The sequence below is a fragment of the Pongo abelii genome, chromosome 14 (assembly GCF_028885655.2).
Source record: "Pongo abelii isolate AG06213 chromosome 14, NHGRI_mPonAbe1-v2.0_pri, whole genome shotgun sequence".
In the NCBI taxonomy this organism is placed as follows: Eukaryota; Metazoa; Chordata; class Mammalia; order Primates; family Hominidae; genus Pongo; species Pongo abelii.
Window position 1 is genome coordinate 1,749,609 of NC_071999.2, and position 72,089 is coordinate 1,821,697.

The 72,089-nt window shown below is 39.0% G+C and overlaps 1 long non-coding RNA gene and 1 pseudogene across 3 annotated transcripts; one reads left to right on the forward strand and one right to left on the reverse strand.

The window, feature by feature from the left end:
• The first annotated feature begins 12,449 nt into the window (after positions 1 to 12,449).
• Positions 12,450 to 14,647, forward strand: LOC134759840 (tubulin beta-8 chain-like; annotated as a pseudogene).
• An 18,802-nt stretch (positions 14,648 to 33,449) lies between these two features.
• Positions 33,450 to 54,807, reverse strand: LOC134759872 (uncharacterized). Of its 3 annotated transcripts, none has more exons than XR_010136714.1 (9): positions 54,166 to 54,807; positions 53,210 to 53,309; positions 51,947 to 52,014; positions 40,495 to 43,523; positions 40,257 to 40,371; positions 37,881 to 37,985; positions 37,032 to 37,078; positions 34,603 to 34,694; positions 33,450 to 33,554 (listed from the first exon to the last, which is right to left on the reverse strand). It is a non-coding gene; the product is annotated as an uncharacterized LOC134759872 (long non-coding RNA). The 3 variants fall into 3 exon arrangements; XR_010136713.1 differs by lacking the exon at positions 37,032 to 37,078 and having other exon boundaries at positions 40,495 to 40,627; positions 42,088 to 43,051; positions 54,166 to 54,388; XR_010136715.1 differs by lacking the exon at positions 37,032 to 37,078 and having other exon boundaries at positions 40,535 to 40,627; positions 42,088 to 43,051; positions 54,166 to 54,342.
• Positions 54,808 to 72,089: the final 17,282 nt, after the last annotated feature.

The following is a 72,089-nucleotide window of genomic DNA, read 5'->3' on the forward strand; positions in this document are numbered from 1 at the left end:
TACAAATGTCAAACAGGCAAATGAAATGGTGCTACACATTACTGATTATCATAGAAATGCAAATCAAACCCAAAATGAGATATCATTTCACCCCAGTTAAGGGGGCTTTTATGCAGAAGTCAGTAAAAAAACAATGCTGGTAAGTATGTGGAGTGAAGGGAATCCTTGTACACTGCTGTTGGGAGCACATTTAAGGACAGTTTGGATGTTCCTGATATAACTAAAAATAGAGCTACTATATGATCCAGCAATCCCACTGCTCAGTATATGTCTAAAAGAAATAAAATTGGTAAATCAAAGACATATTGGCACTCTCATATTTGCTACAGCAGGGTTTATAATAGCCAAGATTTGGAAGGAATTTAAATGTCCCTCAACAGCTGACTGGATGGAGAAAATGTGGTACATATACCCAATGGAGTACTATTCAGCTATAAGAAAGAATGAGAGGCTGCCATTTGCAATAACATAAATGGAACTGAAAGTCTTTATGTTAAGTGAAATAAGTCAGGCACAGAAAGACAAATGTCACATGTTCTCACTTATTTGTGTGTGCTAAAATTCGAAACAATTGGTGTCATAGAGATGGAGAGTATAAGGATGGTTACCAGAGGCTGGGAAGGGCAGTGAGGGAACAGGCCGTTAGTGGGGATGCGAAATGGGTACAAAAAATTGTTAGAAAGAATGAATAAGACGGTATTTGATAGCACAACAAGGTGATTATAGTAAAAAATAATTTAACTATACATTTTAAAAAACTAAAAGAGTATAATTAGATTGTTTATAACACAACCTATAAATGCTTGAGGGGATGGACACCCCATTTTTTATTATGCATTACTCTTTGCATGCCTGTATCAAAGTATGTCATGTACCCCCATAAATATATATACCAACTATGTACCCACAAAAATAAATTAAAAATTGAAATTAAAATTAAAACCAAAGGGAGGAGAGTATAATGAGGCCTGTGTGACCCATGGCTTGAACTAGCTTTTCAGGTTAACTTTGGAATGTCCTTATCCAAGAAGAGGGGTCCATTTAGTCAATAGGGGCTTAGAAATTTATTTTTAGTTTATTTATTTTTAGTTTAGTTTATAGCAATAACCTCTCCATCATTATGACTAGGAGTTGAAATGTGGTATTTAACAACCCTACATGATAAGATCAGATATGCCTGTTTAGTGACAGCCTCTTTTATGACAAAATTTATTTTTAGTTTATAAGTGGAAAAAAGGATTTTTAATCCTGAGCTATATCTTTCAGTCAATCAATCCCTGCAGGGAACCCTGTTCTTTTCCACTGAATAACACCACATTTCAAAGTGTGGGGAAATGTCTTGAAACTAAAAGGTACAGCCTTATTAAATTTTATTTGGTTTCAATTGTAATTAATTTAATCACATGTGTTCTAGAGTTTGTCCGCAGTCTTCTCCTACTTTAGGCCCACGATCTGTTGAATTTACTCAGCTCCCTGCTCAACAGCAGGAAATCAGTTAGAATTATTTAGAAATCTCACTGTGGCTGGGAGCAGTGGCTCATGCCTGTAATCCCAGAAATTTGGGAGGCCAAGGTGGACAGATCACTTGTTGTCAGGGGTTTGAGACCAGCCTAGCCAACAGAGTAAAACCCCATCTATACTAAAGATACAAAAATTAGCTGCGTGTGTTGATGCATGCCTGTAATCGCAGCTACTTGGGAAGCTGAGGCAGGAGAATTGCTTGAACCTGGGAGGCAGAGGTTTCAGTGAGCCAAGATGGTGCACTACACTCCAGCCTGGGCAACAGAGAAGACTCTGTCTCAAAATAATAATAATAATAAATAGGTAAAAATAAAAATCTCATTGTGTTTCAAACAAAATTTCTTTTGAATATCAACTGTATCAACTTGCATATTACCTATAATCATTTTGTTTACTTTATATCCAATCTTGAGAAATCTTTGAGGACTAATTTCACTCTTCTCTGCCATTTTGGTAAACATACCAAATTCCATCAAACAAAATGCACAGAATTCCTGAGAAATACATTTTCTCCTTGAGGAGTAGACTTGTTGTGTTAGAGGAGCTCATGGTTACCAAGCTTTCACTCTTCTCTGCCATTTTGGTAAACATACCAAATTCCATCAAACAAAATGCACAGAATTCCTGAGAAATACATTTTCTCCTTGAGGAGTAGACTTGTTGTGTTAGAGGAGCTCATGGTTACCAAGCTTCTAGTTTAATAAACATGACTAGAATACTCTATCTTAATATGAGTAGCTACGTACTCACAAGGCATCTAGAAGATTAATACTCATGGTCTGAAAATAGCCACATTTTTTAGCTGGCCACAAATTACAATTGCAGAATATTTGTGGTCATACAAGGCATCTTCCACTAAGCCTGAAAAATGTATAAATGTCCTAGGAGTGCAGCATTTTTTCTGTAAGGATAATATTAATGAGCTAGCTTAGGTCAACAGGTTAATGATCATTGTTAAAACCAATAGCCCCAACTTTAGTGAGTACATCTGCACCTTCCAAGTTTAATTATAACTCTTTCTCTTTATGGTTACTTATAAGTAGAGACACTAACAAAAGACAATGCATTCCTGCTCTTGTTTTCCGAGGATGTCCAACTCTAATGGAGTCATTTCTGGTAAACTTGCTTCTTTCACTGTGCTCTTTGACTCACCTGAAATTTTTTCCTGCACAAGGTCTAAGAATCCTACTTTGTGGTCTGTATCAGGACCCTCTTTTCCAGCAACATCTTTCAGCAACACCATGAAGGGACACCAAGACAAGACCCCCACTCCAAGGAAAACAATCCACACGGAATCAATCAGCTAACACCTGGCAAGTGGGCCATCTTTTAGAGTTGTGAAGCCATTCTGGTGGGCAAGAATGATTATCGACTACTACTTAAGTGAGAGGCCCTAGGGCATAATGTTAGGGTGAGAGACTCAGCCCAAAGTTAGAGGCCCGGGGGAGTCATACTCAGATTAGAGGTCAAGCCCACAGGGTTAGAGGCCCTTGGGAATATTGAGAAGAATGGATTTGGCTAAAAAAGATGTTTACCACTTTCTCTTTTTGGACTGTGCACCTTGTGCTCTCTGTCCCTCACCTGAGTGCTCTGCATCTTGTCACCGTTCTGCTCACCTCCTCTGTTTTGTAGTAGCCTGGAGGCTGCCCCAGGAAAGAGGCCCCAAACAGTTTAGCTTTTCCTTTCCTCAGTGATCGTCTGATTTCTAGCTGATTGCTTACTTAATTTGTCACTGGTCCAAGTGACACTGAAAAAAAGAGATATCTTGGAACCTAGTATTTTTGTACCTTAATTATCAGAAAAAATCAGCAATAACCTCTCCATCATTATGACTAGAAATTGAAATGTGGTATTTAACAGCCCTACATGATAGAATCAGATATGCCTGTTTAGTGACAGCCTCTTTTATGACAACCCTCTGCAAACAATTAGCCTCAAGATGGAGAACGTGAGACTTTTTCTTAACAGTTTTCTCTCATTTCTTAACCATAAGGTCATCTTTGATGAGCTGGTATAGGGCAGCAGGACCCTACTTTCTAAACCCAGCATGCAACTTTTTTCCTGAAAGAGTTTTGTCAGTTTTGTCATAGCAGTGTGAAAATGGACTAATACATTACAATATACAAGTTACAGCCTTCCCATTTCCCCTGTTCAGTCTAACTCCTTTTTTTGCAGCTTAATTTGTTTTATAGAAGAGAAACTAAGTGGGAGGGAATACTTTACATGTAGCTTTCTCTGATGCTTGGTCAGGATAAAAATTAAAATGGGCTTCTATATGTTTGATGGAGGAAAAAACAAAATAGGGATGGCACATAATTGATTACCCTTTTAATGCAAGTGCCTCTTAATATTAGGCTTTCCTTAGCTGGGGCTGAACTCCTCCTGCCAGTCCGACAATCCCATAAGAACACAGTCAGACTCCTTCCAGTTCTGGTGAGGTATGCAACATGTTATTAATTTCTTCTAGTTTTCCAGGGTTATCTAGTGTCCAGTTATCATCTTCTCCCTGCCCTTCGGGTCCTGTCTTACATACATACCCCACTGTTTGAACACCCGAGCTTCACCAGAACAACATGCAGTGGGGCCTCTTATCAGCTGGCAAAGTTGAATGTTTGCCCTCTCTGGGAAATGATAAATGATAATAGGAACATTATATAGATATACATACCCTTTTCTATGTCTGAATTAGCCATATGCAAGGAAAAACTAAAACAGTTTTCAGAGGTGCCTGGAAAATACATAGACAAATTTAAGAGGCTAATCTTGATGTGTGATCTGACCAGACAAGATTTACATATATTTATGTTTACCTGCTGCATGGTAGAAAAGCAGTGTGTTATTCTCTTTGAAGCAATTGTGAATGGGAGTTCACTCATGATTTGGTTCTCTGTCTGTTATTGGTGTATAAGAATGCTTGTGGCTGCATAGTATTCCATGGTGTATATATGCCACATTTTCTTAATCCAGTCTGTCATTGTTGGACATTTGGGTTGGTTCCAAGTCTTTGCTATTGTGAATAATGCCGCAATAAACATACGTGTGCATGTGTCTTTATAGCAGCATGATTTATAGTCCTTTGGGTATATACCCAGTAATGGGATGGTCCTTTGTAGGGACATGGATGAAATTGGAAATCATCATTCTCAGTAAACTATCGCAAGAACAAAAAACCAAACACCGCATATTCTCACTCATAGGTGGGAATTGAACAATGAGAACACATGGACACAGGAAGGGGATCATCACACTTCGGGGACTGTTGTGGGGTGGAGGAAGGGGGGAGGGATAGCATTGGGAGATATACCTAATGCTAGATGACGAGTTAGTGGGTGCAGTGCACCAGCATGGCACATGTATACATATGTAACTTACCTGCACATTGCGCACATGTACCATAAAACCTAAAGTATAATAATAATAATAATAATAATAAAGAATACTTGTGATATTTGCACATTGATTTTGTATCCTGAGACTTTGCTTAAGTTGCTTATCAGCTTAAGGAGATTTTGGGCCGAGAAGATGGGGTTTTCTAGATACACAATCATGTCATCTGCAAACAGGGACAATTTGACTTCCCCTTTCCCTAATTGAATACCGTTTATTTCCTTCTCCTGCATGATTGCCCTGGTCAGAACTTCCAACACTATGTTGAATAGGAGTGGTGAGAGAAGGCATCCCTGTCTTGTGCCAGTTTTCAAAGGGAATGCTTCCAGTTTTTGCCCATTCAGTGTGATATTGGCTGTGGGTTTGTCATAGACAGCTCTTATTATTTTGAGATATGTCAATACCTAATTTATTGAGAGTTTTTAGCATTAACCATTGTTGAATTTTGTCAAAGGCCTTTTCTGCATCTATTGATATAATCATGTGGTTTTTGTCTTTGGTTCCGTTTATATGCTGGATTACATTTATTGATTTGCATATGTTGAGGCAGCCTTGCATCCCAGGGATGAAGCCCACTAGATCATGGTGGATAAGATTTCTGATGTGCTGCTGGATTCAGTTTGCCAGTATTTTATTGAGGATTTTTGCATCGATGTTCATCAGGGATATTGGTCTAAAATTCTCATTTTTTGTTGTGTCTCTGCCAGGCTTTGGTATCAGGATGATGCTGGCCTCATAAAATGAGTTAGGGAGGATTCCCTCTTTTTCTATTGATTGGAATAGTTTCAGAAGGAATGGTACCAGCTCCTCCTTGTACCTCTGGTAGAATTAGGCTGTGAATCCATCTGGTCATGGACTTTTTTTGGTTGATAAAATACCTAGGAATCCAACTTACAAAGGATGTGAAGAATCTCTTCAAAGAGAACTACAAACAACTGCTCAATGAAATAAAAGAGGATACAAACAAATGGAAGAACATTCCATGCTCATGGGTAGGAAGAATCAATATTGTGAAAATGGCCATTCTGCCCAAGGTAATTTATAGATTCAATGCCATCTCCATCCAGCTACTGATGACTTTCTTCACAGAATTGGAAAAAACTACTTTAAAGTTCATATGGAAACAAAAAAGAGCCCACATTGCCAAGTCAATCCTAAGCCAAAAGAACAAAGCTGGAGGCATCACACTACCTGAATTCAAACTGACAAGGCTACAGTAACCAAAACAGCATGGTACTGATACCAAAACAGAGGTATAGACCAGTGGAACAGAACAGAGCCCTCAGAAATAATGCCACATATCTACAACTATCTGATCTTTGACAAACCTGACAAAAAACAAGAAATGGGGAAAAGATTCCCTATTTAATAAATGGTGCTAGGAAAACTGGCCAGACATATGTAGAAAGCTGAAACTGGATCCCTTCCTTACACCTTATAGAAAAATTAATTCAAGATGGATTAAAGACTTAAACGTTAGACCTAAAACCATAAAAACCATAGAAGAAAACCTAGGCAATACCATTCAGGACATAGGCATGGGCAAGGACTTCATGTCTAAAACACCAAAAGCAATGGCAACAAAAGCCAAAATTGACAAATGGGATCTAATTAAACTAAAGAGCTTCTGCACAGCAAAAGAAACTACCATCAGAGTGAACAGGCAACCTACAGAATGGGAGAAAATTTTTGCAATCTATTCATCTGACAAAGGGCTAATATCCAGAATCTACAATGAACTGAAACGAATTTGCCAGAAAAAAACAAACGAACCCATCAAAAAGTGGGTGAAGGATATGAACAGACACTTCTCAAAAGAAGACATTTATGCAGCCAACAGGCACATGAAAAAATGCGCATCATCACTGGCCATCAGAGAAATGCAAATCAAAACCACAGTGAGATACCATCTCACACCAGTTAGAATGGTGATCATTAAAAAGTCAGGAAACAACAGGTACTGGAGAGGATGTGGAGAAATAGGAACACTTTTACACTGTTGGTGGGACTGTAAACTAGTTCAACCATTGTGGAAGTCAGTGTGGTGATTCTTCAGGGATCTACATCTAGAAATACCATTTGACCCAGCCATCCCATTACTGGGTATATACCCAAAGGATTATAAATCACGCTGCTATAAAGACACATCCACACGTATGTTTATTGCGGCACTATTCACAATAGCAAAGACTTCAAACCAACCCACGTGCCTATCAATGATAGACTGGATTAAGAAAATACGGCACATATACACCATGGAATACTATGCAGCCATAAAAAATGATGAGTTCATGTCATTTGTAGGGACATGGATGAAGCTGGAAAGCATCATTCTCAGCAAACTACCACAAGGACAAAAAACCAAACACAGCATGTTCTCACTCACAGGTGAGAATTGAACAATGAGAACACATGGACACAGGAAGGGGAACATCATGCACCGGGGCCTGTTGTGGAGTGGGGGGAGGGGGAAGGGATAGCATTAGGAGATATACCTAATGCTAAATGACGAGTTAATGGGTGTAGCACACCAACATGTCACATGTATACATATGTAACAAACCTGCACGTGGTGCACATATACCCTAAAACTTAAAGTATAATAAAAAAAAAAAAGAAAAAAGAAAAGCAGTGTGTGATGGGAGTGGTAGAGCACATGCTAATAGGGTGGCAGCCTGCAACCAGGGACATGACACCTATCAAGTAGGAGGCACAGCAGTGCCTGACTAGGACCCAAAAGAGAACTAGAATCTAGAAAAGACAAATAAATTAGGAAGAAAGTGGGATATAGAGAGAAAAAATTATGATCATTTGACTCCTTGAAGGAATAAAAAAAAGTGTGATAAAGCTTTTTAATTTTTATAAAGTCTGGAAAATTACTCGGAAAAGATGAAAACCTAGCCTTATTACAAGGGTGGATAATTTAGACTTTGAGAAAATACACTAACGCTGACCCTTACTCCAAGAAGGGACAGGCTTTGCTAGGAGTTTACTTTATAGACCAGCCTGCTTCTGATATCTGCAGGAAGCTTCCGAAAGCAGCCTTTGGCTTCCAGACTCCCATGGATCAGATTTTAGATTTGGATTTTGCAGTTTTCCATCACAGGAATAGGGCAGAGAAAACATAAAATAAACCAAATCTGTCAAGAGGCCCAGCTTCTAGCTGCAGCCTTGTGCTCTCCACCACTTCAGAGGCAGCCCCTTAACCCTGGCCTTCACAGAGGAAGTGAGAAGGTGAAAGTCCCAGTCTGTGCCTCTGGGCCACTGTGCCATGGATATAAATCAATGTGCCTTCTGTAAGAAGGTCGGCCACTGCCGAAGGAAACGCACCGTGCTTCCAAGGGAGCCATCCTTAGAGCCCAGCAGACTCGCAAGTGGGAGGGCCTGATACTTCCTGCCACTCCTATTGGACTATTAGCTATGGAGAGATGGAGGAGCCTCAGGTGACTCTTGAAGTGGCAGGTAGGAGTATTAACTTCTTATTAGGTATGGGAGCAGATGACTCTGTCCTGATTCAGTACAATGGGCTCCTGTCTTCTCATGATGGACAAGCCCAAAATAACTGCTTTTGGTATCTTCTAAGTTGTCCTCCATGGCCTCTGGGCTTCTCACCTACCATTTTTAGTACTGTCTGAATGCCTGACCTCTTACTAGGGAGAGGTTTATTGACTCAGGAGACCAAGTCATGGTCACCTTCACAGATCATAAAGCATAGCAAGGGTTACTTTTGTTCCTGACCCCTCGGGGAAAAAAAAGAAGTTAAGAATGAGCTGTCACATTTACCACCTGAGGTAATGTCTCAAGTAAATCTTGAGGTTTGGGCCACACAGGCTCTGGGAAATGCACTAAACACCTCCCCCATTCAAATCCAACTTCAGCCTAGTTCTCCTGCCCTCAGAAGTGACAATACATTTTAAGGCAGGAAGCATGAGGGGAAATTCAACCCCTTATTGCCAAATTCTTGCCATATGAGTTATGAAGGCCATGAGAGTCTCCTTACAATACTCGCATATTACCAGATAAAAAGCCTAATGGCAAGTACAGATTTGTCAGAACCCTTAGAGCATTAAGAAATGCAGTTGTCTCCATACACCTCATTGTCCCCAAAACTTACCAAGTCACAGTGGATGCAAGCTGGTTTACATTCTTAAATCTGAAAGATGCATTTTTCTGCCTCTCAATGCATCCAGATTCATAATATGTTTGCCTTTGAATGGACTGATCCAGATATGGATTCAGCCTCAAAACTAACCTGGACAGTCATCCCTGAAGGGTTCTGGGATAGCCCCCACTTATTTGAAAATGCTCTAGCTAAGGACTTAAGAAATCTACAATTGGAAAGGGACACAATTATTCAGTATGTAGGTGACTTGCTCATTGCTATCCCAACTAAAGAAGACTCAAATAATAATACTGTTAAGTTGGTAAATTTCCTGGGAACTTGCAGATATATGGTATCACCATACAGGGCTCAGATTTTGACTCAAAGACTTAAATATTTGGAATCTATCTTAACCTCTGGAACTGATCAACATCCCTAGAAGATAAAAAAGTTATTTTAGTCATCTAAGGGTCCTAGTCCGATGAATGACTGTGGGCTTTTTTAGGAGATGGCTGGGTACTGCTACTTATGGGTGCCCAGATTTGGATATGTAGCCAACCCGTTATATGATACACTGAAGGGAAAGATTTAGGGCTCCTAGAATGTAAGTAGAACTGCAAGCAAACCTTCAATACTCTCAAGGAGAAATTGGGCTCTGCTGCAGCTGTGGGAGTCCCCAGGTTGGATGAACCATTTTTTCTTTATCTGACCAAAAAGCAAGTCATAGGTCTTGGGTAATCTTGTCCCAACACTGGGGGACATTCCAAGGCCAGTAGCCTAATTTTCTAAGCAGATAGTCCAGGTGGCCTCAGGATGGCCTTGATGTCTTAGAGCTATTGCTGCTACCACTTTTCTAGTAGGCAAAGCTAATAAACTAACATTAGAACAGCACCTACAGGTTTTTGACCCCACACCAAGGGAAGAAGGTCTTAGAAACTAAAGGGCACAAGTGGTTAATAGGAGAACATTTATGAAAGTGTCAGGCCTTATTGCTAGACACTCCAGACATAACCCTTAAAGCCTGCCAAACCGCAAACCCAGCTACTTATCTGCCAGAGTCCGAAGGTGCTCCTAGCCTTTCTGGCATACAGATTGTATTAGTCTGTTCTCATGCTGCTAATAAAGACATATCTGAGGCTGGGTAACTTATAAAGAAAAGAGGTTTAATTGACTCACAGTTCTACATGGTCGGGGAGGCCTCACACTCTTGGCAGAAGGCAAGTGAGGAACAAAGTCACATCTCTTACATGGCAGCAGTCAAAAGAGCTTGTGTAGGGAAACTCCCCTTTATAAAACCATCAGCTGTAATCCCAGCACTTTGGGAGACCAAGGCAGTGGATGACCTGAGGTGAGGAGATGGAGGCCAGCCTGGCCAACATGGTGAAACCCCGTCTATACTAAAAGTACAAAAATTAAACAGGCATGGTGGTGGGCACCTGTAATCCCAGCTACTCAGGAAGCTGAGAAAGGAGAATCACTTGAACCCAGGAGTCAGAGGTTGCAGTGAGCCAAGATCATGACAATGCACTCCAACCTGAGCAACAGAGCAAGACTGTCTCAAAAATAAATAAATAAATAAACCATCAGATCTCATGAGGCTTATTCTCTGTCACGAGAACAGCATGGGAAAGACCCATTCCCTGATTCGATTACCTCCCACTGGGTCCCTCCCATGATATATGGGAATTATGGGAGCTACAATTCAAGATAAGACTTGACTGGGGACACAGCCAAAGCATGTCACAGGTTATGAAACAAATGTATTCTAGCAGGCCAGACTTGACCATCCTGAGGAAGAGTGGTTAACAGATGCAAGTTGTTTTATGCATCAGGAAAACAGGAGGGCTAGATATGCTACTATTAGTCAGCACAAGAGAATCAAGGCACAAGCCTTGCTGGCCTCGACCTCAGCTCAAAAAGCTGAGTTAATTGAACTTACTAGGCCCCTGCAGTTGGAAAGGATTTAAAAATTAACATTTACACTGATTCCAAGTATGATTTTTTTTTTGCTTCATGCTTATGCTGCAATTTGGAATGGGTAGGGACTCCTGACCCCTAAGGGCTTTTCCATACAACAGCATTCAGATTTTGAGTTTGTTAGAATGCTGCTTTGCTGCCAGAAAGTGACTATAATTAATTGCAGTGGACATCAAAAGAGAGACTGACCATGTAAAAGGAAATGCCCTTGTAGATGCTGCAGCCAAGGCCCCTGCACTGAAAGGCCAGTGAAGCTTATGGGCATACACAGAAGTGGGCCGGAATACCCTGAAGAAGAACAAAAATGGGCTAGGGATTGCATTTCAGTCCAGGGCCCCTCTGGCTGGCTGAATGATGGTAATAAATTATTAATGTCAAGTACCAATCACAGGAACATAACTCAGCACTTTCATAATTCTTTTCACCCTAGAAGGGATTGTTTCTGTTAATGTCTCATTTGTTTATAGGGGTAAATCTTTTCAAGACACTAAAACAGGTGACTTAGCACTGTGAGCTCTGTGACTGGCATGACCCAAATGGCCAGCAATTTTCTCCTTCTCCAGGTAAACCTGTCCAAAGTTGAGGAACCTATCCAGGTGAGAACTGGCAACTCTAATGTGCCCCAATGCCTTTCTGCAGGAGATTCAAATATTTGCTAATGTTTACTGATACCTTCACTGGTTAGATCGAGGCATTCCCCACCCCATCTGAAAAATGTTTACCAGAAGAAATAACTCCTCAGTTTGGGTAATCTAAAAGCCTGCAAAGTGACAATGGCCCATCTTTCACAGCAGGCGTAGCACAACACCTATCCTCAGCTTTAAGAATCCAATATTACCTTCACTCTGCTGGAGATCGCAGTCCTCTGGAAAGGTGAAAGGGCTAATCCTACTATAAAGAAGACTCTAGCTAAATCAGAGGCCTGACTATCTGTAACACCCATAGCTTACTGCGGATTTGAACTGCTCCAAAGTAAAACGTATAATTAAGTCCGTTGAGTTAACATACGGAAGGCCTTTCCTAACCACAGATCTCCTAACAGATGAAAGGATGCATCCATTACAAAAATATGTCATCAATCTAGGACACGTGCAAAGGCACTCTGTGAATATGGAAACAAGAGTCTTCCCCTCCCACATGGGAGGAAAATTCAGTTTCAGCTCAGCTAGGGATTTAGTCTTACTAAAGACGTGGGAGGAAGTTCTCCAGCTGAGCAGCTTTCCCCAACGTGGAAAGGACCACGCAAGGACACCTGAGCTTTCCAACAGACGTTCAACGCCAAGGGATTCACAGGTGGGTGCACCTGTGTGGAAGTAAAGCTGTTGCTTATTCTGGGAGCCCAATCCGAGGCTGGGGGAGGTGAGCGCAGGGCTATTTAAGCTTTGGCGGCGGGCAGGCTGGGTCGCTCCGCGTCTGCTCCTCCTTCTCGCCTTTCTCCTACAGCCCTGATCCCACCTTGGTCATGAGGGAAATCGTGCTCACGCAGACCGGGCAGTGCGGGAACCAGCTCGGCGCCAAGGTTGGCAGCCGGGGCTCTGAGGCCCCAGCCCGGGCCTGCCGGGGGCTGGGGAAGATGTTGGCAGTGGCGGGGACGGTGTCCCTGCATTACGGCCCCTGGGCTCCCTGCCGGGGACGCGGTGGAACTGGGTGCTGGCGAGGCGGCCGGGGTGGACTCCAGGGACACGGCGGCCTAGGGATGGGGGTGCGGATGAGGGTCGGGGTGGGAGAGGGGCTGGGGCGCCTCCGTGATTCAGCCCTGGCCTGTCTGGTCCCTCCCGTCTCTGGCAGTTCTGGGAGGTGATCTCTGATGAACACGCCATCGACTGCGCTGGCACCTACCACGGGGACAGCCACCTGCAGCTGGAGCACATCAATGTGTACTACAACGAGGCCAGCGGTGAGATCCCCTCCTTCCCCACCGCCCTCCTGGGAACGCGGCCCTCCCCTCGTTCATGCGCTCCCGCCCCACTCAGGTGGCAGGTACGTGCCCCGCGCTGTGCTCGTGGATCTGGAATCGGGTACCATGGTCTCTGTGCGCTTGGGGCCCTTCGGGCAGGTCTTCAGGCCAGACAACTTCATCTTCGATGAGCTGCGGGAAAGGGCTGGGGCCACGGCAGCTCAAAATCTAGGAGTGCCCCAAGGTCATCCTGTGGGAACTGTGGAGCCAGGGCCCCTGAACATCCTCCTGTCCTCCCAGTCGAGTCGCTCAGTCCATCTCTCCTAAACGGGCTTTGGGAGGAAGGCCCGGGTGTCTCCTCAAGGTGAGGAGCTACTGATGTAAACTCCCTGCAGGGAGCTGAGTTGGGGCCGTGGCTACTGCCTTCCCTGAAAATGGGCAGGAGCTACCTGCAGCAAGGTCTGTTAGCCCCTCTCAGGTTTGACTCCTGACTTAATTCCTAAAGGGGAAGCTGCCGTCCTTTAACTCCGGGGGAGGGGGTTTCATTTGCTCCACCTGCTGTGAGGTCTGTTAGCCCATGTCAGGTTTGACTCCTGACTTAATTCCTAACAGGGGAAGCTGCTGTCCTGTAACTCCGGGGGAGGGGGTTTCATTTGCTCCACCTGCAGGACGAATGGTGCTTTCACCTCACAGGTGACACTTGGCCCTTTTTGCATTATGGTGTTGACAACTGATGACCATAAACCTGGCCATCGAGTGACTGGCTGTACTGTCTTACAGGTCAGAGTGGGGCTGGAAACAACTGGGCCAAGGGACACTACACAGAAGGCGCGGAGCTGATGGAGTCAGTGATGGACGTCGTCAGAAAAGAGGCTGAGAACTGTGACTGCCTGCAGGGTTTCCAGCTGACCCACTCCCTGGGTGGGGGGACTGGGTCTGGGATGGGTACACTTCTGCTCAGTAAGATCCGGGAGGAGTACCCAGACAGGATCATAAACACATTCAGCATCCTGCCCTCGCCCAAGGTGTCGGACACCGTGGTGGAGCCCTACAACGCCACCCTCTCAGTCCACCAGCTCATAGAGAACGCGGATGAGACCTTCTGCATAGATAACGAAGCGCTGTATGTCATATGTTCCAGGACCCTAAAGCTGCCCACATGCACCTATGGTGACCTGAACCACCTGGTGTCTGCGCCCATGAATGGGGTCACCACGTGCCTGCGCTTTCCAGGCCAGCTGAATGCCGACCTGCGGAAGCTGGCCGTGAACATGGTCCCGTTTCCCCGGCTGCATTTCTTCATGCCCGGCTTCGCCCCACTGACAAGCCGGGGCAGCCAGCAGTGCCGGGCCTTGACCGTGGCTGAGCTCACCCGGCAGATGTTTGATGCTAAGAACATGATGGCGGCCTGCGACCTCCGTCACGGCCGCTGCCTAACGGCGGCCCCATTTTCAGGGGTCGCAGCCCATGAGGGAGGTGGATGAACAGATGTTCAACATTCAAGATAAGAACAGCAGCTACTTTGCTGACTGGCTCCCCAACAACGTAAAAACAGCCGCCTGTGACATCCCACCCCGGGGGCTGAAAATGTCGGCCACCTTCATTGGGAACAACGCAGCCATCCAGGAACTCTTCAGGCGTGTCTCAGAGCAGTTTACAGCAATGTTCAGGCGCAAGGCCTTCCTCCACTGGTACACGGGCGAGGGCATGGATGAGATGGAATTCACCGAGGCCGAGAGCAACATGAACGACCTGGTGTCTGAATATCAGCAATATCAGGATGCCACTGCCGAGGAGGAGGTGGCCTACAACTCTCCTTTTCTAGGTAAAGGGGGGAAGCAGTGTGGATTCTTTACTGTGTTCTGACAGCCATGTGTCACTACGCACTTGTTCGTTTGTGTCTTCACCTCTCCTGCTGCTGCATTTTAAAGCACTTTCGTAGTATGCAGTTTTGCCTAATGTATTTTCACAGCATCTGGCTTCACCGCCAACTTTCCATGGGCCCTCTGGCTACTGCTGCCAGATGCGCATAGTTGTCCTGCAAGGCTGAAGCTGTCTGGGCTTATCACGTGCCCAGGAACAAGCATTCCAGTGGTTCCAGGAGGGGTCGGCATGGGCTGTGGACATGGCAGGCAGGCTTCACACGGACTTGGGGATGCCCTGGGCCTTGGGCAGCGATGTGGTGGAAAACCTGTTCCTGAAGGCAAGCCTTGGCTTATCCCGTGTGCCAAACTTCTAGGGGACCAGCGGGCCCTCTGTTTCTGGAACTTTAAAAGGGGTCAGCGACCCTGATGGACAATGTCTCCAAAGTCACATCTCGGGATAGGAATGTGGTCACAGCTGGCTCTGAACCAGCAATGAAGGCTGGGCAAGTGGGAGCCCAGCCACTCCATCACCATGACGGCCTGGGTGTGTTTGTGTGGCCTCATGCTCTTAACGAGGTGGGCATGGGATATCTGGCAGGGATACACTGGGCAGGAATCGAGCCCAGTGTAGACTCACATGCACTGAACCCTATGTAGAAGGGGATTAGGTCCCGGGGGCCGTAGATGTGGTTGCTGTGCCTGTGACATGCACTGAACCCCATGTAGAAGGGGATTAGGTCCCGGGGGCCGTAGATGGTGGTTGCTGGGCCTGTGTGCTCAGGGCAGTCTCTCCAAAGGTGCAGATGGGGTTTCTGAGCAGGACCTGGGGAGACAGGCAGGTAGGTACTCACAAGTGCTGCTTCCCCCAGCTGGCAACCAGTGAGAAAAACGCCCGAGTGGAGGTCTGACCTGCCCCAGTCTGGAGGGCTGATGGTCTCCGGAAAGGTGGGTGATGCGTACTGTCTGCTGTCTCCTTGTCCCCACTCCAAAACTTCAGGCAAAGATAACCCAAGATTGTTAGGATGAGCCTGGTGAGGGTGGCACCTTTGGGGACAGGCCCATCAGCCTGGCAGAGTCTCCTCCCCAGGCTTCTCAGGGAGCCTGGACTGCAAAGCCTGCTTTGGGGAAGCTGTCAAATAAGAGGTGTGTGTGTGAGCTGGGTGCTGGGCAGCCTGCGCGGACAGGGCTCTTCTCCCTGGCTCTTGTAGAACTTGTCCATTGTCTGTGATGACCCCTTGGTAACACCCCCCCCACCCCCACCCCCACCCCCACCTCCATCACACAGATAAGATGAAGCCAGCATAGCCTGCGGGTGAGCAGATGTACAGGTTCTACCCCAGGTCCCCTGGGCATACCCACCTGCCTTTGACGTGTCCGGGAAAACAGGTGAGGCCCCTTTTTCTCTGAATGTTGGCAATAGTCTATTGTAGCCAAATGGGGAACAGACAGGCAGGAGAGTGCCTCATCTTGAAAGAAGTGGCTCCTGGAAGCAGCTGGGAGGTGGGAGAGGTCCCCCATGCTCCCCCAACCTGTTCTTGGAGCAGGAAAACGGGCCTCTGTGACACCCCCCTCAGTGGCTCTCACTCTCTGAGGGAGGTCCTTGCCCAACCCAGGTGCTCACCCCTCTGAGATGGTCTTGCATGGACCTGGTTGGGTAGGTTCAGCTGTAGCAACCATTGGAACCTGCCCACACCTAGTGTCTCCACTCACGTGTGGAGCTAGACGTTCCTCCCTCCCATAGTGGTACAGCCAGTGGCAGAGGGGGCAAGTCACTGCTGCAGTTCCCACCTGGGTCTGAGTGGGGGGTCCGGCTTGGTGCCCATGTATTTCCCAATTACCTGGTTCCATGTGGGGCTTCATGGACAGGAGTGGTGCTTTTCCAGGCCTCTTTTCCACATGCCAGCTACAGGCCCAGGTTTCCCAAGTTTCTGGAGCCCCTCTTCCAGCCTGGCAAGCATGGCGTGTTGTGGGGGAAGGACATCAGGCCTACAGGCAGCAGAACCTGTCTGGGTATGTTCTCTACCCCTGGAGGCCCCTGGTTGTTTACTTCTTTGGGTGACAGTCGGCTTAGAATCTTAACATTCTTGTAGGACTCCAGAACTGTACAGACAGGGGCCCAGGAGGGAGCAGGGGCTGGGACTGGCAGCTAACCAGTGGAGTGGGGGTTGTAGGGCTCAGTTTGGTCTTGCAGGGAATTCAGAGAGGCTTGGATTTGCTGAAGCTCTAGATGAGCTTGGACTGGGATATGGAAACAGCATGGAGCCGGGGCCCTTCTGCACACTGGAGTCTGAGTAGTTGCACCCTGGTGCATCCATAGGTGTTCCCCACCTGGAGAACAGCTGTGGATAGAAGCCGGGAGAGCTGTGGAGAGAAGAGGAGGAGGAGGGAGTCTCGGGGCAGTCCCATCAGCCAGGCAGGGCCTCTGCAAGTGAGATGCAGATCCAGCCTGTTGGCCACTTAGAAGCTGCTTGGCTGGCTGCAGATCATCTGACCTCTGCTCACCAGTAAATTGGGGTTGCAGTACCACTTACCTTCTGAGATTTCTGCAGCTTGAAGGGGCAGCAAACACCATGTGCTGAGAAGGCGCCGAACTCAGGCAAGCTTTTCCAAGAGCACCTTATCAGATTAACATCCAGCCTGTACAGGATACCATCAAATCTCCCCACCCCTCATTCCAACGGAAGAAAAGGGAGTCTCTGTCCTTGGGGAGCAAGCACAGGCCTATCTATGCAGTGGGCACATGGCCCAGGTGGGGGAAAGGCCCTTGGATACGTGCTGGTTTCACCAACCGTCTGTGGGTTGGGTTTGGCCTGGACCCCTGTACCCCAGGAGGCCAGCAGCCCCCTGCATGGGAGAGGACTTGGGAAGGTGGGTAGGATGGCTGAGCTTTGAGGGAAGCCATTATTTGGCCTCATGGGAAATGGTGCAGGTGGTTGTTGGTGGCTCAGTTTTGCAGGACCTGGGTGATGACCCAAGGAGTGAAAATTGTCTTTTTATGAGAAATTGCCAAAATTGATGCAAGCTCACAGTTGAAAAGGTGCGTAATGCTGATAGTGGGCTTCATCTGCCCCTTCCCCACAAGTAACTGGTGTTCAGAGGTGGATTTGGTTCTCTCCCAGCCTTTCCCCTTTGCATGTAGCTGTGCATGTACTTTTGCGTGTACACACACATGTTCCCTGGAGGGGTTTTATTTTTTTATTTGGGGGGGTAACTAGTGAGGCAGATCTTGTCTTTTAAGTGTGGAGTCCTCTATGGAGTGGGCATCAGGTACTTCCTAGCTAGCCCCTGCCAGCTGTTTGGCTGCCCCAGTTTCTGCCCTTCACAGACATGCTGGCCACCTGGTGTGACATTCAGTGGCCTTGTTTGCAGCTAGTATGATACAAGTGGATCAGGTACATTATAAACTGAAAAAGTACACAACATGCAGAGGGAAAGGATAAATGACCATGTGTGTCCTGCTCTGCTGAAGTCCACATCACATGACTGAGATGACATTTTTTCATCTAACATTTGGGCCCTGAGAAAAGGCATCTGTTTTACTTTTTATTTATAACAGAGTTAGAAGAAATACTACCAGGCTTTCTTTTCCATTATCCCCAATTCCCGCTTTGCCCCCTCAGGTTTACCTACCTCAGAGAGAAAGAGGAGCTCACCTGGTTAATGACAGCCTGAAATTATTTGAGCCAGGTCACTGTGTAAAGGTCAGACTGCTTCTGTCTCCTTGTGCATCACTTGCGCAGCTCAGATATTTCATAGCTCCCTGTATACAGGTAGATGTGTTGCCCTCCTAGCTGCTTTCTTCGTTTGATACATGCCTGAGAGCATGTGGGAGCGCTTAAGGTCTAGGCTCATGGGAGGACTGTTCTGCCGACCCCAGCTCATCTCTCCAGCTCAGCCTGCATGCATGCCTTCCTTCATCTGATTCCAGAGTAGGGATGGGAGGTCTCACATTGACCTCAAGTTTATGTGACTTTTTCCACCTCAGCTTTCCCAGACAGCCCCTGCTGTGGGACTTGTAAGGAGATTTGTGAAGTCAGTATCTACTTTTCTTGTGTGGGTGTTTATAAATTATTCCCCTGGAGAGGAATAAATGTTAGAGTTACTCCAAACCCCTAACATACAAACATGTAAGCCTGGCCCTTTTTTGGTGGTAAAATATATATAACATAAAACTTACCATTTTAACCATGTTTAAATGTACAGTTCTGTGGCATCCAGTATATTCAGTGTTATCCAACCATCTAATTAATCACATTTATCCATATCTACAACTTTATCATCCTAAAATGAAACACCATACCCATGAAGAAGTCACTGACTAGAAGACTGATGTATTTGACTCCATAAAAATTGAAACTCTGTATGAGAGAAAAATGCCTCCAAGTCAAAAGTCAACAGACTGGGGAGATCTGCAACATACATGACAGATAAAAAGCTAATTTGGGATATATACATACATATGGATATATGTAAATATCCATTTTAAACACCATTTTAAAAATACCATCCTTTCCCCATTGAATAGTGTTGACTCCCTTGTTAAAAATCATGACCATATTTTTTGGTTCTTTATTTCGATTGCATTGGTCTTTATGTCTGCCTCTATGCTGGTACAGCATTGTTCTGGGTACTGAAGCATTGAATAAGTTTGAAACCAGGAGGTGTTAGTCCTCTAACTTTCTTAGCTTTTAAGATTGATTTGGCTACCTGAGATTTTTTGAGATTTCATTTGAATTTTAGAATAGGTTTTTCTATTTTTGCAAATATTGGAATTTTTATAGTGATTTTATTGAATCTGTAAGTGACTATAGATAACAATGGCATCTTGACAAGGTTTTGTCTTCCAGTCCATAAACACATGATGTATTTTCATTTATTTGTGTCATCTTTAATACTTTTCTGCCATGTTTATAGTTTTTGCTGTACAGGTTTTTCATTTCCTTGGTTAAGTGGGTTTCTAAGTATTTTATTCTTTTGATACTATCATACATGATACTGTTGTTTTGATTTCTTCAGATTATTGTTATCGTAGAAATACAACTGATTTTTGTGTATTGATTTTGTATCCTGCAGCTTTGCTGAATTTTATTTATTGCGTCTGACAGTTTATTTCACAGAAACTAAAAGATTTTTAATATATAAGGTTATGTCATCTGCAAACAGATAATTTTACTTTTTAAAAAACTGGAATATCTTTTATTCTCTTACTCATGTTTTAACTAACTAGAACCCTCAGTACTATATTAAATAGAAGTAGTAAAAGCAGGAATCCTTGTTTTTGCTCTTAGGGTAAAAGTTTTCAGTCTTTCACCATGTTAGCTGTGTTTTGTTTTCGTTTTTGTTTTTTTTATATGACATTATGTTAAGATGTTTTCTTTTTATAGTTTATTAAGTACATTTTATCATGAATGTGGGTTAAATTTTGACAAATGCTTTTTCTTTGATTAAAATGTGATCACATGATGGTTTTTTCCTTTATGTTAATGTGATATTGTGCTGATTTTCATGTGTTGGAACATAATTTTATTTCAGGAGTCAATTATACTCATTCATAGTGTATAATCCTTTTACTGTACTGCTAAGTTTGAGTCGCTGGTATTTTAGGATTTTTGCATCAGCATTTGTAAGGGATGTTTGTTTGTAGTTTTCTTATGGTGCCTTTGTCTGCCTTGGTGTCGGGGTAATACTGTCCTCGTAGAATAAGTTAGAAAACATTACATCCTCTTCAACGTTTTGAAAAAGTTTGAGAAAAACTGGTGTTAATTCTGCTTTAAACGTTGGGTAGAATTCAACAGTGAAGCCATCTGGTCCAGGCTTTTCTTTGTTGCTGGGTTTTTGATTACTGATGCAATCTTCCTGCTGAATCTCCTTGCTGAATAGGTTTATTCAACTTTTCTGATTCAGTCTTAGGTTTTTTGTTTCTAGGAATTTGTTCATTTTATTTAGGTTATTCAAGTTTTTAGTGTATAATTCCTTATGGTACTCTCCTACATCCCCTTTTTACTCCAAAAATTTGTTAGTAATGTACCCATTTTATGTTTGAGTTTAGTAATTTGAGTATTCCCTTTTTTTTAGTCAATCTAGTTAAAATTTTGTCAGTTTTGATCTTTTTCAGAGAACAAACTTGGTTTTGTTGATTTTTGATATTGTTTTTCTGTTCTCTATTTCACTTATTTCCACTGCTATCTTTATCATTTTTTAAATTTTGCTAGCTTTTAGTTGTCCCTCTTTTAGTAGTCCCTCTTTTTCCCTCTGTTTTTAGTTCCTTAGGAGTAAAGTTGTTTCAGTATCTTATGTTTTATAATTTATAGCTATAAATTTTCCCCTTATGGTACTGTTTTTGATGTATATCTTAACTTCTGGTATTTCATCCAGTTTACTCTCCATCCTTTGTTTGATACATGAACAAATTACACGAGTGAAGAATACCACTGTGTTTTCTTAAATACTTTTCAACTTCAGTAACTCATGCAAGGATCAAATGTGAGAGAAATAGAGAACCTCAGGATCAACTCAAGTATTTGGAAAAAAGTACTGAAAAATGAGGTGGGGTAGTTTCCAAACTGACCTGCTCAGCATCGAAAGGATTCTTGTTTCTTAAGGAAGCCATGGAGTTTTATCAGCTTAAAAGTGAGTGGTTGGTAAAATGAATTTCTTTTTCTTTTAAACTTATTTTTGAAACTTCTATTCTTGTTTGTGGATTGTGGTTTGTTAGAATAGTGATTATTTTGTTTTTGAGATGTTTCTTGTATTTTTGTTTTTATTTTTTTAAGGCAGAGTCTTGCTCTGTCACCCAGGCTGGAGTACAGTGGCTCAATCTCAGTTCACTGCAACCTCCACCTCCCAGGTTCAAGTGATTCTCCTGCCTCAGCCTCCCGAGTAGATGGGATCACAGGCGCCCGCCACCACACCCAGCTAATTTTTGTATTTTTAGTAGAGATGAGGTTTCACCATGTTGGCCAGGCTTGTCTCAAACTCCTGACCTCAAGTGATCCACCCACCTCAGCCTCCCAAAGTGCTGGGATTACAGATGTGAGCCACTGTGTCCAGCCTGTTTCTTGTATTTGATGATGAAAATCTGTTATTGACAGGCACTCAGCCTGTTTCTTGTATTTGATGATGAAAATCTGTTATTGACAGTAAGAGGATGGGGGCTTAGGTTAGCAACAGGGTGTTAGAAAAGCAGCAGTAAAATTTTGGTTCTCAAAACAGTTGATGTCTTATTCCTTTTTTTGAACATGGGTTTTACTTAAAAAGGCCAGCCATTTTGAAACTTGATTTTATTGTCATGTTCTCATTTTAAAATTCATCTTGGGGTTTGTATGAATTGGCAGCCCTATGTGGGAAATTTCAGTTTTGCATATTTTCAGATTATTTTCATTTTTACATCAGAGATTTTGAACAGATGCTATACAAAAGTATTCATGTATTTATTCAACAAAATTTAGTGCTGGTCATGTTGCAAGCACTTAGTGAACTTCATGCTGTACGTGCCTCAGGTACTTTTGTGAATGTAATGGCAACATCAAAAACTGCCCTTATACACCTTATAAACCTTTAATTTCAAGGCATGTTGATGAGCGGGCATCTGCTATAACGTGCTTTCACGGTCATTTAATTCACCATTATTTGGGTATACCTTATATTAAAGCTGATTACTAAAAATTGGAAACTATTTGACCATATCTTTATCTTGCCTTTTTCCTTAACATATGTAGATCAATGGAGTAACTGAGAATCAATTTTAGGGATAGTTATAAAAATCTTAACTTTGCAACTATTACTTTGTCCTCAATGTAATAACTGCAAAAAATAATTTACGTTTCAAAGGCTTTAATCTTTGTATTTTTTTTTTTGAAAAGGAGCCTTCACCGAGATTCCTTAAAAATTCTTGCTCTTACAGTAGAGGCTTATAGGCTCATGGATATGGTCCTCTAATGGATCTGTACCACTTCAGTTCTCTAATTGTCGCCCTCCTGTGGTGAAAATTAAAGCTTATTTTCATTTCATGTCTAGGATGTAGTATGTTCTTGTTGGGAAAAGATGATGTTGCTGAGAAATAAGTGCCTTCAGTATCACTGTGTGTCACTTAATAAATATGACTAATATATACTTTTACCAATTGCTACAATTTGATGCTTAAACAGCTATCTTTAAATTATACTTTTTCTTTGGTTAAAGTAATTATAATGCACATTAATTATTTTTACCTAATTTTCTTATGTAGACTGCCATTCTTAGAACTAAAACTTTCAAATGTTTATATTACAAGTACAATTATTATTTATTTTTATTATTGTCATCTTTTTTTCTGTAGCCAAATGTAATCAACTCCCTTACTTTCACTTCCTTTTTTGAATCAGAATATTACACTTATACAAGCAAGAGCAACAGCTCTATATCCAGATCACTGCAGTGCTTAGAAGATACAACAGAAGATACAATTGCAGTGCTTAGAAGATACAACAAATTAGGAAATCCAAATTTCCAGGAAGTCTCTGCACACACCTCTAGTACAAAAGATGCTTCAGAGACTAGAGTGTCAGAGGGCAAAGAGAGGAAATATTCAACTCCCAGCTCAGGTCAAAAGGGAAGAAAGCCTGGTGTTGAAAGAAATCCAAGAATGACTGTGTCTGCAACTCACCCCTTTCTGTGAAGTATTCATGGTGTTTTAGTTAAAATGTTTGTTCTTATGATGGTCAATAATATTAATAGTTATGCTTTGTAAAATAATTTATTCTTATAATTAATGGATCATTCTAAATTATTATATGTTTAGTTGCTGTAGTAAGATGACATCAAAGATTTGCTGCCTGTTAAATGTTTCTTGCATCTTTGCTTTATTTTTATATTATGATCTGTGCTTCCAAAGTTGAGGGGTAATTTTATTGTTTATACAAATGTAGAATAAAGCTTAAGTTTGGGGAGAAAAATAAAAGCTAGAGTTTTCCTTTCAGCTTTATAGAACAGTCATTTCTATAAATGTTTTTTATGTAGCTTTCCTAGTTCCACATTTAAAAAGATAAATATGGGGATCTACACAGGACGCAGTAAATAATAGTTGTTGATTAATAATGCATTTATTATAAAGCTTGAAGCAGAATTTTGCTCAGCCTACATATCTTTTATGGTCAGGCTACTATAATTATGTAATACCCAGTTAAATTTCAATTTCAGATAAACAAGGAATAATGTTTTAGTATAAGTATATCCCAAATATTGCATGGGATATATTTACACTGAAAAAAGTATTTGTTAATCTGAAATTCAAAATTAACTGGGCATGCTATATTTTCTGTGGCAACCCTGTTTTATGGAGAACAGAGTAAGTCAGCTAAATTTTAGAATACTTAACCTGGTGTTCTAGGTCTTTCCTTTTTGTAATTATTATTATTTGGAGTCAGGGTTGTGCTCCATCACCCAGGCTGGAGTGCAGTGGCAAAATCAGTGCCCTGCAGCCTTGAGCTTCTGGGCTCAAGTGATTCTGGCACCTCTGCCTTTGCCTCCCAAGTAGCTAGTACCACAGGTATGTGGGCCTGGATAATGTTTTTTTTTTTTTTTTTTTTTTTTTTTCTCCTCATAGAGACAGGGTCTCAGGGTGGTCTGGAACTCCTGGGCTCAAGCAATCCTCCCACCTCTGCCTTCACCTCCCAAATAGCTGAGACCACAGGCACACACCACCACCATACCCAGCTTATTTTTTTATCAGGTTGGTGCAAGAGTAATTGTGGGTTTTGCCATTGAAAGTAATGGCAAAACCCGCAATTACTTTTTGCACCACCCTAATTTTTTGTGGAGACAGGGTCTTGCCCTGTTGTCTAGGCTGGTTTCCAACTCCTGGGCTTGAGTGACCCTCCTGCCTTGGCCTCTAAAAGTGCTGGGATTACAGATGGGAGCCACTGTACCAAGCTACTTTATATAATTTTTAACATAAACATAAATGTTTTGAGAAATAGAAATGTTAAAACCCTTGGAGGAAAATGTAAAGTATACAATAGAAAAAAAAAATTTAAAAAAATTATCAAAATTTTCAGAGGAACAAAAAATATCCACTTCTTACAATCTTCAGGATTCAATCCCGTTATATCAAACATAAAAAGAAACAGATTCAAGGAAAAAGGCAATCAATCGAGACTGACCTCGAGATGACCCAGATGTTGGAATTAGTGTGGATTTTTAAAGTAGTTATTATAATTCTTACTAAAATCAAAACCCCAAAAACTCTTATAATAAATGGATAGGAAATCACAGCAGAGAAGAAGAAACTACAGTAATAACAAAGGCTCAAGTGGAAATTCTAGAAGTGAAAAAGTTTTCAAAATTAATAATCAGTCGTGTTCAGGAGCAGCTTGGAGGTGGTAAAGAGTCAATGAACCTTAAAATACAATTGAAATGATTCAATCTGAAAAATGTGAGCAGTCATAGGTTGAGGTGAGGGAGCTTTTCCTTTGGTTAGTGCTTTTAGGTAATCTTGGTTTTGATAAGATTACTAGACTGATCTGTCAGGGGCTTGCTAAGCCAGAGTTTATCTTGGTTTCAGTAGTGCTTTAAACAAAACTCATGATAACCTTGTGTTCAAGATAGAAGAAGAATGGACCAGATGACAATATTTAGATGCAGTCATTCTTAATCTCCGTTGCTCGCCCAGTGGTCTAGCTGGGGTTTGTATAAAGTGGAATGGGAGGAACAGGGAAGGAGCCCCCACCTACCCTCTCCCCTGGTCCACTTGTCCTCCTTCACTAGTGGATAAAGTCCGCGGGAACAGGCAAGTTATTTTAAATCTGTATCTTCTGTTGTCAAGATCTGTAATCAGTTCTGCTCGCTGGACTGGGGACAGGAACTGAGGGAATATGAGGGTGAACGAGGTGACATGGAGTCCAGGAACACACTGTGTCTACATGCAGAATGTTTGTGCCAGGAAAGCCAGTCAGCAGGAAGATGGTCTCAGATACCAAGCTAGTGTTGGGAAGCAAGATTCAGTCTCTTGAAGGCGGTGTTCCTCAATGTGTGGTTTGTACCACTTGCTTCAGAATGACCTGGAGTACTTGTTAAAATGCAAATTTTCAGCCCAATGCTAGACCTCCTAAGCCTGCATCTCTACGGATGGGTCTCAGTAGTTGATATTGGAAACATGCAGGTCCCTAGGAGATGCTTATGCATATAAATTTGAACTGTTGTGTTTAAGGGTAAGGGAGCTGGCAAAAGCAAGGAATAGACTAAGCCCTTGGGTGGGAAGGCTCCACAACCTTGGCACTGTTAGCATTCTGGGCAGAAGAGGATTCTGCCACATGCTTCACACCATCCCTAGCCTCTACCCTCTAATACCGTATCCCAGTTGTGAAAACCAAAAATGTCCCCTGGGAGGCAAAATAGTCACCAGTTGGGAACCAAAACCACTGCTTTGTATCAGAGTAGTTAACTTTGTTCCTAATCCAAGGATCAGAACACACGATGAGAGAAAGTCTAGCTATTGGAACTGGAGTGCCAACTTGGAGCTAGACCTACAACAAAAGCACCAAAAGCTCCTTTATAGGGCTGATACCGTTCCTCAGCTACCTAGCTTGTACAGATGCCATGTAACTCTAGATTTGGTGTCAGAAAGAATTTAAAGGCTAGAACTAGTTAGAGTCTCTCAGGTTAGGCCAGCACACAACGTGGACTTTTGACAACATCCAGATGCTTGAACCAACCTCAGTCCTGAGGCAGAATTTCCCATGGCATCTGATACACAGCCTGGATTTGAAACACTCACAGGGATTAGATGCCATGGGAATATTGTGGTTAGGAAGTCTGAAAGAGACGGGCTTCAACAAAGCAGACGTATGCAAAACGTAGCATCTTAACTTTTTTTTTTAACAGAAATGTTCATAGCACCTTTATTTGTAATAGCCTAGAACTAGAAACAACCCAGACATCCTTCAACGACTGAATGGTTAAACAAACTGTTCTATATCGCCACTATGGATTATATTTTTTTTAATTGTACTTTAAGTTTTAGGGTACATGGGCACAACGTGCAGGTTTGTTACTTATGTATACCTATGCCATGTTGGTGTGCTGCACTCCTTAACTCTTCATTTAACATTAGGTATATCTCCTAACGCTATCCCTCCCCACTCCCCTGACCCCAAAACAGGCCCTGGTATGTGATGTTCCCCTTCCTGTGTCCATGTGTTCTCATTGTTCAATTCCCACCTATGAGTGAGAACATGCTGTGTTTGGTTTTCTGTCCTTGTGATAGTTGGCTGAGAATGATGGTTTCCAGCTTCATCCATGTCCCTACAAACGACATGAACTCATCATTTTCATGGCTGCATAGTATTCCATGGTGTATATGTGCCACATTTTCTTAATCCAGTCAGTCATTTTTCGACACTTGGGTTGGTTCCAAGTCTTTGCTATTGTGAATAGTGCCACAATAAACATACGTGTGCATGTGTCTTTATAGCAGCATGTTTTATAATCCTTTGGGTATATACCCAGTAATGGGATGGCTGGGTCAAATGCTATTTCTAGTTCTAGATCCCTGAGGAACTGCCACACAGACTTCCACAATGATTGAACTAGTTTACAGTCCCACCAACAGTGTAAAAGTGTTCCTCTTTCTCCACATCCTCTCCAGCACCTGTTGTTTCCTGACTTTTTAATGACTGCCATTCTAACTGGTGTGAGATGGTATCTAACTGTGGTTTTGATTTGTATTTCTCTGATGGCCAGTGATGATGAGCATTTTTTCATGTGTCTGTTGGCTGCATAAATGCCTGCTTTTGAGAAGTGTCTGTTCATATCCTTCGCCCACTTTTTGATGGGTTTTTTTTTTTTCTTGTAAATTTGTTGGAGTTCATTGTAGATTCTGGATATTAGCCCTTTGCCAGATGAGTAGATTGCAAAAATTTTCTCCCATTCTGTAGGTTGCCTGTTCACTCTGATGGTAGTTTCTTTTGCTGTGCAGAAGCTCTTTAGTTTAATTAGATCCCATTTGTCAATTTTGGTTTTTGTTGCCATTGCTTTTGGTGTTTTAGACATGAAGTCCTTTCCTATGCCTATGTCCTGAATGGTAATGCCTAGGTTTTCTTCTAGGGTTTTTATGGCTTTAGGTCTAACATTTAAGTCTTTAATCCATCTTGAATTAATTTTTGTATAAAGTGTAAGGAAGGGACCCAGTTTCAGCTTTCTATGTATGGCTAGCCAGTTTTCCCAACACCATTTGTTAAGTAAGGAATCCTTTCCCCATTGCTTGTTTTTGTCAGGTTTGTCAAAGATCAGATGGTTGTAGACATGTGGCATTATTTCTGAGGGTTCTGTTCTGTTCCATTGGTCTATATCTCTGTTTTGGTACCAGTACCATGCTGTTTTGGTTACTGTAGCCTTGCAGTATAGCTCGAAGTCAGGTAGCATGATGCCTCTAGCTTTGTTCTTTTGGCTTAGGATTGACTTGGCGATGTGGGCTCTTTTTTGGTTCCATATGAACTTTAAAGTAGTTTTTTCCAATTCTGTGAAGAAAGTCATTGGTAGCTTGATGGGGATGGCATTTAATCTATAAGTTACCTTGGGCAGTATGGCCATTTTCACAATATTGATTCTTCCTACCCATGAGCATGGAATGTTCTTCCATTCGTTTGTATCCTCTTTTATTTCATTGAGCAGTGGTTTGTAGTTCTACTTGAAGAGGTCCTTCATGTCCCTTGTAAATTGGAGTCCTAGGTATTTTATTCTCTTTGAAGCAATTGTGAATGGTAGTTCACTCATCATTTGGCTCTCTGTTGGTCTGTTATTGGTGTATAAGAACGCTTGTGATTTTTGCACATGGATTTTGTATCTTGAGACTTTGCTGAAGTTGCTTATCAGCTTAAGGAGATTTTGGGCTGAGACAATGGGGTTTTCTAGATATACAATCATGTCATCTGCAAACAGGGACAATTTGACTTCCTCTTTTCCTAATTGAATACCCTTTATTTCCTTCTCCTGCCTGATTGCCCTGGCCAGAACTTCCAACACTATGTGGAATAGGAGTGGTGAGAGAGGGCATGCCTGTCTTGTGCCAGTTTTCAAAGGGAATGCTTCCAGTTATTGCCCATTCAGTATGATATTGGCTGTGGGTTTGTCATAGATAGCTCTTACTATTTTGAGATATGTACCATCAATACCGAATTTATTGAGAGTTTTTAGCATGAAAGGTTGTTGAATTTTGTCAAAGGCCTTTTCTGCATCTATTGAGATAATCATGTGGTTTTTGTCTTTGGTTCTGTTTATATGCTGGATTATGTTTTTTGATTTGCATATGTTGAGCCAGTCTTGCATCCCAGAGATGAAGCCCACTTGATCATGGTGGATAAGCTTTTTGATGTGCTGCTGGATTTGTTTTGCCAGTATTTTTTGAGGATTTTTGCATCGATGTTCATCAGGGATATTGGTCTAAAATTCTCTTTTTTTGTTGTGTCTCTGCCAGGCTTTGGTGTCAGGATAATGCTGGCCTCATAAAATGAGTTAGGGAGGATTCCCTCTTTTTCTATTGATTGGAATAGTTTCAGAAGGAATAGTACCAGCTCCTCCTTGTACCTCTGGTAGAATTAGGCTGTGAATCCGTCTGGTCCTGGACTTTTTTTGGTTGGTAAGCTATTAAATATTACCTCAATTTCAGAGCCTGTTATTGGTCTATTCAGAGAGTCAACTTCATGGTGGTTTAGTCTTGGGAGGGTGTATGTGTCGAATAATTTATCCATTTCTTCTAGATTTTCTAGTTTATTTGCGTAGAGGTGTTTATAGTATTCTCTGATGGTAGTTTGTATTTCTGTGGGATCAGGGGTGATATCCCCTTTATCATTTTTTATTGTGTCTATTTGATTCTTCTCTCTTTTCTTCATTAGTCTTGGTAGCGGTCTATCAATTGTGTTGATCTTTCAAAATACCAGCTCCTGGATTCATTGATTTTTTTGAAGGGTTTTTTTTGTGTCTATTTCCTTCAGTTCTGCTCTGATCTGAGTTATTTCTTCCTTCTGCTAGCTTTTGTATCTGTTTGCTCTTGCTTCTCTAGTTCTTTTAATTGTGATGTTAGGGTGTCAATTTTAGATCTTTCCTGCTTTCTCTTGTGGGCATTTAGTGCTATAAATTTCCCTCTACACACTGCTTTGAATGTGTTCCAGAGATTCTGGTATGTTGTGTCTTTGTTCTCGTTGGTTTCAAAGAACATCTTTATTTCTGTCTTCATTTCGTTATGTACTCAGTAGTCATTCAGGAGCAGGTTGTTCAGTTTCCATGTAGTGGAGCAGTTTTGAGTGAGTTTCTTAATCTTGAGTTCTAGTTTGATTGCACTGTGGTCTGAGAGACAGTTTGTTATAACTTCTGTTCTTTTCCATTTGCTGAGGAGTGCTTTACTTCCAACTACGTGGTCAATTTTGGAATAGGTGTGGTGTGGTGCTGAAAAGAATGTATATTCTGTTGATTTGGGGTGGAGAGTTCTGTAGATGTCTACTACGTCTGCTTGGTGCAGAGCTTAGTTAAATTCCTGGATATCCTTGTGAAATTTCTGTCGTGTTGAGTTGATCTAATGTTGACAGTGGGGTGTTAAAGTCTCCCATTATTATTGTGTGGGAGTCTAAGTCTCTTTGTAGGTCTCTAAGAACTTGCTTTATGAATCTGGGTGCTCCTGTATTGGGTGCATATATATTTAGGATAGTTAGTTCTTCTTGAATTGATCCCTTTACCATTATGTAATGGCCTTCTTTGTCTCTTTTGATCTTTATTGGTTTAAAGTCTGTTTTATCAGAGACTAGGATTGCAACCCCTGCCTTTTTTTTTTCATTTGCTTGGTAGATCTTCCTTCATCCCTTTATTTTGAGCCTATGTGTGTCTCTGCATGTGAGATGGGTTTCCTGAGTACAGCACACTGATGGGTCTTGACTCTTTATGCAATTTGCCAGTCTCTGTCTTTTAATTGGAGCATTTAGCCCATTTTCATTTAAGGTTAATATTGTTATGTGTGAATTTGATCCTGTCATTATGATGTTAGCTGGTTATTTTGCTCATTAGTTGATGCAGTTTCTTTCTAGCCTTGATGGTCTTTACAATTTGGCATGTTTTTGCATTGGCTTGTACCCGTTGTTCCTTTCCATATTTAGTGCTTCCTTCAGGAGCCTCTGTTAGGGCAGGCCTGTTGGTGACAAAATCTCTCAGCATTTGCTTGTCTGTAGATTTTATTTCTCCTTCACTGATGAAGCTTAGTTTGACTGGATATGAAATTCTGGGTTGAAAATTCTTTTCTTTAAGAATGTTAAATATTGGCCCCCACTCTCTTCTGGCTTGTAGAGTTTCTGCCGAGAGATCCTCTGTTAGTCTGATGGGCTTCCCTTTGTGGGTAACCCAACCTTTTTCTCTGGCTTCCCTTAACATTTTTTCCTTCATTTCAACTTTGGTGAATCTGACAATTATGTGTCTTGGAGTTGCTCTTTTCAAGTACTATCTTTGTGGCATTCTCTGTATTTCCTGAATTTAAATATTGGCCTGCCTTGCTAGATTGGGGAAGTTCTCCTGGATAATATCCTGCACAGTGTTTTCCAACTTGGTTCCAGTCTCTCCATCACTTTCAGGTACACCAATCAGACGTAGATTTGGTCTTTTCACATAGTCCCATATTTCTTGGAGGCTTTGTTCATTTCTTTTTATTCTTTTTTCTCTAAACTTCTCACTTCATTTCATTCATTTGGTCTTCCATGACTGATACCCTTTATTCCAGTTTTTCTTCCAGTTGATCAAATCGGCTACTAAGGCTTGTGCATTCATCACGTATTTCTCATGCCACGGTTTTCAGCTCCATCAGGTCCTTTAAGGACTTCTCTGCATTGGTTATTCTAGTTATCCATTCATCTAATTTTTTTTCAAAGCTTTTAACTTCTTTGACATTGGTTTGAATTTCCTCCTGTAGCTCAGTAGCTTGATCGTCTGAAGCCGCTTTCTCTCGTCAGTCATTCTGCGTCCAGCTTTGTTCCATTGCTGGTGAGGAGCTGTGTTCCTTTGGAGGAGGAGAGGTGCTCTGATTTTTAGAGTTTCCAGTTTTTCTGCTCTGTTTTTTCCCCATCTTTGTGGTTTTATTTACCATTGGTCTTTGATGATGGTGATGTAGAGATGGAGTTTTGGTGTGAATGTCCTGTTTGTTTTCCTTCTAACAGTCAGGACTCTCAGCTGCAGGTCTGTTGGAGTTTACTGGAGGTCCACTCCAGACCTTTTGCCCAGGTATCAGCAGTGGAGGCTGCAGAACAACAGATATTGGTGAACAGCAAATGCTGCTGCCTGATCATTCCTCTGGAAGTTTTGTCTCAGAGGAGTACCTGGCCATGTGAGGTGTCAGTCTTCCCCTACTGGGGGGTGCCTCCCAGTTAGGCTACTCAGGGGTCAGGGACCCACTTGAGGAGGCAGTCTGTCCATTCTTACATCTCCAGCTGCGTGCTGGGAGAACCACTACTCTCTTCAAAGCTGTCAGACAGGGACATTTAAGTCTGTAGAGTTTTCTGCTGCCTTTTGTTTGGCTATGCCCTGCCCCCAGAGGTGGAGTCTACAGAGGCAGGCAAGCCTCTTTGAGCTGCGGTGGGCTCCACCCAGTTCGAGCTTGCTGGTCACTTTGTTTACCTACTCAAGCCTCGGCAATGGCGGGCGCCCCTCTCTCAGCCTCACTGCCGCCTTGCAGTTTGACCTCAGACTGCTGTGCTAGCAATGAGTGAGGCTCCTTGGGTGTAGGTCCCTCCTAGCCAGGCGTGGGATATAATCTCCTGTTTTGGGGTCAGGGGAGTGGGGAGGGATAGTGTTAGGAGATATACCTTAGCCGTTTGCTAAGTCGGTTGGAAAAGTGCAGTATTAGGGTGGGAGTGATCCAATTTTCCAGGTGCCATCCGTCACCCCTTTGACTAGGAAAGGGAATTCCCTGACCCCTTGTTCTTCCCGGGTGAGGCGATGCCTCGCACTGCTTCGGCTTATGCTCGGTGCGCTGTACCCACTGTCCTGCACCCACTGTCTGACACTCCCCAGTGAGATGAACCCGGTACCTCAGCTGGAAATGCAGAAATCACCCATCTTCTGCGTCGCTCACGCTGGGAGCTGTAGACTGGAGCTGTTCCTATTCCCTTATCAGCTTCCATTCCAGCCCACAAGGACAAAGGTGTCACATACATATCCACTGTGGCAAACCTGTCCTCAGCAGGGAGTTTCCCCAGTACTACTCTCCCCTCTGCTCTGAGCCTACTTGCTTCTTTGTAATGTTTCCACTTTCTGTCCCACTCCCTAATAGATGATTTGTCCTCTCTGCCCAGCCCCCTAGTTCTGATATTTGGATTGTCTGTGATGTGGGTAGTACTTTGGAGGTAGAACCAAAGCCTTGTTGATTGATTGGATTGGGAGTTTCTAACTAACTTTTATTAAAGGCACTGATTAAGAATCTATTATATAAAGTAAAGTAAGATTATGATCCAATAAGGCAGATTCCACAAGTAGCACAGGAAGAATTGGTTTCTAGTACACTTCATGCTTCAGGACAGGAAATCCAGAAAAAATTCTGTGGTACGTTAAATGTGTACTGTAAGTTTCATTTCCATGTGAAAACTGTAGTTAGCTAAAAAGTACATCCATGAAGAATCCTGATTAAACTTGTGTAATCCTGGTTAAACTAGCTACTAGGTAAACAATAATTTCACAACAAATCAAGAACTCTGAAAAGCATTTCTTCTGAATATTTTATTCAGAAAAAAACACAAAAAGATGAGGCAGAAACAAAAATCCCAGTCACTTGCAGTATCTGTCGGCTTTCAATTTGGCTCTCCTGTTTAAACAAAGAAAAATAAAAAAATTAATCTATGTAAAACATGCCATATATATTCAACTGCTACTAAATATAAAAAGCTTTAAAACTGTGTGTTCAATTTTGGTTATTACCACAACACTTATATTAAAATATGTATACTTTTAAATTTGGTTTCTATAAAAAATGGATTCTAATCTTATAAAAGTTATTTCCTAATATTCAATAAATGTTGCCTAAGGGCTTTTTCAATCCAAATAGCAATTTTAATTATTCCGGAATTTAAGGGTGCTCTGAATTTCCATTTAACAGGGTGAGAATGCTGTATTATTAATTACAAGTGATAAAAGTTACAGGACATACAGCTTATTCTGCTTTAGAGTCCACATCCTGATTATATTTTATATCCTCTTCTTGATTTCTTACAACTAGATACATATTCATTTGCTCAGCTGGAAAAAATTCTTAACATTATTTACTGACTTTAGGTATGAACTCTACCAGCTAGTTAACAGGAAATATGTAATTAAACATTGCCTTTATCAAGTAATGTACAAAAAGGGTAAGAGTAACTTTGGAACATACGACTTGAATGAGCGGCTGGTGATTATCAAAATCTGGCACTTAATTGATGTATACTTGTACACTCACAACTAAACATCTGTTTTTCTGTGTTGTAACTCTAGGACATTACTTATCTACATAGGAAGAGTAATAAATATTAATAATGTGCTAGGATGATTATGAAAACTGAACCCTCAAGAAAAAAAAGCATTTAGCTCAGTGCTCTGTCCTAGAGGCTACATGGTGTTGCCTCTTCTTGTCCATCAGTTTTCATTTTTTCAGACAGGGTCTTGCTCTGTCACCCAGGCTGGAATGCAGTGGTGATCAGAGCTTACTGCAGCCTTGAACTCCTGGGCTCAAACAATCCTCCTGTCTCAGCCTCCCAAGTAGCTGGGCCTACAGGCATGCACCACCATCCCCAGCTAATTAGGTAATTTATTTTGAAAGCACTTTGAGAAGCACTTCACTGTCAAATCTGTAGGTCTAAAAGGAAAAGCATACATACACATAATTGATTTCACATTGTTTTACATTTCCTTTGTCTTCTTCTGGAATGTCATCTTTTTTCTTGGTTTCTCTTTCAGCGCAGGATCTAATCTAGATATTGCAAAAGAGAATCCAACGGGTTATATGTTTATCTTCCACCTTCCCCACTTTACATATCACATAAGAACATTCGAGATGATTTCTTATGCAGAAGAAAAAATTAACTGAGCAACAATATTCAGAAAAAGACGGGTTCTGGCTATGTGTTTTTACTTCATATATATAATCTATATGAGTAAGTGCTATCATATGCTTCCTCCTCAGCCCTTGTGTCAGAAACACTACAGACAAAATTATTTCAGAAACATTTCATACATCAGATCCTGCTAGGCAATAAAGCAATCATTAATTTAAATTTGTCCTCCAAGTGAATATACTAGGATGAAATTATCCCTAGTAGACAAGTGTCATTTGATCAGATTGAAAGCTCAATAGCTATTTTACATTGCACAGGCTATTACCAAACTATTAAAACTTTTAACATTACACAACTTGCTTTTAATTAATTGGAACCCACCTCTTTTAGTAGCTTCTTATGTCTTCCTAAGTTGGATAGATGTTTACTATCACATGTCATAAGTTAATTAATCTGCATTCAACAATTAGGATCACCCACAGGACAGGAAATGGGCAATGGTAAGGATTCATGTCTCCTAAGGGATCTCTGTGGCCAGAGTCCAGTTTCAGAGCTGCTTAGAAAGTGATGACAAATAACATGTTTGTGCCAATGACATGTTTGTGACAGTTTTGATTTGAGGGGTCCCAGACCTCAAAATATTCCCTGCTAGGGCCTGTAACACAATGCTACCTTTAGTAAGAGGGATCTGTGTTCTGGTAGATAAGACAAGGTCCTAAAGGTGAAGGGCTGACAGAGATTAATTAGGACAGCCTGCAATTAAATGGTACAAAAAGAGTCCTAAATAATCACTGTTCAGAGCTTCCAAGTAATTGACTAACCAAAGAGACCCAGAAAACTTTGTATTTCATCTGAAAATTGCTTTAAATAGTGAAAAATGCAATCTTTGTGTATCTTTGTGTCTTTGTATAAGTGAACAGCACAGCATATGTTTGCAATTGTTGCCTTCAATAACACTTTTGTGATGATATCCAGATGAAAAAAATTTAAACATGATACAATAAAATATAAATAAATTAAATTAAATGCAAGTCACAAACCCATCTGCATTTCCTCAATGACCTGTTTCCTGAGAAGCAATGTGCTATGAAATACTGAGAGTGGCCTCTGGAGTCAGCTGAGCCTGGGTACCCATCCTGTCTTAGCACACCTTGAAATCACTGTGATTTCCATGAACTGACTGACAAAAACCACGAGGATGTAAGGAGGGTCAGAGGCTGTCTTCCTGTCTGTAAGGCTGAGCTCACATCCACCTGACAGGAGCATTATGGAAATTCAAGACTACAACGCATGTGCCGGATGCATGCAGTGAAAAAATATAGCATTTCACTTCTCTAACTGTAAGAAAATATCTACATTTTAGATTGAAATTGTTTGAGCTTTAGATTTGAAATTATCTGAAATTAAAACTATTCTAAAAAGAAAATCAAACATATGACCGGAAATCTAACATGAATCATGTCCAGAGAATTGAGAGATGCTTTTAAATTACAATGACAGTAGAGAAAAATGTAACAAATTTTTATGCTCTAATTATAAGAATGAAGGGCATTTTAGAAAAGGCATTTGCCCCCTCTCTTAGAGCCTTCCACTCTGGCCCCCACAATGCCAGCAAATCTGGGTCAGACTGGATGCAACTTGTGATTCCCAACAGAGACAAACAAAGCAAGGTTCACGATGCTCAGTACTGCGTTGGAATGCCAAGACACAGAAAAACCATGTGTCAAGAAGGGGGGAGTTATTCTTTAGACACATCCTGGTATATGTTTATCATTAAAGATCAGTGGCTTTTGTGAGTCTAAGAAATTAAGCCTTAAATGTTTTCATCAAATTCCAGTTAACTACCTGATTTACCTAGGTTATATTAACAGTATTATTTAGAATTTCACCTTGATATGAAGATGTCTGTTTAACTTTTACAATGATGTAAAACAAACAGTAGGATTAGGGAGGGCACAGGCCACTGGTGCAATGGATAACGTGTCTAACTACGGATGAGGGAATTTAGCCTGGAATAAGGAACTTTTATTTCCAGCTTAGTGAGGCACACACATTTTAAAAATAAAATAAAAATCATGTTTTATGTGATTCATGTTTCTCCTAATGCAAAGAAGACAGGTACTATTAATAAAAATATTTTTAAAATGTGAGGGCTAAGGCCTCAGAAGTTCTGCTATGATTTTTTGTTTCATAGAGTGATTATCATCACAGAAGCTCAAGCATTACATAAATACAAACGCATATACCCCGACCTGGTAATTCTGCTTCTGGAAATTTATCTTCAGGTCCACCCGCACATCTACAAATTGATGCATATTCAATGTTACGTACTGCAGCACTGTTTATAAGAGCAAAAGACTGGAAACAGCCTAACTTTCCATCTATAAAAGACTACATAAATTAAGGTACATCCCTAAAATGGAATATTATGTGGCTGTTAAAAAAGAGAGAGAGAGAAAGAGAAGAAAAGCAAGAAAAAGAGAAAATTTTGTACATTCAAACTAATAGTAGAAAACTCTCCAAGATACCATTTTAAGGAAAAAAAAAATCAAAAGCTGAGAAGACTATAGAGGAGGCTGCCTTTAGTGTAAAAAAGTTGAAAATTACAAATGTATTCATATGTTTATAAAGAAATTTTAGGAGGCTATAAAAAAACAAAACAAAGGGAAAGAGGAACAGGAGCTGGGACACAGGTGAGTAAGATGCATGGCAGGCATATGTCTTCATCTTCATATGCTTTTATTTAAAAATGTTGGATCACGTGTACATGTTATCTATTTTAAAAATTAGATTTTAAAATACAAGCAAGAAAACAAGAAAATGAAAGCTTAAAAAGAGCATGTGGAACTACCAGAAAAAGATACTAATCCATGGAGATAATGGCAAGGTAGCTCCTAGATGCACTGATTTCTCTACCACATTGTATAAACAAGCCATCCACTATGGCATTTATAATTAAAAATGAGTCTATTTGAAACAGCACATTATAAAAAGCTATTAACTAAATCTTTAAAGTGACAGTAAATGATGATTTAACATTTTAAAGAGATAGTCACATCGCATGTGTGAATGCAGTCATCCGTATAAAATGTCATCATTACCTTGATCATTTCCTCTTCTCCTGCTGTTTTACTTTTTGCTTCTATGTCTCCTGCTTCATTGCATCTAATAAAGCAGCTATTTGAGGCCAATAAAGCCATTTTCCCCTAAGTGAAACAAAATAACAAAATAGCCATGAGGATACTTCTTCTAGAAGAAACATTAAGTGTTTAGACTGAATTAATTTTTCCTCCCTGATTTAAAAATCACAGAAAAGAACTTAAGAGAGGAACGTGGAAAATATAATACAAGAACATATAGAAAAGGAAACCAAAATCACCTTTCATTTTACTATTCAAAGATTACCACAATAAACATTTGTAGTGTATCTTCCTAGTAGGACTAAATTCTAATTAGATGAGGTAGGATTGCTTCCTTTCTAAAAGATCTACTGAAGATAAAACTGTTTAGTTCTGTTTGAAAAATTAACTTTAAAGACAGGAACATAATTATGAATGCATACTTTATTCAAATATTAGCATTTTAAGTAACATTTATTTTCTTCAGAATTAGAAAACATGAAAAGGTATATACAATGCCTTTGGTGTTTTGAATTTAAGAATCAATGTCTGAGGGACTTTTGTGTGTGAAAATAAATATTCATATACTTTTTTAGTTGTTTAATGTTTGATGTATTACACTGCTATTAAACAAAACTTTGAAAACTGATTTTCTTGTGTATCTAAATCTGGGTTATAAATTTGGTTAGCTTAACTCCCGTAACAAATAAAATGTTTATTTATATCTTGTATTTCGTTGATTCTTTTGGAAAACTTGGAATACCATAACATTTAGACAAAATATTTATAAATATAATGATTAAAAAATATGTTAACCTTATATCACATCCAGTTAAAAACGTGCTGATAAGATGGATTTAATATCTTAGTCAAGTCACAAGGGCTGGGTGGTCTCTCATCTGGATGGCTCCTGGTGAGCCCTGGAACATGGCGGTTCACATCGCATGGTGTGGTCCAGGCGATTTAAACCTCTGCCGCAGATTATTCAGCTGAGTCCTTTTTGCAACAGAGTTTTAAGACCCTCTTTCATTTAAATTTAAATTTTTGAAACTTAGTGTCCTTCCTAAAAATAAAATGAAATGAAATTTCCTAAAGTGTTGTATTATTAGTACTATCTAAGTCATCACCCTGGCCTTATGAAATATTGGCATTTTCTACTGGTGTAACTTTTATTAGAAGTATCTCATCATAACTAGTAGGATCATCTCAAAGCGGTTGCAACACATTACAGGTAATGAAATCAATGTAGTGTTTCCTGAATTGTATTGGGTGGGTGGGGGGGGAAAAGGAATACACACAGACACACAGAGGAAGGGGTAAAAGAGAATAAGAAATATCAAGGTGCATAACACATGGATAAGTAAGTATTGTTAAGTACAACTCTTGCTTTGGTTATACATATGTGTGTACTGGGCTGCAATGTAAAAATGCATTTCTCAATGGATTAGGTCAAAATAGTTTTCAAGTCACTGACAAGATTTTATCCTAGGGGATGAGGAACTTAGTCTAAGTGATTACCTCTTTCTGGTAGGATGTTTGTTTAATCTGTCATCTTAGAAAACACTGCTGACTTCCTATTTTCAGTTCATTATTGTATACTACCAAAGCTGCTACTCAAAGGCTGAGCTTATCTTCTATTTGCTTGTTCTGCGTGGTGCCCACTGGTCCTTACTGTTTCTGATATAGTTATCTACTTTTTAAAGACAGTTTAGCACTCACATATTTTTGTTCAATCTTTACTTCTCACACAAACAGAAAAGGGAAATTATGTATTCTGTATCAACAAAGATTTAACAAAACATCCATATACTACAACTGTCTACTTACTAAAATTAAGAATTAGTATATTATCTTTTTTCTTCTTATATTAAAACTATCTTTTCATAAACTATTAGCTTATGAACTGAAAGTCTTTTAGAGATAATTTACTTCAATGAACTATAATTATTTATATTTTATACGCAAATTGTCACAACTTGGTCTTAGCTGGCTCCACAGTTCGCTTACAGTCTGTAATGTTTCTGAAAGCATCCATGATTTCTGCTACAAAGAAGATACTTAGGAACTATTCTGTTTTCCTACTCTGAGACCTAAAATTGACTGGTTCTTCAATGGTAATGAGATCAATATCTAGGCACTAAGTGTATACAGAAATAATTGTGGGCAAAAGTACTAATGCTATTTTTGTTGCACTATATTTTGAGATCTCTTTTAGGCTCTATGTTCTTACTGATTTATTCCAGTTTAATATATTATACTATTGCATCCTACTTTTTCTTTTTAAATATATTATGATTGACTGTTACAGACTTTCTGTTAAACTGACAGGAAGATTTTATAAACAATAACAGCACTTACATTTTGAAAGACTGGTTCCCCCTGTTCTCTTGGTCCAGTTGCATCTGAACGCTCAACAAGAAGTTCATCTGAATTTATACCAAGATATTTTCCATAGGCAGATTTCAGGGCAATTCTATACATTAATAAGATAGATAAAAGTTAAAAACTGAGAGAAAATTAATTATAGAACATCAAAACAGGACATGTGTATGTGTGTGGGTGTGTACATATCTAAAATTTCAGACTGGACATATACCAAGTGTTCAAAAGATGCATGTGGCTGAGTGGTGACTCACTCCTGTAATCTCTGTGCTTTGGGAAGCCAATGGGAGAACTGCTTGAGGCAAGAAGTTCAAGATCAGCCTGGACAACAGAGTGAGACTCCATCTCTACAAAAAATTTAAAAAGTTAGCTGGGCATGGTGGTGTGCGCAGTTTTAAATTTAGTTTTATATTTTGCTTTTTTAATATAAACATTGTACCTTACATATTATGTAACAAATATTTTCAAAATTCATCATTCTTCAATTATACCTCTTTAGTTATAAAGTTCAATAATACAGTACTAAAACTTACTTTTTCACTTATCATAAATAGTTCTATTTACATCTATTCTGTATATAAAACTGATTTATCCTTAGAAAAAATTCCCAGAAATAATTGGATCGAAGGGTATAAACTATAAAGTTCTTATGTCATCAAATTGTTTTCCAGAAAATGCTGCTTCCATTTACATTCTTACCTTAAATTAACAGAGTATGTTTTGTCTCATGGATTTTTTTTTAAACATTATGACTCTAAAAAAATACTTGAAAACCTGATATGGAAAAAAAACAGTATCCTATTAATTTGCATTTTAGTAGTTAACTAGAATAACAATTGATTTTCTTTTCCTTTCCTTTTTAGTTTTTAGATTATCTGGTAATGTCCCTTGTCCATTTTTCTATTCAGATCTGATTGTTCGCAATTTTTCTACTGGGGTCTTCAGTGCTATGAATTCTATACAAGATACATATGAAGAGTAAAAACTCACTGCCTATTAAGGTTGTTGCAAATATTTTCCTCATTTGTCAGTTAATTTTCTTTATAATCCTTTTTTGTTTATAATTGTAAAGCAGTTTAAAACTATTGAATTTTTTCTTCCTCTGCTTTTATTCTTTGCCTTTCACCCTACTTATCAGACTTTCAAAGAAACTCTAGAAATAATCATCTTAATGTGATTTTTTAAAATTATGATTTCTTTCACCTTACCAAGAATTTCCTCGGATGCCAGAATTGACTTTTACTCCTTCATACGTTAATGATTATATAACGGAAATCATTATCGTGTTGATATAACCAATTACTAAAATATGTAAATTCACTTTCAGTATCTTTTACCCAAAGAATCATTCTATAATTCTGCACAAAGTGAGAATTAAAAAGGTTATTTTATAAACTGATTGTAAAAATAGTGAGTAAAAATATTCTTTTGTCGTTACGATGCTGTAACATTCTCTGCTGGTTTCAACAATATTCCTTTTTTTAGTCTTCCTGTTTGTCTTTAGACTTCCAAACAGGGAGTTTAAATATCATAGCAACAATGAACCAGGTTTTGTACTATTTTATTTATTTTTTAATCTATCTTATTTGGTGTGTGAAATTATTAATCTTCATTTTTTAACTTACACATCTTTTTTCCAGCCTAGCATTATATATTGATAGGAAATCCATTAAAAGTAGATCACAAAATCTACTTTTCAAAAAAGCTATTTTGTTTTTTATATCAAAATTACCATGGGCTTAAGACAGATACTACAATTAAATTTTTAAAATAACTGGTTACTAATTATATTACAACATAAGCTCACCTGGGAATAGATAATTTGACAGCCATAAACTGCTCTGGAAGACTAAGGCCCTCATCAGTTATTGGAGAAAAAAAATTTGAAAATAAATTTGACATTTGCTGTAAATATAAAGACATTATTTTGCTTTAAAAAATGTGGTTATTTTCTTCTGCAATTAAATGTAAGAATATTCAGATATACTGATGTCACTGTAATACTATATCTTTGGAATCAAGATCTATTTTACCTTCTTTTAACTACAGTGTTAATTTTATACACTGAGTAAGACAGGGTGATTAATGCTTATTTAATAACTTTCGAGATAGCTTCTCTTTATGTTTTAAAATACGGTCATAAATAAGCACTTATTTAAAAAGCTAAATGCTTTCATTTATTCAATGGATGGCCTTGCTGACCAAATGATACTGCTTTTTATCTTCTAATTACTTTGTATCTCATTAGTGCTTCCTCTAATGGGCTAAAGAAAATGAGGAAACTTCAAATTGTTAAATGCACCCAGGTTAGTTTTGGTAACAGGTCTGAATAAAAAAGAAATTCAAACATGTTTGACTCAAATAGGTTTTCTTTTTTCTTTCCACTTACTATTTTAATTATTCATGTTGTTTTGATTTCCAAAGATACTCTTCTGGAACTACACGGAATGTTTTCCAATGCTTATATTAGAAAGAGGGACTTGCCAATGGCTGGTAAATATTAAGGAATTAAAAAAAAATGGAAGAGTCAAATGCAATGGTTCCATTCCTTTGGAAAATGTTTGAGACTAGTTAGAGTTTGGCCTAAGTGAATGAATGTCCTAAAATCTACACTTGTGGCAGGATCTTCCCTTCCAGACACAAAGCTTCTTTGCGTGGAGCTCCCAGGGTAAAAAGACCATTGTCGAGTGCTTGTATATAGGTTCCCTCATCCATTTCAATGGCTATGGTTCCTGAAATTTTGCCAAAGTTTTTTACTCTCCACCAGATTCCTAAAAAATAAAATTGACATTTCAACTTTATATTTTAGTTTTGACACAGAGTTCTTTGTTATTATAACTTAGTTTTAAAAACTTTTTATTTTCAGTCGTAAGAAATCATACAAAGGTCTCACATATCCTTTAATCACTTTGTCTCAATGATGACATCTTGCATAAGTATCATACACTGTTAGAATCAGGAAACTGACATTGATATAATCCATGAAGCTTATTCAGATTTCACCAGTTTTACATGTGTATGTTAGCATGTATCTGCACAGATTCATGCAACTACCAGCACAGTCAGAATTAGGTTTTTAAGATACAAAATAGCAACATACAGCCAACCATGGGGGTGCATGCCTGTAATCCCAGCTACTCGGGGAGCTGGGAAAGAGAATCACTTGAGCTCAGGAGTTCAAGGTTAGAGTGAGCTATGATCACTCCACTGCACTCTAGCCTGAGTGACAGAGCAAGGTCCTGTCTGAAAAAAAGACCAAAACAAAAGACAATATGTAAAACATACAAATTGATATATGGAGAACGGTCTCTCTCATGATAGACCCCAGCCATCTATTCATGCCTGCTTTCCAGAGGCAATGCCTATCATAATGTTTCTTAAAAATGCCTCTACAGGAAGACTTTCTAGCATAGTAATCTTTTTTTTTTTTTTTTGAGACGGAGTCTCACTCTTTCGCCGAGGCTGGAGTGCAGTGACGTGATCTTGGCTTATTGCTACCTCTGCCTCCCGGGTTCAAACAATTCTCTGCCTCAGCTTCCTGAGTAGCTGGGGTTACAAGAGCCTGCCACAATGCCCGAATAATTTTTTTTTTATTTTCAGTAGAGACGGGTTTTCACCACATTGGCCAGGATGGTCTTGAACTCCTGACCTCGTGATCCACGCGCCTCTGCCTCCCAAAGTGCTGGGATTACAGGTGTGAGCCACGGCACCCTGCCAGTAATCTTCACTATGAGTTTAGATTGAAAGCAAAACGAGCAGAATCTGTGTCTGCGTATACTAATTTCCAATTTGCCAATAGAAATGTTAGACTCTAGCAAAAATTATTTTAACGGTTGTTATAAAAGTTTATATCTTAATGTTAAAAATTATACTCAAACCTCCTCCTAAATTGCACTTTAACTAGACTAGAAATGAGCCAATCATCAACTGGATATGACATATTAAGGAATTCTTGTTAATTTTACAAGGTCTGATAATGACATAGTATAATGTATAAAAATAAAGAACAAAACAGGTGATGAGAGAAATACATATCACGTTAAGAAATGTACACTTATGTACTTATGGGTAAAATGACATAATATCTGTGATTTTACTTAAAATTTTCCAGAAAAAAAATGTGTGTGTGGGTGATTAAGTAAATGAAACGAGATTGGCAAAATATTGATAATTAATGTTGGGGCCTGGGCACATGGGGACTCATTATATTCTTCTATGTATGGGTTAGTTTGGATATTTCCATAATAAAAAGGTTTTAAAGATTCAGTTAATTCCACTGCACAAAATTCTCTATTCAACTAAACATTTCATGCTTTTCATAATCAATTTTAAAATACATAAAATTTTAGCTAAAATGAAGTTGGACCCTTATCTAACACCAAATACAAAAGGTAACTTAAAATAGACCAAAGACCTAAATATAAGAGCTAAAGTTAGAAAACTTTTAGAAGAAAATGGGAAAAGCTTCACGAAAATGAATTTGGCAATGATTTCTTATATAGAACATCAAAGGCACAGGCAACAAAAGAAAACATAGACAAACTGGACTTCATCAGAATTAAAAACTTTTGTGCGTCAAGAACCACTGTCAACAGAGTAAAAGGCAACCCAGAGAATGAAGAAAATATTTCTAAATTACATACATTGTAAGGAATTCACATCCAGACTATATAGAGAACTCCAAAAAGACAAATACCACAATTCAAAACTGGGCAAAGGATATACACGGACATTGCTCCAAAGATGATATACAAATGGCCAATAAGCACTTCAAAAGACGCTCAACACCACTAGTTACTAGGGAAATATAAATCAAAACCATAATGCAATACCACTTCACACCCATTAGAATGCTATTATCAAAACAAACAAAAAACAAAAAACAGAAACCAAGAAAACCAGAAAAACAAATGTTTGGCAGGATGTGGAGAAACTGAAACCCTCTGCAATGCTGGTGGGAAGGAAAAATGGTGCATGCATTTAAATGCCACTGAAGTGTATACGGAAAAATAGAAAAACTGGCAAATTCTATATTCTGTGTATTTTACCTCCACACACACACAAAACCAATGGAGAAAAAGAACATTAATCAAAATTAAAATTTCAGCTAAAGACGATTAGAAAGCAATAAAACTAATGACAATTTAGATGACTGAGTTATAGCTGCAATTGTTTTCCGTAAAAGAAATAATGCTTTATTCAGAATCATTATGAACAGTGTTATGATTAGCAATTCTTATAAACGTAATAGTTAATAATTTTAAATTAGTTTTATTTTGTATGTTCTATGACACATTCACCAAGTACACTTAATATTAAATAAAATCATTTAAATATAACATCTCATTAATGTTTTGCAAATGAAGAAGAAATTTCTGGCAGACAAACTCCTCAAAATTTTCACACTCTGTCCAAGTAGGGAAATGATACAATAACATTACTTATAATATTGTCAACTGAAAAAGAAATTACTTTGAGCAGATGCCAGCATTTTTTCTCAATGAGATTTCAAAGAATAAGAAAGCTAAACACACTATCATCAAGAATTAAATGTGAGCATTCTGCCTACTTTCTGCAAGTGGCCTACATTCAACCTTTGGAGGTATGCTTATATGTTTAACGACTAAAGTAACGTAACATAATACTTAACAGTGCCACTCGGGGGTTTTAGCTGTGAAAAAGCAGTGGATCCTAAGAACAGTGGGCACTGAAGTTGCCTGTCTCTATGTCAGGTTACAGCTCAAGCTGTGTATATGCTGCAGACGCCCAAGCTGAATTTAAGAGAATCTGCTCTAAAACATTACCTGCTATTTAGACACATGCTTAAAGTTATTTCCTTTTAAACCTTAGGCAGATGGTGAAATAATCCCGCTGTGTTGTCTTACAATGCATAATAAAACTTTACACATATTTTCACATAGTTTAGAATGTTTACATATGTCTGCCATGCCTGTAATCTAGCACTTTGAGAGGTGGAAGCAAGAGAATCACTTAAGCCCAGGAGTTCAAAGTCAGCCTAGGTAACAAAAGGAGACCCCCATCTTTACAAAAAAAATTAAGAAATTAGCTGGGTATGGTGGTACAAGACTGTGGTCCCAGCTACTCGGGAGTCCGAGGTGAGAGGATTGCTTGAGCCTACCAGGTCGAGTGTGCACTGAGCCATGATCATGTCACTGCACTCCAGCCTGAGCAACAAAGCAAGAGCCTGTCTCAAAAAAAAAAAAGGCCTGATGCACCAGAGTCATGGCTGATAAGATACTACCAGGGCACCCTCATTCTAGCATCAATGCTGTGTGACAGCTCACCTCGCCTTCTGACTAACCCAGTGCTTCTGTGCTAAGGGCCCCTTTAAATCTCTGCCTTCATTATTTGCTTGGCACAAAGGAAAGATATATCTTAGATTTGGAAATGGAATTTTCTTCCCCAATCTTACTGTAGTCTAAGTACCCTTCACAGACCTTCTATTAACCCATAGCTTACTTAGCTTTAGATCCTGGGTAAATCAAATCTGTGTTTTGCAAACTACAATATTGTAAGTTCAATTGCTTCTGAATCTAGCAGAGCTCAGTGAAACTCCTTGCTTACAGACATGCTCATTTTTATTAATGTCACACATGGTATTCTCCATGTGAAAGACAGAATTTCTTTCATCCTATTTACCAATCCCTTCAGATCCTTGTGAGCAACCAACAGAACAGCCTTAAAAAATTAAAAGGTTTTTTTCTTTCCCTTCACAAATAGACAGACACATGCTTACTTATACGGCAAGTTTAGAAAATCCACAATGCAAAAGAAGGTGGAAGGACAAAGAGAAAAAGTCACAGAAGGACTTCCTCTTCCAGCCAAGATGGACTTGCCCTCCCACGATGACCAATGAGAAAACTGAAACTGGATAGAATATTTGAGAAAACTGTTTTTGGGGATTGGAACACAGGCAGAACAGGACTGTGATATTTGAGAACAGGAAAACACAGGAAGCAAATCTCACACACACTTCTGTTTTCTGCCGAATGGCAGTTTCTTGACCACACAGAGAGAGGTAGAGACCTCCAAAAATGAGGCAATGTCACTGTCACTAAGCTGAGAGTTTTGCAGTGCTAACATGTTTGGAGTTTATAGAATAAGGTACAGGAGAAGAGGGAACTACATACAGGTGAGGCCTCAAAAGTGTATGCGAAAGTTCTCTGCAGGTCTGGGGCCAAGGGCTGGGGGGAGTGCATACAGCAAACCGGCTCCACAAGGCCTATGCAGAGTGGCTGGCACTTCTGAGGGCTGACTGGAGATGCCAGAGATCACACAAATTTGGGACATAGCAGAGTGGTGAGAACTCACCAAGTATACCTAGAACATGTGACAGAGGCCCATGAGGATGAGCCTTTCCTAGAGTAAGAGTCACTGTCTAAGTCTACAGGCAAAAACCTAATAAATAAGCACAAACTAACAAAGGCCCAGGCTTGACAGGAGGAAAAGGGTGGTCAAATAATTTAACTAGGCATCAAGACATTTAACAGAAATAAAGGTTAAAATGTTATGAAAATGAAAGACTGAATTTATAAGGAAGACTTAACAATCCTAAATGTGTACACATGACAGCTTCAAAATACTTTAAGCAAAAACTGCTCAAGTAGACAGATCTAGAATTACAGCTGGAGATTTTAACATCACTCTCACTACATTGTAGGATGAGTAAAAAATCAGTAAGGACACAGAAGATGTGCATGGTCACAAGCTCCACCAGTTGATCTAACTGACATCTAAAGAACACTGAACCGCCAGGCGCCACGGTTCACATCCTTAATCCCAGCACTTTGGGAGGCTGAGGCAGGCGGATCGCCTGAGGTCAGGAGTTTGAGAACAGCTTGGCCAACGTGGTGAAACCCCGCCTCTATTAAAAATATTTAAAAAATTAGCCAGGCGTGGTGGTAGGTGCCTGTAATTCCAGCTCCTCCGGAGGCTGAGGCAGGAGAATCACTTGAACCTGGGCGGTGGAGGCTGCAGTGAGCCGAGATAGTGCCACTGCACTCCAGCCTGCTGGGCAACAGAGCGCGACTTCATCTCCAAAAAACAAAAACAAAAAAAACCCTGAACCAACATCTGCAGAATACACATTCTTTTCAAGTGTACATGGAAATTCACTAAGAAAGTATGTTCTCCAACTATACTATGAATGAATTAGAAATCAGCAACAATAACATACCTACAATATCTGTATGTAGTAGAAATTAAAATCAATACACTTTTAGATAACTCAAGTGTCCATGAAAAGAAAAATCACAAGGAAAACTAGATGATATTTTGAATGGAATGAAAATGAAAGCAAAATGTGTTGACTATAACTAAAACTAAAGTGGAATGAAGAGATCTAACTTCCTTCTTAAGAAGCAATAAAACAAGAGCAAAGAAAACTGAAAATAAGTTAAAGGGAGGAAAAAAAAAGACTGAAAATAAATGAAATAGAAAATGAAAAAAAGAGAAAATAAGTAATACTGAAACAGGCTTGTCCAACCTGAGGGTTGCATGTGGCCCAGGCCAGATTTGAATGCAGCCCAACATAAATTCATAAACTTTCTTGAAACATTATGAGAGTTTTTTTGCTTTTTCTTTTTTTTTGGCTTATCAGCTTATCGTTAGTGTATTTTATGCGTGGCCTAAGACAGCTCTTCTTCCATTGTGGTCCAGGGAAGTTAAAGATTGAATACCCCTGTACTAAAATATCATTAATGATCTAAAATAAGTGATCTTATAAAGAATTGATAAACCTCCAGCTAGACTGACTGATCCAGGAAAAAACAGAAAAAACACAAATTACCAATATGAAGAGACTGCAATACAGATTAGATTCTACAGGCATTAAAAGGATATTAAAGGAATATTCTGAACAATTTTATCCCAATAAATCCAACAACTTGGATGAAAGGAAATTTTCCTAAAAGACACAAATTAACAAAACTGACAACAGATAAATCTGAAAATGTCTCTTAAAAAATCTTAATTCTCCCACAAAAAACTAAAACCAAACCAAACAAAACCCTCTAGGTTCAGATGACTTCACTGGTATATCCTATCAAACATGTAAAGAAGAAATCATACCCATCTTATACAGCTATTTCCAAAAACAGGGAAGGACAGCACTTTCCATCTAATTTTATGACACCCAATATCACCTTGACACCAAAATCAAATAAAGACATTACAAGAAAAGGATACAAAAGTCCAATATCTCCCATCAACACCAATATAGAAATGTTAAAAAACAAAAAACCAAAAAAAACCTAGAAATCAAATCTAGCAATATCCCAAAGGACAATGTACCACAATCAAGTGGGGTTTATCTCAGGGATGTAAAGTTAGTTTAAAAGTTGAAAATGAAACCAATGTAATTCATAGGCAGAATGAAGAAAATTGTATAATCGTCTCAACAGATACAGAAAGAGGCATTTGACAGCATTAAACATCGTTATGATAAAAACTCCCAAGAAACAAAGTTTAAAAGGAATGTCCTCATCTTGATAAAGGTTTTCTCTGCAGACCCTACAGACATCATACCATATGGTGGACTACTGAAAGCTTTCTGCCTAAGCTTGGAAACAATGCAATTATGCCCATTCTCGCGACTTCTGTTCAACACTATGGAAGTCCTGAACAGTATAATAAACCAATAAAAAGCAAGACAAGACATAAGGATTAGAAAGAAAGAAGTAAAACGATAGTCACAGGAAACATAATTGCAAATTTCTTAGTTTTCTATATAAACAAACCACTAGAAGTAATAAGTGAAACAGAATTTTCAGACTACAAAGTCACTATACAAAAATCAATTGTAGATCTACATACTAACAGCAAAAAACTGGAAAATCAAATTCAAAAGTTCTATTGACAGTAGTGTAAAATTATAAAATACTTAAGAATAAATTTTTAAACACGCATGCAAGACTGCTACGTTGAAAATTATGAAATATTGAGGCCCAGTATTAAGATGTTGATTCTCCCCCAAATGATCTGGACTCAATACAATTCTCTGAGAAAATCCAACAGACTTCCCTGTAGAAATTAATAAACTAATAGTTAGTAAGTATAAAGTTGGAGGTCTCACACTACCTGATCTCAAGACTTCATGAAATTATAGCAATCAAGAGAAACATACCAACAGAAAAACAGACAATCGATAGAACAGAGTCCAGAAAAAGACCAATACATAGAAAGTTAATTGATTTTTTATGAAGATACGAAACTGGATTAATGGAAAAAGGAAACACCAGTGGTGCTGGCATAAATGGTTATCAAGATGTTAAAAAAAAAAAAAAGTAAATCTTGAAACCAGACTCACACCATGCCAAAAATTAATTTGAGATTAATGACAGATTTAATGTAAAAACTAAAACGATGATGCCTCTAAAAGACAATGTGCAATATTTTCCTGACTTTGGGGTAAGCAAAGATCTCTTAGATCAAAGAGATAAGGCAGTAACCATAAAAGAAAAAAATAAACTAAGCTTTATAAAAATTAAAAGCTTCTGACCATCCTGGCTAACATGGTGAAACCCCGTCGCTACTAAAAACACAAAAAATTAGCTGGGCGTGGTGTCAGGTGCCTGTAGTCCCAGCTACTTGGGAGGTTGAGGCAGGAGAATGGCATGAACCTGGGAGGTGGAGCTTGCAGTGAACCGAGATCACGCCACTGGCCTCCAGCCTGGGCGACAGAGCGAGACTCCATCTCAAAAAAAAAAAAAAAAAAAAAAGCTGTTCATCTGAAAACCACCATTAAGAAACTGAAAATGTAAAACTCAGACTGGGAGAAAAGACTGATAACACCATCAACTCTTGGCAAGGATGTAACTGGAGCACTAATTCATTCTTGGTGGGAGGGTAAAATGGCACAACCACTTTAGAAAATTTTTGGCAGTTTCTTACATAGTTAAACAGTCACCTAACCTTTGACACAGCAATTCCACATCTACGTATCTACCCTAGATATTTACCCTAATTTTAGAATTGTTGATTTGCCATTTGAAAAGCAATGATTCTTCGAGAACATTAGCTTTATACCATTCCATATTTTATATATTTTTTAAGCTACCATAATTTATGAAGATTCAAAATGCAACTTGCCAAGTTTTAAAAGAGAAAAAAAGGTATGGAAACAACTAAATGGAAAATAGGCTGGTTAAGTGTGTTTGGGTCAGTTTATTTCTAGTATCATTTACAGGCTACCCTGATATTTTATTTAAATTTTTCATTCATTTTAGAGTTAACAAAATAATGATTTTTCCTGTGAAGATACTTCGTTTACGAGACAACTGACTTCTATAACTAAAATGTATACATGTTCAAAGAAAATAACTTGTAAAATATATTTGGTTGAATAACATTTACATTAAGCCTTTAAAATTATGTATCACAATCTCCGGCTATTAAGCAGTCTAATGGTGCCTACTAAGTCAGAGAGTTGTAATTCTTCTCTCCTGTGCTCTGTTCTGACAATGAAGTAAAGGCATCAGTAGCATCTACTGTGCTAAAGAATAAATGGAATTTACAACTGTAGGTAATATTTAAGCACTTTAAGACAAATATGAATACATCATAAATTTCTAATTAGGAAAATATTTTCAATGAGATCTCAAGAAATGTTAACATTTTTCAGAATAGAGCACTGAAAACTGACTCACCAACCATATCAAGCTGGGTTTCTTCATCTTCTCTTTTTCTCTTCTTACCTTTGCTCTTTTTCTTCTTACTACAGGACATAATTTATATAGATGAGTTTAGGTATATTGATTTGTGTGATAAATAAATATCGTAAGATTGAAACTTGGAAGTCTTTTAAGCTGTTTCGTTTATAAATTATTGATTTAGGAAGACTTACATTGCTATGCCCTCTTAAATACAGTACTGAGAATTTGCTTCAGGCTTTGTACATATTATGTTAAAGTTCAAAGCAGATTGTAGAGCCACACTGCCAGATTTTAAATCCTGATTCTGTCACTTCTTAGCTCTACGATTTTTGGAAAAGGTACTGAATCTCTCTGGGAGTCAGTTTCCCCACTTAAAAAATTAGGATAATAACTTAACTCTCAAGGCTATTGTGAGAATTAAGAGGTAATATGCATCTTCACACATTGCTGGTGGAAATGTAAAATGGTGCAGCATCTACAGGAAACAGTTTGTGGTTCCTCAAAAAGTTAAAGAGTTACCATATGACCCAGCAATTTTACTCTTAAATATGTATACCCAAGGGAAATGAAAACATACGCCCACAAAAATATTACATAAGAATATTCACACTAGCATTAGTCACAATAGTCAAAAAGGGGAAACAACCTAAATGTTCATCAACTGATGAATGGATGAACAAAATGTTACATCCATACAATGGACTACTACGCAGCCATAAAAAGGAACAAGTGCTACAACAATGATGGACCTCAAAAATGTTATAAGTGAAAGAAGCCATATACAAAAGGCCACATGTTGCATGATTTCTTAGGAAATATTCACAATAGGCAATTTCACATAGATAGCAGACTAGTGGTTGCCAAGGACTAGGAGAGGGAGAGGATGGGATGTGACTGCTTTAATGGGTAGGAAGAGATTTCCTTCTGAGATGACGAAAATGCTGAGCAACTAGACAGTGGTGAACCTCTTGAATATATACTAAAATCCACTGACTGTACAAAAGGCTGAATTTTATAATTATGAATTACATCGCAATAAAAAAATAAAAAACCAAGAGCGATTTGAAAAAAGTTAACGTGCAAAGCGCCTACAATTTCTTGGCACATTGAAAGTGCTATATAAGCATTAACTATGATTATTACGATAATCTTAAGACACTCTTGTCTGCATTTTCATCATAAAGTTTTCAGAAGATAACTCTCCTCTCCTCACAGGAAATTCACACATTAAAAATCTCACATTCATTCAGGATATACCTGTCACTTATTCTGGCATCTTCATGAGCCCAGACTCCTCGAGAGGCTTCCCAAGGGCAGTGGCTTCAGCTCACTCCTTGATACTTTCTTTCCATCTCGCCTAAAAATATCAAAACCTCTGTTTATCACGGAGACCAGGAGGAATGCTAAATATTTGTATGCACAGTCAACCTCGGGCAAATCTGCCAGTTAAAAAAGAAGCAGGGATATGAGTGCACAGGTATTTTTCTCCTAAAGAGCTAATAAATTACCACTACGACCTCCTCCTCACATTTGGCTCAATTTATTTACTGCATATATGTTCTCTCATTTAATCCTCACCGTCTTCTAAAGGTATAAAAAATGGTCTGAAAGTATAAATGTGTAAACGGAGGTTCAAAGATATTTGATCTGTTAATGAGTAAATGGAAGTTCAGACATATTAAGCAATTTGCCACAAATTACAAAATTAGTAAATGACAGAGTGCAGGTTCCAGCCCACATCCCAATCAAAGCCCATATACACCTCAAAAATTCATCCTGTGTGATTCATCCTGGTTTCCCTCTACATATTAGCTTAGAAAAAGTTAATCAATAATTTTTCCAGGAAGAGACAATGGAGAAAATAATCATCCCTAACAAAGGAAGTTATTATCATGAACTACGAGATCAGACTAAGGCAGACCACCAGGCAGAGGCCTGGAGAGATGCCTCAGGGGACCCACACTCGTGGGTACGGGGCCACGGGTCACCCGCCCGTCTATCCTGTTTCCAGGGTCGTCCGCGCGGGAGGATGCTCCTCTCTGCACAGGCGCCAGGAACCGCGGTCCTGCCTCTGTCCAGCCTGGAGAGGGGCCAGGGCGAAGCCTGGGACGCCACAAAACCGGCTCTCCGGGCCACGACTTCTACCGGATTCGCGGGGGTGGAGTGCGTCCGAAAAGAACTGAGGAGGCTCCCGCTGGAGCTGCAGGACCCACCTCTTCGCCTTGTTTCCCTTGAGCACAAGCTTGGTCGACTTCACATAAGAGTTCTCGGCCATGGCTCCGGGAGACTCCTGCACGGAGAGGCTGAAGCCGACTCAGGACGAGTATGTGACCCGCAGCAGCACCAGGGCGGGGAGGAACAGAAGTGGAGGCGAAGTAAACACTCCTTGACAGCGTCTGTCCAGAACCCGCCTTCGTCTTGACCCAAACGCTGAATGGCTGAGATTTCCACTTCCGCATTTCTGCCGGAGAGCTACGGCGGCCGCAGAGGGCCGAAAGGTGTCCGCACGCAGCTGCTCCCTGGCTCCCTCTCGAGGAGCCCCTGAGGATTCGCGCCTCCCCAGGGGAGGAAAGCCCGCCTGAGGCGCCGGTGCTGGCTGTGGTGGGGCTGCCGGGCGCGCTGTGGAACCGCCTCCCGCTAGAGCTGCGGGCTGGCGACGGTCCCCGCGGGGGCGGGAAGCGGCTCAGGCTGCCCTCGCCCGCCTGTGGCGGCGCTTCTGGAAGCGCGGGCCACTGGTGCGCGGGTCACTCGGGGCTGTGCCTCGTGCGACTGTGTGTGCAGGAAACAAGCAGGAAATACCCTAAAATAGAATGAAGCGCCATGTTGAGGGCCGCGGACGTCACGAGTGCTGTGGGAATGTGGGCTGACGTGGAGAGTTATGGTGGCGCGTGTTACAGGCTCAGGGGTCAGGAAGAAGCCTAATTGTGGAGGCGGCATCTGAGGAGGGTCTTGAACGCTGGGCAGGCTTTTGCCCGATAGAGATGGAGGAAGCTAGTTCTGTCTGATGGAGGAAACAGGGTGTAGGCGTGGAGGGAGCCATGCAGCGCTGGTGTGAGGGGCCGCGAGCAGGCCAGGCCTGTAAAGCAGAGTAATGGGAACCAGGATAGAGAAGGCAAGTCGGGGTCCTGTGGTCGCTGAAGAATTTGAATGAAATCAGTAAACAGGTGAGAGGGATCCATCGCAAGAGCATGGGATGAAACGAGGAGTAGTCCACAGTGATTCCTCTGCAGAGGTGGGTATTATTCATCGCGTATGTGACACCAAAACGGTGGGTATTATTGACCCCGTATGTGACACCAAAACCACCCTACTCAAGCTGTGGCTCTTTCCCTAAAGTAGAAAACAGAGACCAGTTGGGTTCCAAGCATCCACGAAAACCTTATTAAATTCGTGATCCCTGGTGGCACCTTGGAGTCAGGATTGGCTCATCTCAAACCTGATTCAGAAACAAAACCATCTCAATGTGCAGAGATGAGCGGCCTTACCGCTATCATAACGTATTTTCTGGTGTTTTCACAGTGCTGCACTTCCTAATCCCCATTCCACCGCAATCCATATGCCGTGATGCCCAGAGGCATTAACAAAGGAGACACACAGGGGCTCCTCACGTTTGCTTTCCATGGTTTTGATGAAAATCTGTTTCCTCATCTCATACAATGTGGTTAGCAATAGTGTCATTTAGGGTTGAAGAATTAAATGGTACAAATTATATAGGGTGCTTATTATAACCTACATGGAAAATGACTAGGATATGTTAGCTATGCTCATCACCAACATCGTTATATGATGGTAATAATCAGATAGTCAAGAAGGCCGACACCAAGAAAATGGATACATGCTCTGAGGGAATGAATGTGGAGAGATCAGAAGGTCAAGAACAAAGCCGTACAACATGTCTGCAGTAAAGGGATAGAGAAAAGAAAGGCTATAAAAGAAATAATGAAACAGAGTTAGATTAAAATTATAAAATCAAAGCTCAGGAGAATTTCCAGAAAGAGTAATATCATTTAATATCATAGAAGTTTAGGAGCACAAGATGGAAAAAAGGCCTCTGGGTAACTGACATTGAGGCAGTCTTTAGGGAAGCTCCATTTCCAATAGAGAAGTAGACAGAAAGTCAGCTTGAAGCAGGGACTAGGTGAAGAAGCTGTTGGCTGGTCGCATGGGGAAATAAATGAGGGATGGCATATGCCATATTTCTGGATTTCATTCTTTCTTGCCCAGCCTCTATATATGCATAGAATTTGGCGAAAACTTACAAAAAATAAAAATGAAACCAATTTCATTTGTAGACTCAAATACAATGCTTTGTGTTAGAATCAAGATAAATTAATGTCTCTCCCTTCTATTGTCACCGTGAGTTTTGAAATTAAACATCAGCTTTTCTTCTTCATTAAAATCATTTTCAACTCCTCCCAGGTGTTGGTGGTTTGAGGGAGTTACATAAGCAGTCAGGTCTTGATGAGTAGAGGAGGAGGGAACAAACACTTTCAGCAAAGGCAGAATTCTGAAATTCTGCTCACATTTTTCTCCAGTAACTTTCCTGTTTGTGAGGTTATTCAGTCATAAAGATCCTAGTGAAATTTTTTTCAAGCTTGACTAATCATAATCACTGTGGACGTTTGTTTAAAATGTGTATTCCCAGGCCTCTCACCTGCTGATTCTGATTCAGGAGATCACGGATGGGACTCAGAACACATGTGTTTGACAAGTATCACAAGTGATTCTTATGGTCAGGCAAATTTGGGAATCTAACCAGGAATTTATGTTTTTATGACTGGCAGCTAGAAAAGATTCCTAGAGTCTTTGCTTTTTGAAAATAAAATATTTCTTTTTTAAAAGGAAACTTGTATGACTAGATACAACATTTATACATGTGGCACATGTACTATACTGTGTACTTTTGTCATATTTACAGTTAAAGATGTGTAAGAACACTCTGAGTAAAATTATATATTAAATGCAAAGAGGGGTGAGTCAGGGTGGGGGAGAAATGGGAAGGGTGTGCTTATTGTTGCTAAAAGGTAGAAAAGCCAGGATGATAGCCATCTAAGGTTGCAAATAGCACATTCTAAGTTGAGGGAGCTTCATAATCATGTCTGAAAGATTCTTTGATATACTGAGTTGAAAACAGTGGCTTTGGACAAGATTTGAGGGAGAAACAAACTATGCTTTAAAGTGTTCATTTAAAAGACTTTAATTAAAGGAAACTCTTTGCACTTACTTAAGCTAATTTAACTTCAGGACTTTAACAAATTACTATCCCTTAACCTCTTAAAAATTGTCTTTCATTTCAAATGAAAATTTAAGGTGGATTTTATGTTCGATTGGTATACTTGTGTGAAGACTTAACAGCAACGCACTGTACATTTCTAAATGTTTACTTCTTAATTTTGCTGGAAGAAATATACTACTCAATTGATTATTTTTAAAGCAAAGTAAAACACTTTATTTTGACAAGCAACACAGTATTTTCCCAGTTTTCTGGTGGCAAAGATTAGGCTTAACATCACTAATCATCAGAGAAATGCAAATCAAAACCAAAACGAGATACCATCCTACACCAGTCAGAATAGCTACTATTAAAAAATTGAAAAACAACAGATCTTGGGAGGCTGTGGAGAAAAGGGAACATTTACACATAATTGGTGTGAATGTAAATTAGTTCAGCCACTGTTGAAAGCAGTTTGGAAATTTTTCAAAGAATTTAAAATAGAATTACCATTCAAGCCAACAATTGCATGACTGGTATATGACCCAAAGAAAATCAGTTATTCTACCAAAAAGACACATGCACTTGCATGTTCATCGCAGCACTATTCACAGTAGCAAAGACATGGAGTCAGTCTAGGTGCCCATCAACAGTGGATTGCATCAATAAAATGTGGGACATCTACACTGTATTATTAGGCCGTTCTTGCATTGCTATGAAGAAATACCTGAGGCTGGTAATTTATAAGGAAAAGAAATTTAATTGGCTCATTGCTCTGCAGGCTGTACAGGAAGCATGGTGACGGCATCTGCATGGTGCCTGTGGAGTCTTCAGGGAGTTTTTACTCATTATGGAAGGCAAAGAGGGAGTAGGCACATCACATGGCCAGAGCAGGAGCAAGAGAGAATGGGATTGTGGGTAAGTACCACACACCCTTACACAACTAGATCTTGAAAGAATTCACTATCACAACGACGGCATCAGGCCATGAGAGGTCCACCCCCATGACTCAAGCACCTCCTACCAGGCCCCACCTCCAACACTGAGGATCACATTTCACCATGAGATTTATAGGGGCCACTTTCTAAACCATTTCACACACCATGGAATACTATGCCACCTTAAAAATAATAAAATCATGTCCTTTGAAGCAACATGGATGTAGCTGAAGGCCATTATCCTAAATGAATTAATGCAGGAATACAAAATGAAATGCCACATGATCTCACTTATAAGTGGGAGCTAAACACTGGGTACTCATAGACGTAAAGATGGAAAGAATAAAAACCGGGACTAATAGAGGGGAGAAGGAGGAAGGCAAGTTTTGACAAACTAACTATTGGGTACTATGATCATATATTAATCTGTTCTCACACTGCTGTATAGAACTACGCGAGACTGGGTAATTTATAAAGGAAAGAGGTTTAACTGACTCACAGTTCCACAGGCTGTACAGGAAGCATGGCTGGGAGGCTTCAGGAAACTTATAATCATGACAGAAGGTGAAGGGGGAAGCAAGGCACGTTCTACCATGGCGGCAGGAGAGCAAGTGAGCCAGGGTGGATGTGCCATATGTTTAAACCATTAGATCTCATGAGAACTCACTTACCATCTAAGAACAGCAAAGGGGAAATCTGCCCTCATGAGCTAATCACCTCCCACCAAGTCATTCCCCCTACATTGGGAATTATAATTCAACATGAGATTTGGGTGGGAACACAGAGTCAAACCATACCAAATCAGCATCTGGATGATGGGATCATTCATACCCCAAAACTCAGCATTATGATATATACCCATGTAGCAAACTGGCACATGTACCCCTGAATGTAAAATACAAGTTAAAATTATTTTCAAAATAAATTAATTAATGAATAAATAAATATAATTAAATGAAATTAAAATTTTGAATTAAAAAAATTTGAGAGTGATTTCAGCTTGACAGTTATGTAAGTTATGTAAATGGAAACAGTGAGTTCTGTAGGGTTTGGATCAATTACACTATCTGTACTAAGTTGATGTCCAGTTGTTTGGATGAAAAGAAAAGAGGAGAAACATATTGATCTAACAGGAAAAAAATGGACAAGTTTTTATGATAGCAAAGAGAAGAATGGAGGAAATAGGACTGAGGTTATAGTGATTGATAGATATTAATAGACGACTAAGTCAAAAGCCACTTGTTGCAGAAAATATTGATTAATTTTGTTTTATTACAGTCAGACAAAAAAATCCTATAACCTGCCTCTAGAAAAAACCCTTTTAGCCCTGTAATTATCTATATTCCAAGCACCATTCCATTCATTAAGTAGTGTATAGGGTGATTAGTAAGTGAATTATTCACAGAATTAAGATAGAAGTTTTGAGTATTTCAGGATATTAATAGTATACTCAATGAACTAAAATAAAATTTGAGTAGAGGTGTGATCACCATGAATGCCATGTTGGTATCTTGTTAGATTTGGCAACTTAGAGTTGAAAAATTTATTAATGAAATAAACGTTCCTTGATGATTAATTTACATTTAGTAGACATGCTCTTTCTTCTTCCTTCCCTTTCTTATTCATTCATTCATTCATTCCTACAGAGCAGTAACTTTCATTCAAAGATTCCCAGAATCCTAAGGAATTCTTGAATGTCATCATAGGGAGCCAGGTGTGAGGATTCCCAAAAGTTGTGTTTAATACTTGAAAAATCTCAAAAAGTTTTATATTTACACCAGAAAAAGCTATACGGATTTTAAGTTATATATATATGGTTGAATACTTTTTATTTCTCCCCAGAACTGAGTCATTAGGGTTAATAATGTTTATTATTTCATACTGACCTAATGGGTAGCCTTTATATATCATTGATTACTTATTAGCAAAATAAGAACCCCGCCAAAAATTACAAAATAAACATATTTTGTGGGTTTTTCTTAAGGCTTTTCAAACATAAAATCAGAGGAGAGGATTAAAAGTAATCCTTGATTGTTAAAAAGGAAGGGAACTACCAACTTAGAAAATTGTATGAAAACAGCAAGATATATACATGGCCCTCAGACCAGCTGCCTGTTTTAATAAAGTTTTATTGGAGCACATCCATGGATCTATGGTGCTTTCCTGCTACAATGGTAGAGTTGAATGGTTGCTATAGACACCGTATGGTTTGCAAAGCCTAAAATATTTATTATCTGGTCCTTTATAGCAAAAGTGAACCCAGTTTTAGAACATTCACTTTACAAATTGAGATACAGTGGATGCTGCCTTAACTGACCTCCACTTAACTGATTTGTTATCAGCACTTTCTGGCACCCCTGTACAACTTATTGACTGATGTCCACTGCAAACTGAAAGTCTTTGAGCTACTTTTGATGCCTGTACATTTCTCCTTCCATCACAGAAATTGTATGGTTTCTAAGAGGAAGCTGTATTCATTCCTAAATATGTTTATGCCATTTGTTCTTGTTCTAGTTGTTATGCAGTTTAATTAAATATTATGTTGAGAGGCTGAGACGGGCGGATCACTAGGTCAGGAGATCGAGACCATCCTGGCTAACACGGTGAAACCCCATCTCTACTGAAAATACAAAAAAATTAGCTGTGCGTGGTGGCGGGCGCCTGTACTCCCAGCTACTGGGGAGGCTGAGGCGGGAGAATGGCATGAACCCGGGAGGCGGAGCTTGCAGTGAGCAGAGATCGCACCACTGAACTCCAGCCTGGGTGACAGAGCGAGACTCCATCTCAAAATAAATAAATAAATAAATAAATAAATAAATATTATGTAAACTGAGAAAATCAGTATAACAAGAGTAGTATTGTTGTTTCTCTGATAAATAAACTAAATGTGTTGGAAAAATGAGAAAAACAGTTTCTGTCAGCTTAAGAGTTGGCAAGACGACTGGAAACAAATGGGAAAAATTGTGTAATCTAGGATTTCAAATTGCTTTACCCCAGTTATCTTCACAGAAAGTGAACAAGAAATCAATGACAACATATCATTGGCATAGTGTCCACAAGAAACTCCACTCTGAATTCGTGCAAGGCTTTGACCTTGTCATCAAAATTCTGGCAAATTTATTTACACATGTCTTTTAAATTAAAGTTATGTTTTAAGGACTTACATCTAATACTTCTTATGATTCCTCCATCTAACTTAAATTTGTGATTAATCTGTTTATTACTGGTCCCAATCTGATTGAATAAGGGGGTTTCTACCGTTTTTGCTAACCAAAAGTTTACTTTGATGAAGATGGAATTGTAAATACAATAATTCAAGTTTAAAGAATTAGAATGGTAAAGGTTAATACAATTTAGTATGCCTAAAAATCACTTGAAAAGCTTACTAACAATGTAAATTCTTGTGACTTAGTCCTGAGATTTTCATTCAATAGGTCTAGCGTGGGGCATAGGAATCTGTATTTTTAGGAATGATAAAGGAAAATTGCTTAAAATAGGGTAAATTATGACTTACAAATATAAAATGAACACTTGTCTAAGATTTCAGTTTAACTCATTTATTTAATGAGGGAGCCAGTAAGATGTTATACTGAGTTTTATGGAAAATTAAAAGAGCCACACATATCTAGGAACTAAGGAACACTGAAAAAATCTGCTTGATACGTTCAAAACTGACTTCTTGATGGGAGGTGGAAAAAGGAAAATTAATTATACTTCAACCAAAATCAATCATTTGCCTGTCTATAGACAACAATATTTGCATTACTATCAGTAATCTACAACTAACAGAATTGCAAATAACAAGGAAAACAAAAGGCACAGAGACCCCATAGAAACAGATAACCCAGTTATTCTAGACAAGGCTGAGATTTCCATTAAAGACACTCAGTGGTAATTTTGTTGGTCCATCTTAAAATCTTTCCATGTTCTCCTGAAACAAATTGCTTAAGCAATTCAAATACAATGAATGTGGTCAGTGGGTCACACCTGGAGAAATCATTTTCTAACCTATAATAAAGACTGTTGAATTACTCCCTTTACTGGAAAGAATAAAATATTACCACATAAATTCGTATTATGATAATGGCCCACTATGAATGCTTTGGTGTTCTTGATTTTCTTAAGATTTATTAATATTTCTGAAGTAACTACTAAATGCCAAGCAATATATTTTCTAATTTAATCTTTCATTGACTTTTACTTTCACTTTAATTGAGCTACTCACTTTCATGGCTATAAACTTAACTTTTCAATAACTTAAAAATTGATTTCTAATGTTATAAACTTTAATGTTCCACTCTGTGACCTGCTCTTTCAGACTCTCTCTTCCTTACTGCCAACTCACCTTCTTTTCTGTCTCTTCCAGTGCCCCAGTATTTTGACTCTTCCATTTTCTTTTTTCTTTTTTTTTATTAAGAGGATACATGATAATTTCACATGTTGATGGGGTACAGTGTGGTATTTTGATACATGACACACCGTTAAAAACCTCTCCTCCCTATCTTTCCCAGTCTGGTAATCACTCTTCTACTCTCTGTTAGATCAGTGTTTTTAGATTTCACATATGAATGAGATCATGTGATATTTGTCTTTCCGTGGTTAGCTTATTTCACTTACCACAATGTCCTCTATGCTCATTCATGTTGTCACAAGTGACACAATTTTACCGTTTTTTTATAGCCAAATGTGCATATGATATAGTTTAGATATTTGTCCTGACCCATATCTCATGTTATATTGTAATCCCCACTGTTAGAGATGGGGCCTGGTAGGGGGTGTTTGGGTCATGGAGGTGGATCCCTCATGGCTTGGTGCTATCTTCATGATAGTCAATGAGTTCTCAAGCTTCCTGACTAGTCAAGCAGATGTTGGCACTATGCTCCCTGTACAGCCCATGGAGCCAATTAAGTCTCTTTTCTTATAATTTATCCAATCTCAGGCATTTCTTTATAGCAATGCAAGAATGGCCAAATAAAGCATATATGCCTCATTTTCTTCATTCATTCTTTGATGGACACTTAGGTTGATTCTAGGCTATTGTTAATAGTGCTGTAATAAACATGAGTCCACCAATGTCTTTGACAAACTGATTTAATATTCTTTGAATATATACCCAGTAGTGGGATTGCTGGATTACGTGGTAAGTCTATTTTTAATGTTTTTGGAAGTTATATTGTTTTCCATAACAATTGCTCCAATTTACATTTCCATCAACAGTGTTTGAACATTCCTCTTTCTTCACATCCTTGCCAGCATTTGTTATTTTTTGACTTTTTCATAAAAAGCATTCTAAACAGGGTGAGATGATATCTCACTGTGGGTTTGACTTGCATTTCTCTGATTATTAGTGATGGTGAACATTTTTTCATATAACTGTTGGTGATTTTTTTGTCTTATTTAGAGAAATGTCTATTCAGCTCTCTTGACTATTTTCTAATACAATTATTTATATTTTTGCAATTGAGTTGCTTGGGTTTTCTGTAAATTTGGGATATTTACCCATTATCAAGTGAATAGTTTGCAGATAATTTCCTCCATTATGTAGGTTGTCTCTTCACTCTTGTGATTGTTTCCTATGCAGTGCAGAAGCTTCTATTTGGTGTAATCCCATTTGTTTATTTTTGCTTTTGTTGTGCATGTCTTTTGATGTGTTTTCCAAAAAGTCCTTGCCCAGACCAAAGACTATAACATTTCACCTATGTTTTCTTCTACTAGTTTCATAGTTTGGGATCTTACATTTAAATATTTAATTTATTTTGAGTTCACTTTTGTATATGATGAGAGATAAGGGTCTACTTTCATTCTTTTGTATGTGGATATGCACTTTTCCCAGCAGCATTTGTTGAAAAGATTGTCTTTTCCCCATTGAATGTTTGCATCTTTGTCAAAAATAGGTTGCATGTAAATGTGGGGATTTATGCCTGGGTTCTCTATTTTTGTTCCACTGGTCTACATGCCTGTTTTTATGCCAATATCATGCTGTTTTAGTTAGGATAGCTTTGTAATATATTTTGAAATTAGATAGTGTAATACCTCTAGCATTGCTCTTTTTGCTTAAGAATTATTTGGCTATTTGGGGTGTTTTACAGTTTCACATGGATTTTAAGATCTTTTTTAATATCTGTGAAGAATGAAATTGGAAATTTGATAGAGATTATATTGGATTTATAGATTGATTTTGGTAGTATGGTCATTTCAGCAATATTAATTCTTCTAGTCCATGAACAAGGGATATCTTTCTATTTATTTTAATTTTTAATTGCTTTTATCAATATTTAATAATTTTCATCTTTCCATGGCTTAATTTACTTGTAGTTATTTTGTTTTTTTAATTGCTATTTTAAATGGGATTACTTTCTTGATTCCTTTTTCAGATACTCTGCTATTGATGTAGAGAGATGTTACTGACTTTTATGTTGCTTTGTATCCTGAAACCTTATTGCACTAATTTACCATTTCTGATTCTCAGTGGCATATTTAGGGTTTTTTATATATACGATCATGTCATCTGCAAAGAGGATTAATTTGACTTTTTTTTTTTGCAATTTGTATGCCTTTTATTTCTTTCTCTTACCTAATTTTTCTGACTATGACTTCCAGTACTATGTTGAAAAAAGTGATTAAAGTGAACATCCTTGTCTTATTCCAGATCCTAGAGGCAAAGTTTTCAAGTTTTCACCATTCAGTATAATGTTGCCTGTGGGTTATCACATATGGTCTTTATTTTATTAGGTTCTTTTATAACTAATTTGTTAAAAGGTTTGATCGTAAAAGGATGTCTAATTTTGTCAAATGCTTTTTCTGCATCTATTGAAATGAGTATATGTTTTTTATCCTTCATTGTTTAATGTGATGTATCACATTTTATTGATTTACATGTATTAGACTATCCTTACCTCCCCGGGTAAATACCACTTCATTATGGTGAATAATATTTTTAATGTGTTTTGAATTATCATTGCTAGAACTGCTGGTTTTGAATGTTTGCATCTACGTTTATCAATGATATTGGCCTGGAGTTTTCTTTTATTTGCTGTTCTTGTCTCATTTTGGAATCAGGAAATGCTGTCTTCATAGAATGAGTTTGGAAGAGTTCCCTCCTTTTCATTTTTTTGAAATAGTTTGTAAATAATTTGTATAAGTTTTTTAAATGTTTTGTAGAATTTGTCAGCGAAAACCACCAAGTCGTGAACTTTTCTTTCTTCCTCTATTATTTTAGAGACAGGGTCTCACTCTATCACTGAGGCTGGCATACAGTGGTGCAGTCATAGGTGACTGCAGCCTCAAACTCCTGGTCTTAAGTGATCCTCCTGCCTCAGCCTCCTGAGTACAAGTACACACCACTATGCCTGGGGAATTTTTATTTTTATTTTTAGAGATGGAGTCTCGTTGTGTTGCCCAGGCTAATCTTGAAATCCTGGCCTCTAGTGATTCTCCTGCCTTGGGCTCCTAAACTGTGAGATTAAAGGTGTGAGCTACCGTGTGAAGTCTTTTGGATTTTCCTTGACTGAGAGCCTAAATCATTCCTCCAATCTCATTATTTGTCATTGGTGTGTTCACATTTTCTATTTCTTCTTTCTTCAATTTTGATGGGTTATATGTGTCCAGAGCATACGTGTTTCTTCTAAGTTTTTCAATTTATTGGCGTATAATTGTTTGTAGTACTTACTCATGATTCCTTATATTTCTCTAGAGTCTATCGTAGTATATCCTTTTTCATCTCTGATTTTATGTGAATTTTCTCTTTTTTTCTTAGTCTGACAAAACGTTTGTCAATTTTACCTTTTCAAAAAAGATTTCTTCATTTAATTAGTCGTTGGTATTTTTTGTCTTCATTTTGTATATTTGTGCTCTGATCTTTATATTCTTTTACTAATTAGGGTCTTAGTTTGTTCTTGATTTTATAGTTCCTTGAAATACATTGCTAGATGGTTTATTCATTATCTTTCTTCTTTATTGATGTAGAAATGTATTGCTATAAGCTTCCTTCTAAGATCTGTTTTGCTGTATTTCATAAGTTTTCATATGTTCTGATTTCGTTTTTGTCTTGACTTTTTTAAAATTAAATTTTTTTCATTGACCCATTGGTTGTTTATGGATATGTTATTTAATTTGTATGTATTTGCACAATTTCTGAAGTTCCTCCTGTTGTTTATTTCTAGCTTTATTCCATATGGTCAAAAAAACACGTGATATGATTTGATTTTTTGATTAGCTAAGACTTGTTTTGTGGTCTAACATATCAATCATGGACAATATTCCATATGCAGGTGAAAACACAGTGAATAATGCAATTGTTGGATGAAATGTTATGTAAATAACCGTTCAATTCTTCTGATCTAGAGTGCAGTTTAAATGTTTCTTTGTTGAGATTCTCTCGCAATCATCTGTTCATTGCTGAAAATGGGATGTCGAGGTTTCTTACTATTATTGTACAGTTTTTTGTCTCTCCTTTTAGATCTATTAATGTTTGCTTTATATATTTAGGTTCTCCAATGTTGAATGCATTATATATTTACAATTATTATATTCTCTTCTTGTACTGACCCTTTTATTATTACATAATGGTCTTGTTTGTCTGTGTTTACAGTTTTTTTACTTGAAGTCTATTTTATTTGATATAAATATACCTACTTCTGCATTCTTTTGATTTCCATTGTCATAAAATATATTTTCCATTTGATCACTTTCAATTTATGTGTGCATTTACAGGTGATGGGAGTCTCTTGTAGAAAGAATACAGTTAGGCCTTGTTTTTAATCCACAATCCACTTACCCATTCTCTGTGTTCTTACTGGATAATTTAATCTATTTACATTCAAGGTAATTATTGATAGATAAGGACTTGTACTGCCATATACTGTTTTCTTGTTGTCTTTTATAATTTTTGTACCTTTTTGTCCTTTTATTGTCTTCTTTTTTAGTTAAGTGATTTTCTCTGAGTGTTTTTGTTTCTTTTTCTTTTATTTTTAGTGTATCTAATAAAAATGTTTGCCTTTTGGTTATTATGAGGCATGCGAAGAATATTTTATAGTATCAATAGGTAATTTGGAATGGATAACAACTTAATTTTGATAATAAGAAATGGGGAAAAGCAATCACTCTGCTCTTTAACTCAATCACTCCCCCATATTTTGCATTTTTGATGTCTTAATTTACATCTTTTATATCACTTATCCCTTAACAAATTATTGTAGTTGTTATTATTTTTGTTTTGTATTTTAACCTTCTTACTAAAAACATGTAAGTGGTTTACTTTTGATTATTACTATATTAGAGCATCCTGAATTTGTCTGAATATTCATTTTTACCTGCGGATTTATACCTTTCAATTTTTTGTATTACATATTAGTGCCCTTTTCTTTCAGTTTGAAGACTGTTCTTTAACATTTCTTTTAAGGCAGGTATAGTTACAATGAATTCCTTCATCTTTTGTTTGTCTTAGAATGTTTTAACCTCTCCTTCATTTGTAAATGAAATCTGTGCAGGATACTGTATTCATGGTTGACAGTTTTGTTCTTCAGCACTTGATTCTATTATCCTACTCTCTCCTGGCCCATATTGTTTCTGCTGAGAAGTCTGCTGCCAGGCACATTAGAATTCTCTTATGTGTTATATGCTTCCCTTTTCTTAGTGCTTTCAGGACGTGCTCTTTATTTTTGACGTTTGAAAGTTTAATTATAATATGTCTTGTGGTTGTCTTATTCACATTAAATCAGACTAGTGAGCTTTGGCCATCCTAAACATCTTAATCTTTCTCCAAGTTTAAAAAGTTGTCTGTTATTTCTCTGAATAAGCTTCTAACTCTTTTTCATTCTTAGTTCCACTTTAACACTGTAGACTTGTTCTTTTTTGATGGTGTCCCAAGGATCTCATAAGTTTTCTTTGTTTCTTCTCATTTGTTTCTCTTTTCTACTCTGATAGTGTATTTTCAAAGAGCCTGTCTTTGAGCTCACTGTTTTTTTTTTCTCCTACTTGATCAGTTATGCTCTTCATACCCTCTAGTGCATTTTTCTGTGTGTTTACTGAACTTTCCACCTCCAGGATTTCCATTTGATTTTTTCCCATTATTTTAAATTCTTTGTTGAATTTCTCATAAATTTACATATTGTTTTTCTGTACTTTGTTGAAGTTCACAGATTTTTTTTAAAAAAGCAGCTATTTGAATTTTTTTGTCTGCCACATCATTCATTTGCATGTCTTTAGGTTCAGTTGCTGACACCTTGTTTTCTCCATTTGGGGAGGCAGTTTTTCCTAGGCTATTCTTATTTTTTGTGGATGTACATCTCTGTCTACACATTGATGAATTAAATATTTATTTCAGTCTTCTCAGTCTGGGTATGTTTTTGACTGTTTCTCAGTGGGCTTGTTTAGAAATTCCGTGTGGATTTCCATTATATTCCATTTTAGCATTAAGAGGTGCCCAAAGCAAAGTTTAGACATAAGTCTTGCAATGGGGCTTCACAACTGATGCAATGTAACTAGATGGGCCCATGGGTGATCCACAGAAAGGCTGATGTGTGTTGGGGAAGAACAAGTCAGTCCATCAAATATGGACAGTCTGTGTATCATGTTTCCACAGCATGGTGCCCATAAACAACCTGTCTGGTATAATGTTTCCTCTGGTAGGAACGGCTAGCCACTGCTAAGTTTCATATAGTAAGTATTGCTAACCCAATCCCTTTTCTATGTCCCTAGCATGCCTCTGGTAGTTCAGCTCTGTTGACACTCATGGTGCTGCTTGTGAGCTGATACAGGAGTAAGTCTACCATGAAGGCACTCAGGATGGAGGAAAAAAATATTCAACTTCTGCTCACTTTATTCAGTGTAAGAACTGTGAGTTCAGGAGGACTTTCTGCATATGATACCATAATGGCCTGTGGGAGGAGTATCACAGTCACAGAGTACTGGTTCCCTTACTGTCCAAGCATGGTTTTACTCCTCTTTGCAGTCCAAAGGGGCTTCATAGACTCACTCATGTATTCAGGGTTCATCAGCTCTTGTAAAGTTAATTTCATATGTGGGTAGTTGTTCATATAGATGTGTCCATAGGGGTATGATTACTGAAGAGATCTACTCCACTACCTTGCTCTGCCCAAATCCTTCCCCTTTCCAACAAGAGTTTTCCACCTCCTAGTTTTATTTTTTCTTAACCAAACTAAGTTTAGCCTTTTAATCCTTCGCCCTCCTCCACTTCAAATGCCATTGCTTCTTTGTATGCTTATTGTATTTTCCATGCTATATGACTTTCAGCTGGTTATTTACAGTTTGTAAGTTTTAATATTCTGTAAAAGGGGGATAATAATAACATCCATTTGGTAGGGATGTTAAAGATATTAAATGACAGTGTCCATGTTAAATAACTTTTTGAGATATATTGAGATGTTTCTGTACTTCCTTGTTCTGGCCTTTTTGTTGAACGAGAAGAATCTATTGCCATGAAAAGCAATAAAACTGTGGTAGTAGAAATTAAAAGTGAGTAGGAACTTATTTTAAAATCATCATTCTCCCTTTCAATGCAAAAATAAGATCTAGAAACTTTTAATAAGGCAATAGTCCAAAGAAATAACTTTTGGAAGAGAACATGGGTTTTTTAATCCTAAAGGATTCTTTTTTATATACAAGGGTCGAGATTGGCTGCCTTGAATCCTACTAAAATTTCAATGTAAGTTTTAGAGAGGGAGGAAAGAATCAAAGAAAATATTGCACTGGAAAAAGTTAAATAAGTAAGGAAGATATTATTCAAGCTATTGCAATAGGGGAGAGAGGTCCGACCTAGTCTGAACTCAGCTCCCCTGATACAAAGGGCAGTGGAGTTTTTGAAAGTGAGGGTAAGGGGGTGATCATAGGCCACCTGTCTTTGCTAACTGTCTTTTCTCAAAGGAAAAATAAACTTCCTTTTATCTTTATGATATAAGGTAATTTTTAAAACTTGGAGCAAGATTAGGGTCTTACTCTCTCATGGAGACTGGGAAATAAGGTATTATCTTTCTGAAGGATTACATTTGAAAGGATGGCTCCCAGATCCTTGAAAAAGGAAATTTTCTGCTTACAAGTTACACATGTCACTTCTACCTGCATTTCACTGGCCAAGCAGGTCACATGTCTAAATCTGACCCTTCCTTCAATAGAACAGAAGTGTATAATCTTCTAGGATATAGGGCCACTGTTGTAGGAAGACCAGATAATGGGAGAATGGTAATATAATCTACCACAATGACCACAGTGAAAACGTCAGTAATCCTCAGGGTTAAACCAAGTCTTCTTGGACACTTAGGTTGATTCTAGGCTATTGTGAATAGTGGAATAATAAAAAATAAAGAGAATAGCCCATTAATTTTTTGCAGAGAAGCTAGACAATTCACAGTAACTTATGGCCTAGACAATTTTATTTCTTGATCAACACATCTCTTTATAGATGCCTGTGGTCCAAAACTGCATATTCCTAATCATCCCCAAAAAGAAGGGAACCTCTGCAAGGCAACCTGGGAGGGAGTTTAGGATTGTTCTGAGGCAGTGAGAGCCATTGAGATTCACATGTGAGAGGGTAGAGAAAGGGAATCCACATGTTTTGATCCCTCCATGCGCTGGATATAGCTTGGTCTTCATTACATTGCACCACCTTTGGTGTCAGAGAGAACTGGATTTGGATCTCAGTTCCATCAATCATTATGATTTGATGGTGAATGTGTTTTTAATTTGTCTGAGCCTCAGTTTGCTCATCTATAAAAGGTGGAATTGTTATGAGACTTGCATAAGGTAAGTGTGTAAAAATCTGGGAATAATCCCTGTAATTTGAAAGACGGGGTTGTGATGAGGCTTCAATAAGGTAAGTGTGTAAAAATCTGGACACAATGTTACTAATTTTGTAGGTTTTCAATATATAGAGAAGGAAGATTATTTTTCTCTCATTTAATTTTTAGAACAAGTTTATAAATTTGGTATTATTCATATTTTTGAGATAATCAAAGTATCAGTAAGTTTAAATAAATCACTATAGTCACAAAGCAGTTCACAATCTATTGACTGGATAATTGCTAGTGAAAAGTAGCAATGATGATCACATTGAAAATCTTGTGTTACGTGGTGGTTTTCTCTTGCATAAGCCTTTTCATTTTTTGAAACCATAGATTCTAAGTTTGCTCTATCAAAGTGATCATTAGAAAAATATAATGTACTTAGTGTATAAATTTTAGGCTTTTTAGTCCTGTTAATTTGATTGAATATGTGCATTTTGAATTATGAATATACATATGAATATGTATGACATATGAAATATGCCTTGACATCACAGAGTAACCTTACATCGTGGCAATGTTTTCTTCTGAAAGCACCTGCAGAAATGTATCTTCTTTCTAGTTTCCAAAAAACTCAGAGGCCATGGGGGAAGAGGGAACTTTGGCTGTCAGATAGTGCATGAGGTACATTAGGATACAGTAATTTCATCATAATTCATATTCATAGTTCACAGTGAGGAAGCCTGAAAGTTGCTACTAGCTACCAATAAATGAAAGGTGGGGCGGGGTCGCTAGGGGGCGCGGCTTTGTGAGCCAGTGCCTGGACTCCCACGTCACAAATGGAAGGCCAGCGCGTGGAGAGAACTCAAGGCCTGATTGGTTCTTTCTAAGCAGGACACGATCTGGTTGGCAGGGCAACCGGCCTTCAGTTGGTAGCCTTCATGGGGTGCCTTAAGTTGGTGGCATTTGGTTGCCTTTCCTGGGGAGAGGCGGCAGGTGCTCAGCTCTGCGGATGTGGGGGCAAGCGAAGGCCCAGGCTGCCTCGAGAAGAGGAGAGGTGCCCAATGGAGACCACTATGACCGGTTGCATGTGCACCACAGCCAGCCCCCGGAAGGGCCAGCGCAGGGGTTCTGCGGGGCCGTCCTGTGGCTCTGACATCTATGAGTGGGTGGCCAGCAAAGACACAGGCACCAGCAGAGAGGAGCAGAGACGACCAGAACATGCTGTCCTCCAATGCCAGCCCCAAGCA